The sequence below is a fragment of the Mastigoproctus giganteus genome, chromosome 14 (genome assembly GCF_048544385.1).
Source record: "Mastigoproctus giganteus isolate SK-2022 chromosome 14, ASM4854438v1, whole genome shotgun sequence".
NCBI lineage: Eukaryota > Metazoa > Arthropoda > Arachnida > Uropygi > Thelyphonidae > Mastigoproctus > Mastigoproctus giganteus.
The window spans coordinates 109308774-109380862 of NC_143588.1; the positions used below are offsets into that span (position 1 = coordinate 109308774).

Consider the following 72089-nt stretch of genomic DNA (forward strand, 5'->3'; position numbering starts at 1 on the left):
GGGATTATGACATCCTTATTTGTACTAGCAATTGTTTGATAAATCATTGATAGGACACCATGGGCCTTCCTTGCAACCTGTCTCCAATGTTCGGAGAACTTCATGTCTAACCGTATCATAACTCCCAAGTTCCTTTCTTCCATTACTGACTTTAGTTCATCTCCTGTATATGTTATTTTGGAGTTGCTGTTCCCCAGGAGTAAGACCTTTGTGCTATTTATCATGACTCGAGTAAGAAGCAGTGTTGCCAAAGAGTAAGCAGGCACAGCTGCTGGCAACACTTGTAAGCAAGCAAAGACTTGCAGCACGTAGTAGTGGTTCCGGGCTCTGCAGAATGTGATTGCAGTGCAAATGTATCTTGTGCTTCAACAGCAAATGTCACTGAATAATCAACATACAAAATAAATAATTTGAAGAGGATTTACCATTTTATTTTTAGGAAGGTATTTATTGAAACTTATTCCAATGCATAATTTAAAAACTAAGATTATTAAGGCTTTATAAATTCTTTGAAATTATAGTAATTTTTTTTTATAATTGTATACTATAATTATTTTTTTGTAATTTTGTCTTGAATTTGCATTTCGTTTTTCTTATTAATAAAATTAATTATATGCCCAAGTATGTATGAATATTACAATAAAGAACATAAATTTAAAAAGGTTGTTCATCCCTGATCTAGAGGACTAACCTTTCAAAGTGCTATAAGCAAGTGTTATAATTGCAACTCCCTTTTTAGGAGTTTTATGTTGTCAATATTTTCGTGCATAATACTGATTTTTCATTTTTTTAACATTGTTTATGAAAAAATAGTTCATAAGTTGAAACCCTCCATTTAACTTACTACATTTTCTTTTGTGCATGCTGGTAAAGAATGAAATTTCATCATCCTCATCACAAACTTGATCTAGCTTAGGTCTTTTAAGACCTGTTCCACTGTAGTGCTTGGAGGTGGTCTTGTTCTCGCCATTGATGTCTTGGTTGACCTACATCTCTCTCTTGCCTGTAGGTTTGTAGTTAAAGGCTAATTTTGAGATCCAGTTTGGATTTATTCTTTCTACATGGCTGATTCATTTTTTCTGATACCATTTTATGTCATTTACTATGTTATTGACTTTTAATTTCTCACGAATATCTGAATTTCTTTGACGATCTAGTCTTGTAAAGCCTAATAGTGGTCTTAAATCTCATTTGTGCTACTAGTTTTTGTGCATCTTTCTTATTTATTACCAGTCTCACAGCTGTAGAAGATGGCTAATTTTGAAGGAATGTTGTGGTCGTAAATTTGTTTCAGTTGTCATTTGTTTTCTGAAGTGGCTTTTAATCGTTCCAGTCATTTTATTATATTTTTGTAGTTTGGTTTGGATGTCTTTCCCTTCATTTGATATTAAAATATCAAATAAGTGAAATCAGATAATTGTTCTATTATTTTGTCATCAATAACAATTTTGATTCTTTCGATGTTTTTTCCACATAATCCTATTGATTTTGTTTTTAAGCTGGAGATTTTCATCTTGTACTTTTTGTCTATTTTATTCAGTTCATTAACTGTTGAATGAATGAATTGTTGCATGAATGAACAGCATGAATTGTTGAGGAGGCTTCCACCCTGCAGTGGGTTGATAATGGCTGCACTTTACTTTTAACTACTATCTATAGTTCATCTTCTGGTTTTGCAATTAAAACTTGATCATCAGCATATAATATAGTTTGGATTTTATTCCTGTTGTTCAACTGTATTCTGTTGTTAATTGTTTGTTTCCATTCTTTAATAATTTTATTGATATAGATATTAAACAAATTTGTTGATAGTCCATATCCTTGTTTGGCTCCTTTATTGGTGTTAATTGGGTCTGATATTTGGCTGTTGGAATATTTTATGCAGATTTTTGAGTTTTTATATAGGCTTTGTATCGCTTTCTGGAGTTGGGTTGGGATATTTTCTTCATGTAAACTGCGAAAGTTTTTCCCAGTTTACATTGTCATATGCTTTTCATAATCAATAACAGCAAAAATGTTGATAGGTTAAATTCTCTTCTGTTCTCCAAAATTTGTTGTAACGAGAAAATGTCACCTATTATGCTTCTTCCTTTTCTGAACCCACATTGTTCTTCTTCTAAGAATTGTTCACTACATTTATTAAATTTTTCTTTAGTATATTAGAGTATAATCTTGAAGTGGTTTGATAGTAGTGTTATCGCTCTGTATTGTTAGGGTTATTTCTGGAGCCATTTTTGTGTAAATTGATTACTATTCCTGTTTTCCAATCTTTGGGTATCTGTTGCTTATGCCGTATGACGTTAAATGATTTTAGCAGTGCATTTTTTTTAATAAGGTGCCACCATATTAAATAGCTCTACATTCAAATTGTCTATGCCTGGGCCTTTTCGGTTTTTTGATTTTTGTAATATTAACTACCTGTAGTTCTTCCTTTGTTATATTTTCTTCATCTTCAGTTACCACAGATGAATCTTCCCATTCCATAGTGCCAGGGTTATACCATAGTTTGGAACAGTGTTGCTTTCATTCTGCTTGAGAGATGGAGTTGGTTTTTATTTGATCATTTGTGTCTAGTTGTAATTTCTTAAAAATTTTGAAACCTCTTCTCTGTGGGTGCAAGATATCACGTTCTAAGGTTCTAACATATTTATCCCATTCATCTCGTCAGATTCTTCTGGTTAGTTTTCTGACTTCTGCTCTAAGCTTTTTATATTTTTTGTAGATGTAGGTCTTTGTTATGTGGGAGAAACAAAGTGTAGTTACGTGATCGCCTGAGTGAACATGATAGAGCCATCAAGATAGCTGATTATGGAGGTTCAGCCATAGCCGAACATGCTTGGGAGACTGGGCATGGTATTTCGGCCAAAGGAGCGGTGGTTGTCAATAGAGTCAGTGGTTTCTGGAATCGGAAATGGTTGGAGAACTTGTGGATATGCTCGTCCAGACGCTACAGTATTAACAGGGATAAGGGCTGCCGTATTCATCCATTCTTTGAGTCTCTTATCCTAGGAAGGGACGAACAGTTTAGAATGGTTCATGCCTGAGCCATTTCCTGTTCCAATGTATGGGAAGTTAATACTGCTTGTGTGCTGTAGGGGGACGTAGCAGACCTATTGGTATATAAATATTGTTCGAATAACCCATAACCATTCCAGCTGGTGAAGGCAGGTGCTGCTGCTGAAAGCTATTGCATAGTAGTTTTAATCTTTTTAGCGCTTTTAAATTTATTTTATACTCTTTTATTTTAAAGTTATATATTACAGTGTTTGAGTCAGCGTTTAGTGCATCAAAATGAATCATCGAGTTCCTGACTGCGGAGACCTTTTTAATGCACTTACATTCGCTTAATTCTCAAGAAACCAGACAAACCACCAACACAGCCAAGTTCTTACCAGTCCTTCTTCCCATTCTTGGAACGATTACTGCATACCAGAGCAACCAACTATTACAATCAGACAAATTTACAATCTTCACATCAGCAAGAGTTCAAGGAATGCAGCTGCACTGAAGATGCTCTGTTGACACTTACCATTGTTCCTCCACAATTGACCAAAAATATCAGCTTGCTGTCTCTCCATAGACTTTGTGGGAGCCTTTGACACCCTCTGGTGGTCTAGCATGAGGTGTCTGAGGCAAGCCGCCCTCCCAAAAAATCTGTACTCCTGCCTGCAGAATTATCTGATGGTCATGGTCCGTACAAAATATAAAGAATCCCCAAGTTTTCACCACAGGTTGACCCAGGTGTCTGTGCTTGGGCCAATGTTCTGGTCAATCATATTAGAATACTAACATATAGTATGCAAGAATTCTAGCCTTTGCGGACAACTTGATTATCATTACAGATGCAAATACACATGCTCAGCTTGAGGAAAGGGCAAATTTGACCCTAAAAATATCATAATTGGACTACCACACAAACTAAAAATATCAACAGAAAAGACTGAAGCAATTCTAATCAAAGGCAGCCTCAGTGCCACTAAATCACCAAAAATCAGGCTTGATAGCAGATTGGTAAAACTTGTAACCAAATTCAAATATCTAAGAGTTAGTTGAAAGTAAACTTACTTTCCATCCACATCTACAAGGCTGATCTGCTCTCTACTATGGTGCAGGTGCCTCAAAGCAATCCTCGAGAAATATAGAAGAAAACTGGATATAATACAAAGGCAGATTCTACTCACCATCACACACTGCACTGTTAGCACATCTGCACTTCACGTCCTGGCAGGTGCACTCCCCTTGCATATGTAAGTAATTGCAAGAGGGCTCTTTTACAACCATTGGAAAACTCTGCCAACGACAATCATGGACTATGTTCTCAACTTCGCCAACAACCAGAAACAGGAAAGGAAAAATATTGTATCCCACTTTCTCCATAAATGGCAGTTGGACTAGACTGCCTTGATCAAAGGACAGGTTGCCCACAGATTTGTATCAGATGTCTCGATAACCTATCTGAACACGCCACATCTTGGTACACTCCTGGCCTGCACATTACATATATATTAATCAGTCTTGGTTCCTTCAAAGGCTTTGAAGAATTAAAATCAAAAGTAAGAACGCATTAAAAAAATTACCTCGTGACAAGTTATTAAATGCATTGTTTTATCCTTAAAGGATACGCTATTAATGCAATAGAATGATTTTAAATTAAATAAAGAAAATAATGATACCACTGAAAGAAATTTTAAACATATCCTACCTGAAATCATGGAATGTGAAAGAACTTTCATCTCTGTGGCAAGACGGTGAAAACCGAATAAGAAATTAAGTTTTCTAATAAAATATTAGATAAAAATTAATGATCTTAGAGATTTTGTAAAAGGCAGTTTATCTTTAAAATCGAATGAAATTCCCTTTTCAATTAAGGAAGCCAGAAATATCTTTGAAACAATTGCAAATAGCAGTTCTGAAGCTGAGTGAGCTTTCAGCTTAATAAGTAATATTGTGTGAATAAATAATGATGACATTTAAACATGTTGCACATTATGATGAACATACATCTAAATGGAAAACCACTGCTTCAATTTGATCTGTATCGTTCAAATCATTCATCTGTTACCATTGTTCAACTATTGAGCAAAGCAGAAGATCGACAACAAAAATTAATAAAGTAGTAAATTATATATGGCAATTTTTAGAATAAAATTTTCTTGAATATGTGTAATAATTTTTTTTTCATGTAATCTGTGATTTTTGTTTACCTTTTCCAGAAAGTTTGTTTTTTATGTAATATTTGTTTTTATATTGTGGAATGTTTTGTGATAGTTTTTATGTTATTTGTGATATGGGAAATATTTCATGTTATTTTTTATTCGCAATATTAAAATTAAATGATGAAAAAATATTGTTTAAAAACAAGACGAATAAAAAGGTTCTGCGTGTGCCGAGCACACGCAACATTTGTACGAAGATGAAACATCCTTCGCGTTTCTTTTAGGTTTTTTGATTTGTATATATTGAAAACGAAAGAGCTTTTTTATTCTAAATATTTTATTGATCATTCACAAATTTACGTAATTTCTGGAAGACAAGATACAATGGATTTATGATAACTAAAATAAGAGATGTATACTTGCGATTGCAGCGTATCTAAATATCTCTGGAAAACAGCGCCGATTGAAGTACTGATCTTTGTAGTTGATGCAACATACGCAACTATTAGGGGAACCTAACAATGGAATGTAACAAAAATGCGAAACTAGAAAAAATAAATTGCTGACAAATATATGTATTGTCGCAGTGATACTTGCTGCAGTAGTTACTGCAAGAAGTATGATTGTAATGTCATACCATTCAAAAATTCTAAAAAGTTAGAACTCCTGACACTATTGTATCCAGTTATCATTGTAACAGGAGGCATGACGACCAGGTTTTTAAGTTTTTTTTTTTTTTCCGATAGACATAGGAACATTTTACACATTCACTAATAGCATGGTTAAGGGGATAATAAGCCCTATTGTTTATGGGGGGGGTTTATTATCCTCATTTATAAGGAGGTAATAAACCCCCCTGAATCCACCCAACTTGAGATATCATACCAAACACGAAAAATGCATCACGCACACTAATCACACTACTAGTAGTGTGATGGTGGGAAGCACTTCTGGTGGAATCCGCAGATGACATCACTTCTGTGACTGATCAAATTTACTGGGTAGAAAGTCGGAAAAACTGCGAGCCCATTCTTAAAATATTCACAGCTCACCACTGCATATACCTTAATGATAAATAACATATAGCTCCATAATTCAGTTTGAATTCTATTGTCTAATGAATTCCACACTGCTGAAGTATTTGCCAAACATTGAGACTATTGATATGGAGCCTTTGGTTTCATTTCCTGGTTGAGATCTGTTGATCAATGAGGATGACCAAAACTCAGCATTGAAGAATATGAAAAATGACAATACAAAAGACCCAGATGACTCAAAAACCGTATTTTGGAAAAGGTCTGTCACTACTCATAGTCCTATCATGCTTCATATTTGCAACTTATATCTGAGACTGGGCATTTACCCAAAGCTTTTCAATCAGATTAACATACTTCTGGTATTCAAAAAAGGTGACAAGTGGTCTGTATAAGATTTCAAACCACTCCCCAGCAAAAAAAAAAAAAAAAACTTTCTGAACTATTTAACACAGTAGTGCTTAAAGAACATTTCAATTTCTTCAAGCCTTACATATATCAAAATCAACATGGCTTTAGTTGTGGAAAATCAGCACGTGTAAGTTTTCTCTGGGAGTCCTATTGCTGTTGTGGCTAAAGAGCTGTATAATACAATGTTCCAACAGTGTCATCATCCACCAAGTGAAGCCAGAACCATTTATCCAACTCTGTGTATATGCATGTGTGTGTGTTCTCTGGGAGCCCTTTGCTGTTAGGTTGGGTCACATTACTCTCTGGAGTCTGAGGAACTATATAATGCAATGTTTCCACATTGTCATTAACAGTCAAGTGAAGTCTGAACCTATTATTCAACTCAGTGTATATGTATGTGTTCTCTGGGAGGCATATTGCTGTCGTGTAGGGTCACATTGCTCTTGTGGCTCAGAAGCCATATAATGGAATGCTATCATAATGTAATTATCAATCAAGTGAAGTCTGAACCATTTATCTAACTCAGTGTATTCATAAGTATCTGTTCTCTGTGTACTTATTGCTGCTAGGCTGTTATGTAGGGTCACATTGCTCTTGATGCTAAGGCTATATAATGCAATGTTCCCATAGTGTCATCATCTACCAAGTGATTTCTAAACCTTTTATCCCACTCAGTGCAATACTTCACAAAATATGTGATGTCATATCTACAGGCTATGAAATCAATGATTGGATTATGGATTGGGACAGTGCTTTATTATTAGTAGTATTGTTGTTCTTACATTATTACTGATTGGGTGGATCCACCCCACGACGAGTATACTGCCAAGTGCACAGGGTGGCTGTTATGTGTCCTGTTACTGTAGATCTAGGAACTCTGACTACCCTACAGCTATTCAGGATTGCAACTTTCTGAAGTTCCTTGTATATGTTCTCTGGGAGACCTGGTGCTGCTAGGGTCTTTGGCATCATACAATTAACACTATACACTATGTTCGGCTATTATGTTCTGGCCCTTCAAGTGGCATGATATCTTGGTTATGCAGTTGGTCATAATCTTGTATATCATTGGGATACAACTGATAGGTCTATCTGGATTCTGTTGGGTCTCTGTGGGGTTATTATTTTTATTATGAATCAATTTATTTTTGTTTCTTGTACTGGACACATGTCTTGCTTTTAATTTTAAGAATTAACTCAGCATGCTCTTTTTATATATATTACAGGACATTTCGTGTGAAGATATTACTACCGTAAACCCTCATTAATCTGGACACCCATAATCTGTAGTACGTCGCTTAATCCGGTCAGCTTTAAAAAAATTTAAGTCTAAAAATCATACGACGATCGGGCTGAAAGGTCATATGTATTGTGTCCGGGGTCATTGGGCCGTGATGACTCGTGCTGCAGAAACAACCTGGTTCCCGACTGCGGTTATTTTTAATGTAAATACAATATGTACATACATAAATTTACTACATATTTTTAATATAAAATAAACATGTTTTTACTGTTTATTATGTTGTTTAAACACACACATTATGTTGTTTAAACAAGCTTTATCCACATTACAAAGCATATTTCATATAATCCGAACTTTCATTAAAACGGACACCTCTCAGCCCCTAATAGTCCAGTTTAATGAGGGTTTACTGTAATTCAATTTGCATTGGACTACACATAATTGAAATATCTTTCACATGAAATGAGAAAATTCCCAAATAAAATAAATTTCAATTATATAGTGTTTTTTTTTTTTTTTTTTGTTATTGTAATGCTAATTCAAATAATGAATCTAAATTAAAGAATGCTAAATTCATTTTGTTAAAGAAAATAACTAACCTAGCAAAAAAACAGTCAAAATTTAGTCACAGAAAATTGTTTTCCAAATTTTTCATTCATTCCAGATTCTTGGTATTTCTGTAAAGTGTGTAAAAAAAAAAAAAAAATTATTAGTGGCTCTGGTTAGCAGGGAAATGATGCAGTGTTCATAGGATGATAGACATAAAACAATAAATAAATAAAGAAAAGAATTAAATAAAAATTAGAACCAAAGTTAAAAGCAGTTCAATTTATTCATTACATCAAAATCTAAAAAACAACAGTTGAGATCAGTCGAAATGACAGGTGTAAATTTATGGAGTTATGGTCAAAAAAGTAATATTCAAAAGTATAATGGCCAGAAATTGTCTAAAATGCAGCCTACAATGATATTAAGATGACAGTGATGTGTACCATTTGCAATAAACATTAATAAATACAGAATTTTATGTAAACACTACTGGATTGAGGTGGGTGAAAAGAAAAGGTTTCAATACAGTGAAACAGGTGTACTGGCCTCATTGTACTGAAACCTGCTGTAATTAGCCACCTGAACCCAGTAGTATACATAAAGGGTCTATTTATTAATGTCTATTGCAAATGGCATCTTAACCTCCTCCTAAGCTACATTATGGATGTTTGGCCATGACTTATTGCCGAAATCTTTATTTATGTTATGGTTTGCTATTCATCCGCTGTTCTTTTTTTTTGGATTGGAATGACAAATTATATATTGTCATTTAGCAACTCAATAACAAAGTTTAGAAAATGCGCCAGGAACATTGCGAACATTCCGGGCTGTTTGTATGCCCTGAAAGTGGGGCCTCCACTGTCCATGCCAGTGGTTTACAACATTTTGTTTAATAATGGAACCCCTAAGTAATTTATTTTAGGCTAAGATTTAGTACTCGGTGCACCCTCTCTATACTCGCCGACACGGCAATGATTGACGGGTACTGACTCCGTCCGTTTTCACGTGATCTCCTGCACATACGAAAAAATTGACACGCGGGCCAGATGTTTCCGTGTGTAAATTTTATTGCGTTCTCTCTCTTCTCCTCGGCCGCTTGTGGCGTATGCCACGTGACATCAGAGCTGAAAATGAGGAAACAAAAGGAAAGTGCAAATGGCATTTTTTTTTTTAAATCAAGAAACAAAAATGTACGTTATTCGGGGGTGACGAAATGTCATGTGACATCACAATACGACGGAGCTAAAATGAAGAAAACGAAACAGCAAAACGGGAATTTTTTTTTTTTAAATAAGAAATATAAATTTCACAAACCGCGATTCTACTCGCCTGTACATTACTATACGATTGCACGTGAGTTAACAATTAAATTGCTGTTTGTCAATTGACTAAAAAAAATTCTAATTTTTTAAAAATTTTTGGTGGGGGCTGTGCCCCCTGAACGCACATGACTGGATGATTTCACGTGCATTAACAACGGAATTGGTCATTGTTTAATGCACAAAACTCACCTCAACAGCCATGGCCTAGCAGGATAATTATTATTATTAGCCATATGGTGTAAGGAAGCCTGAGGCTTATGCTGCACCAGCCAAAAAAAAATTTCTGAACTACCGAGTGAGAGAGAGAAAAGGGAATCACCAAGGAAGAGAAGAATGATGATATGCACAAACTAACCCCGGCTTTCGTGACCGAACATTGACGGACGATTTCACGGGCATTGTCAACGAGACCTGACCCCTGCTCATGCACGTGTCCACAAAAATGCTTTTTTTTCTCTCTTTTAATGGATACAATAACTGGGAAAACATTGCAAGAAAACTCACCTCATCAGTCGTAGCCTAGTACGATAATAACCGAACACTTTTCGGTTATTATCGTTTCACAACCGAAGAACAGAAAGAAGCAGAAATTCCCGCCACCTGCAGCCACTGATTCTTCTTTCTTGAACATTACAAGACGATTTCGGGAGCAGTAACAATCAGTTAATTTAGGACAGGAGGAGACTAGAAACATCACTTTCGTACAAAAAAATAATAATAACATCTTGTGGTATTTCTATTTCTAATATAGAAATTCATTCAGTAATTATTAATATATTTATAATAGCCTAAATTCATTCAACTGAATAAATTAAGGCAGCTGCAACCTTTTTGGCCAATAAGTCTCCCACCGGTTTTCCCGGTAATATTCTTTTTTTTTTCTTCCTTTTTTTTTAAAAATCACAAAAAACAACATTAACACTAGTTTTATTAATAAAAATATCAATTTTATTTTCATTTAACAAAGCAGCTATTCTGTTGAAAAATTCAAATTTAAGTTGTTTTGTCCTAAATTTGGAGATGTGAAGTAATTTATGTTCCCTCAAAGGCCTAGGTGCACAATTGGAGTTAATATATGATAGTAGCAATGGAGCATCTATTTTGCCTTGAATAATCGAACGTAGACGGAAGCAGTCAAACATATTCGTTCTAACACTTAACATGGGAAGGTTAAAAATTTTACACCAATCTTTTATATTTAGTCTAAATATGATTTATAAACTAAGAATCTGATGAGAGATTTTTGAACCCTTTCAAGCACATTAATTTTATTTATACCAAAAAAGGGTCCACACTTATGTTGCGAACATGTGATGTATGAGCAAGTTTTGGGATATCAGGGCCAAGAAAGTCAAAAGAAGCCCTTTTGATTAAGCCAAGTAATTTAGAGGCTCTGGCAGTTACTTTTTTAAATATCAGTTGTGTGAGAGCCATTACTATTACTAGTTCTTAAAATTCCTAAATCTTTAATTTCATGAGTTCTAAAGTGTAATGGTAACAGATGACAATTTGTTCATGACGATCTGAAATGGTAATGACATGACATTTATCAATATTAACATCTAGTCCATGACTTTTAATCCATTGGTATATTAATTGAATACCTTTTTGTAGCTCCTCACAATCCAAAGACTGATTAACTTCTTTGTACAATTACATGTCATCAGCATAGGTAGGAATACTAAATTCGGCTTTCTGACGACAAGCGGATATTCGTTCCATTCTTCGCTGTGTAGTTCTTAGCTTCTCTTCCATTCTTTTGGATACATGCAACCTAAACTAAATCTTAGCCGAATACGCACATGGGGGAATTTACGTATTCTTAAACAGCAGTAATTAATTTTTTTTCTGGGGTTGCAGATCCCCGCTTTTGTGGGAGCTACAGTCTCCCCACATCCCCGGTATTATTCAGCCCTTTTTAAAACCAAACGGCTTTTTTTTTTTTTAATTACGCATCCATTTAACAAATAAGCGGCCAAATAATTCAAACGAGAGGAGGGTGAAAACAGTGGGCGGTGTCTGTCTTGTCAATCATTGCCGTGTCGCCAAGAGTAGGGACGCTGATTAATATTAAAAACAGATAATATTAATCGGTTTAATTTTTAAGTAAAGGGGAAAAAATACGATAGTAGTGTAAAGGGCATCATTTCAACTGTATCTGATATTGTGCACATTCTTTACAACGAGATTCCATGAATTGCACTACCTCATATAAGTAAAGCTTCTCTAATACAGAAGACTATTGTTAATTATTCTCAGTGGGCACCACCACCCAGACGGCACCGTTTTCAAAATGTTATGGGATAAAGATCTTTGTTATCCTCATACAGTCCTTATTAGACTTAGGAAAGCAAAAAAGATTTAGGAAGGTGATAGTTGGACTGGAAGAAGGAATGCAGCCAAAGGAAAAAAGGGTCATACTCAACACTACTCAAAAACTCATAAATTCCTTGAATAGGCAACGCTTATCCAGTAGAGAAGACTGTTGTAACCTATTCACGGAAACCCTGTGGGTATCAGGCAGCCCTACCACGGACGGCACTGTTTCAAGGCTTGTTTGTATATGTGTGTGTGGAATAATAATTCCACTTGTCCCCATTAGACTTAGAAAAGCAAAAAGTAGAAGGAAAGTTATAGTAGGAGTGGAAGAAGAAAAAAACAGTGTGGAAGAATGAAAGGGATGGTAACTCCAACACATACCACTCAATTTCCTCGAATAGGCATCGCATCCCCAGTAGAGAAGAATGCTGTTACCTATTCTCGGAAACTCCGTGAATATCAGGCTCCCTCTGGTGGCCGTTTTAAGGTTTGTGGCCTTTCATCGGTGGGTGGGCAGGCACCGTTTCAAGGCTTGTTGGCCTTTCATCGGTGGGTGGGTACCCTGGTATTGCAAACATGACAACCGAGTTGTGAACATAATCCCACAATATGAGAGATGCCAAAAGGTGTACGCGATAATGTTTAAGTAAGATTAAATGCAACAGGGCATAATATTTTTAAGAGTATAATTATCTACACTGTGCTGCCAATTTATTAGGTACACCTACCTAGTAGCGTGTTGAGCCTCCTTTAGCCTTCAAAACAGCCTGAATTCGTCTAGACATGGATTGAACAAGATGCTGAAAACATTGTGCAGGAATGGAGTACCATGCAGACAAGAGTGTCACGCAGTTCCTTGAGATTCGACGGAGGTGTAGGCCTGCAGCGAACAGCCCTTTCCAGCTCATCCCAAAGATGTTAAATAGGATTGAGATTGTGGACTGAGTGGGCCACTGCAGCAAAGAACAGTCATTATCATGTTCCCGGAACCAGTCCATAGTGATTCGGGCTTTGTGCACCAGCGCATTATCCTGCTGAAACTAACCATCTCACTGAGAATAAACTGTCAACATGAACGGATGCACGTGTCAGCAAAGATGTTTAGGTACGATGTGGCATTTAGACGTGATTCTATTGGTATAAAAGCATCCAATATGCGCCAAGAAAACGTTCCCCACACCATAACACTGTCCCTACTACCTTGAAGAGTAGTCGTCAGACATAGGGTCCATGGATTCATGTTGTTTTCGCCAAATTCTGAGCCTTCCATCAACATGATGCACCAGGAACTTCGATTAGTCAGACCAAGCAACTATTTTCTAATCCTCGATAGTCCAGTGCTGGTTTTTCTGTGCCCACAGGATGCATGCTCTCTTGTTCGTCATTAATGACAAAAGGTACGCCATGTGGCCTTCGGCTGTTGTAGCCCATTCGCGAGAAAGTGACTAGTGGTCCGTTGTGATATTTTGTTCTGCGCATCAAGGTTGTATTCTGACTGATGTGCGACATTGTGGCTCGTCTGTTTGCTTCCACAATTCTTGCCATCCTCCTCTTACCTCTCTCATCAACAAGCGATTTTCTTCCAAAGGAGTGCCGTTGAGAGGATGTTTTCTGTTCGTTGTACCATTCTCGATACACCCTTGAAAACTGCGGTGCATGAAAAGTTCAGAACTGCCGTTTCAGACATGCTTTGTCCAGCACTTCTTGCACCTATTACCATGCCACGTTCGAAGTCCGTTAGATCACTTCATTTCCCTAATCTTTCTACAGTTTAAACGCTTAACTGATACTAGAAAGGTTGTTCTGCTGCATTTATATCCACACTGTGGTCATGTGACTTGCAACGTTGTGGGACAAGCCATTTGTGTGCACAGCAGCGATGTACCTAATAAAGTGGCAGCACAGTGTATATAATGTAAGTGTAAAAACACCATAAACAACTCTTAAAGGAAAAAATTACGATAGTCGTGTAAAGGGCATCATTTCAACTGGATGTCATATCGTGCTCGTGAAAGGCGAACAAGCTTTGAACCGTGCATTCTGGGTGGTGCCCATTGAGAATAAGTAACAATAGTCTTCTGTATTAGAGAAGCGTTACTTATTCGAGGTAGTTAGTGCAATACATGGTAACTCGCTGTGAAGAATAAGCACGATGTCAGATACAATTGAAATGATGCCCTTTACACTATGTACTTAGTTTTTTCCTTTAAGAGTTGTCTATGGTGTTTTCACACCTATATTATATATGTTTAATATGACATTCTGATTTAATTATTTTCATCTCTGCTATAAATTTAGGAAGTTTATTGTAGTATCAAAATATATCAGATGTCTTAGATACGGTCATGCGGCGTCATACTGTACACATAAAACTGTAACATGTGGTCACTGTGCCCAGGGTGGTCATATGTTCAGTGAATGTTAAAATAAGGATAAAACTGCAAAGTGTATTAATTGTATGAGAGAATGAAATTATGACCATTGTATACGTGATGTTAATTGTCCTGAATATTATTAAATGGTGAAAGGTCGAGGTCAGTAATGGATGAAATTAAAATTTCTATGACTGTGGTGGGGGTATGATATATTGTGCCTCCAAGAGGCATATGTTGGCACTTTTGCAGATTAATTCAGAATTGCAAGGTTTTGCATTACTGACAGTTAGTTATTTGGGTTTTAGGAGCATTAGCAACTAACGCTATATTGCTCCGGGATATGCAGTGGTCATTCCCTGACCTTTCCGCATCCTCCGTATTTGGTGGTAACGGGCACGAACCTCGGTCTAAACCACAGATTAAAAAAATATTGAATCATATTAATGAGAAACCAATAATAATAAGTTTTTATGATAATTTTCAGAAATTTCAAGGTCATGAATCCCATGGATTGAAACAAATACTCGCGTGACACCTCATAGATACAGTGTGATCATCTATATTTTTGTCAGCAGTTCATATTTAATTAGAGAAACCAAAACTCTATAGAAAGGTTAGACATCTGTCATTTAGGACTCATGAAAACTATGTGGCAATCGCAGTTGCCTAGAGGCCTGACAGCTTTTTTTAGCTTACCTGGCATGTGTTCAATTGCGAACAGATATTTAATGTTGGATGGGCAAAGGTATTACTGGAGGATTAGATTTTTGTTTACAAATTTTAAAAAATAACAGAAACATTTAAAAATGTAGCATCAGTGAAAAGTTAAGAATTCCTCTAGTTTTCTAATGGGATTTACATCCCAACCTATCCAAATAAGTGAGAAAGTCATTATTCTCCCACAAAGTAGCAAACAGTTAAGAATCACAGCTCTAGATAGTCTACTGGTTAAAGTAATGAAATCCTTGCATTTTTTTTTCTTATAAAGAACATTTTATAAAAAGAATTTTTGGTTACAGAGTAATCTAAAAAATGACTGCTTTATTTGAAAAATTTCAAGATCGCATTCTTTCCAACCCAACAAAATGCACACCAATTTTGGTGTCAGCGATTGTGAAATTGTGGCCTGGCTATTCGGGTGGTGTTGCCAAGTCATATTATATTCAACACACGATAGCAGACTTACCATACTGTAATGGAGGGTATTATTAGTTGTTAAAATTCACCTCGGAGTTGTTAAGCAAGATAACAACAGCCAGTGGAATTCACAGTTTTAATTGTCATCTCATTTCACAGCATAGTGGGTAGCACAGTTCGATTAATCACTGCCCTTTCTTACAATGGGTGAAGGCCTGATTTCAAATTTCGTTAATGATACAAATGCCTTTCAATGGCTTTTTGCCACAGTTGCAAAGTTAACAAACTGACTAAATGCAGAATATTACTGAATATGTGAGGCTGCATAGTCTTATTAGTGTTAGCGACACTAAACTGCAAATTTACTGTCAGTTCTTAATTGGTAACATTGCAGTGGGTGAAGTGTACAAATTATTAAAAATACAGTATATACAAATAATCACAAAATATACACATTATTTTCAGGCAATACAAAATATATTGGTAATTCTGCACTTTAGTGTCATGAGTCATGGTCAGCTCACAAGTCACCGCCAACTCCAACCACATGTCATGAATCGTATTCTATCGGGCAGTTTACTTGTTGAGACTGCACGACACTCACTGTATCTTCTGGTTCGCAAAGAAGTCAGATACTATTGCACACTGCAGTGTTATCAATTAACGTAAAAGACACACAGGGCCACAGGGACCCTCTGTGCCGCCATTTGTCGAAATCAAATTTGCCACCCAAAAATATTTGGATTAAAAATTAAGGCGTAATAATTATTCATTTATTGAAAAAGAAAACAATCTCACATATGATACACGGGTGTGCAAAACTTCGTTATTAGAGTTCGATATTAGCATTAGCATAGGCATATGTTCCAAGAAAGCAAGCTTATTCAGCATCAGCCAAAAAGGAGAAAAAAAAAAAAAAAACATACCACTCCCAAGCCAGCAGTTATCCAACCCACCTAACACTGCCTGAATAGCATCAGCAATATTTTCTTGTACTCTTTCTATGTATGGGTCAGAGTGATTGCATTATCTCATATAATGCTAAAATAATGGACTAATACAAAGATGTTTATTTATTTAAATTAATGGAAATCCAAGGTGTCTTATGTCAAATTTCACTTAGGATTGATGCCATATTCCTGAAGCTAACCCATTCATTACCAGGTTTGGCAATTTTAAATTTACTTTGCCTTATCACTTTTTGATCTCCTTACACATTTCACAAATTATTTCTCATGAATATAAACCAATAAATCTGATTTTAGATTAAATGCTTAAAAATAAATGCCTTGTCACATACTCCATTTAACATATGAGAGTTAATGTTTTTTAAGATTAGTAACATGTTTGCCACATATCTCAAAAGTGAATGGGGTATGACATAACAGATGCCATTACTGCTGGGTGTGAACTAACAGATTCTGTTTCATATGACCTATTTGTAAAAATGCATTCCTACAAACTTTTCAAGTGGTTTTTTCCAGATGTGAACTAGCCGATGTCATTTTACTAGATTACTTGCACGTGAAAATGTTTTACCGCATGTTTCACAAGAGAATGGTCTTTTCCTGTCCATGAACTAAGATGTTTTCAAATCACCTGTGAAAATGCCTTTCCACATATTTCAAGAGAACTTTTTTTTTTCCTGAATGTGAAGTAGAAAATGTCTTTTAAGACTACTTGAACATGAAAAAGCTTTACCACATTTTTCACAAGAGAATGGTTTTTCTTGAGTGTGAACTAGCAGATGTCCTTTCAAATTACCTGAACGTGAAAATGCCTTGCCACATATCTCACAAGAGAATGGTTTTTCTTGAGTGTGAATTAACAGATGTCGTTTCAAATAATCTATCAATAAAAACTGCTTACAGCATATTTCACAAGAGAATGGTTTTTCCTGTGCGTGCACTAACAGATGCTTTTTCAAATGACTTAACTGTGAAAATGACTTCTCACACACTTCACAAGTGAAGTGTTTTTCCTGAGTGTGAACTAACAAGTGTTGTTTCAAATGACCTGACTGTGAAAATGCCTTGCCACATATCTCACAAGAGAATGGCTTTTCTTGAGTGTGAACTAACAGATGTTGTTTCAAATTACCTAACTGTGAAAATGCCTTGCCACATAGGTCACAAGAGAATGGTTTTTCTTGTGTGTGAACTAACAGATGTCCTTTCAAATGACCTGACTGTGAAAATGCCTTGCCACATATCTCACAAGAGAATGGTTTTTCTTGAGTGTGAACTAGAAAATGTCTTTTAAGACTACTTGAACATGAAAAAGCTTTACCGCATTTTTCACAAGAGAATGGTTTTTCTTGAGTGTGAACTAGCAGATGTCGTTTCAAATAATCTATCAATAAAAACTGCTTACCGCATATTTCACAAGAGAATGGTTTTTCCTGTGCATGCACTAACAGATGCTTTTTCAAATGACTTAACTGTGAAAATGACTTCTCACACACTTCACAAGTGAAGTGTTTTTCCTGAGTGTGAACTAACAAGTGTTGTTTCAAATGACATGACAGTGAAAATGCCTTACCACATATTTCACAAGAGAATGGTTTTTCCTCGGCATGAACTGAGATATGTTCTTTCAACCTACCTGACCGTGAAAAGGCCTTTCCACATACTTCACAAGTGAAGGGTTTTTTCTGATTGTGAACAAACAGATGCTGTTTCAAATTACACGATCGTGAAAACGGCTTACCACATATTTCACAAGAGAATGGTTTTTCTTGAGTGTGAACTAGAAAATGTCTTTTAAGAGTACTTGAACATGAAAAAGCTTTACCGCATGTTTCACAAGAGAATGGTTTTTCCTGAGAGTGAACTAACAAATGTTTTTTCAAACCATCTGACCGTGAGAATCCCTTACCACATATTTCACAGGAGAACGGTATTTCCTGTGTATGAACTAACAGATGCTCTTTCATTATATCTCACTGAGAGAATTCTTTACCACATTTTGCACAAAAGAATGGTATTTCCTGTGTGTGAACTAACATATGCTTTTTCAGTATGCCTGACTGTGAAACTGCGTTACCATATATTTCTTCAGAAAATATGTTTTCCTTTATGTGAACTAAGAGATGTCCTTTCTCACAAGAGAATGGTTTTTCTTGAGTGTGAATTAACAGATGTCATTTCAAATAATCTATCAATAAAAACTGCTTACCACAGATTTCACAAGAGAATGGTTTTTCCTGAGTGTGAAAATGCCTTGCCACAGATTTAACAAGCGAAGGATTTCTTGTGATTGTGAAATATTAAGTGCCGTTTCAAATAAAACATGTTGGAAATTGACTTGCAACATACTTCAAAAGGAAAACATCTTTCTTGACTATGAATTGATGTCTTTGTAGGTACTTTGATCTTGAAAACAGTTTGCGACATATTTCACAAATGAACAGTTTCTCCTATCCTGTTTGTGAACATAAATATGTTGTTTTAAGGCACCTGATCGTGTAAATTCCTTATCATAAAATCCACAAGAAAAGGATTTCTTCAGAGTATGAAGTGACAAGTTTACTTCTGGCGGACTTGGATGTATCTCAACTTGAATCCTACTTTTGAAAAGCAACTGGATACTGTAAAATTTCTCTTTTTATACAATTAACTTTAGAGGAATGAATTCTGATTTTGTTTTTCATTACCTTTTAATGTAACGAAGCTTTGCTTGCTTTTAAATTGAGATATTGATATTCCTGTGCTTTTGTTATTTTATGTTCTTTTAAACATTTTTCTCATCTCTTGCAATTGATGACATCCTTTGGCTATGGAGCTGTGATTAAATTCGTAGTCACTGGTGACATAACTTTACCTACACTCACTTCTATCTTAACTGCATATTTAATTTAATCTCCTTGTTGAATCTGAAAAAAAAAAAAAAAAAAAGTTAAGAGAATATAAAACAATCTACACAATTCATATACAGGCAGGCCTCTATTAACGCGATTAATTCGGCCCGTGAGCACATCGCGCAAAACGGAAACGCATTAATCGAATATAATAACCAATAGGAAAAATTATAATTGCTCTTTGACCTTCTGGAATGTCCATAAAGAATTTTAAAAATACCTTTTAAATAACTTTTTAACTGTATATAATGTAAAAGATAATGAAAATAATTATGGAATTAAATGTTTATTGCATAAAACAATGGTTCTTAAACTGTGTGCCGCGGAATATTTGAAATTTTCGAGGGAAACACAGCAATACTCGACATCTGTTGGACACCGCACGAACTACTAGCTCGAGGTGCATAGTGTTAGGGTCAGGCGCCACCTGTGATTTCTCACATCTGCGCCATATGTATGCTGTGAAGAAATATAGTACTGTAAATGCCAGAAAAGTGTTGTCTGTTGTATATGACATATTGCATTAGGTTCTGTTGGGTGTCCTTGCATTTGGCCGCAGGGCCCCTGGTGGGACCTCACGTTGCCCGTACACATGGCTAGGAGGTAGCCAGGCTGACCTTTATTCTCTGGCTAGTCTCCGCCAGTGTCGCCTGAGTGTCCTGGAAGAAGACCGAGTTAAAAAAAAAAAAAAAAGAGGGAGAAAGAGAAGAGAAGAGAAGGCATGGGGAACAAGAGGAAGGGGGGGCTGAATGTGAGGAACAAGCTAAAGGGGACAGATAGAGAAGGCAGTCCACCTGAGTAAGGAGAAATAGGGGATGGGTAGAAGGATCAAGTCACAGGGGCAGGCGCCACTGAGCGAGTGCCAAAGGCCAAGCACTCTCTGGGAGTCAGCTTTTCAAGGAATGGCAATCATGATGATGCCAGCATAGTATTTTAATCTTCAGTCTTACTCTTTTATCATTTGGGAAAATGCTATCCGACCCCAGTTTGTGTTTGCACTTGAGGGTCGTTGTTCTGAGCAGCTCTAAGTTCAGCAAACTTTGCCCGTCTGATGGTAAAGACAGCTTGTGCATAACTCGTTAAGGCTTTGTATGTTGTTTCATTCTGAAGCAGGTATGTTTCATGGTTACGAGGGTTCTCCTGGATTTCAGTAAAAAATTTGACCCTACAATCATCGTAAGCAGGGCACTCATACATGAGATGCCCCCATGACTCCTCTTCGCCACAGTGGCAGAATGGATTGCTTTCAATTCCCATTGCTGTCAATTTCTGTTGAAAGGGCCCATGTCCTGTGATCAGGAATGTAACTTGCAGACCAGGTGAAAACCAAGAAGGTGACTTTGGGAAAGTCATGTCAATGGATGGGAGGAATCTTCTGGTAATTTCTCCTTTGGGCGTGGTTTCCCATGAATGCTGCCAAATTCCTTGAAGGTGTTTGAAGATACGTTTTCTTTCTTGTTTCGGGTCATTTGTAAGCTGCAGTTGAAGATTTAACAACTGTGTCAGAATTCCCTTCGTTAATCGATGGTAAAGTCCCCTTTTAATCACCTCAAGATAGAGTGGAAAGCATCCAGTAATAACCTGTAGGGCAGGGGTGCTGACAGTGCAACATGCCCTGCAGATAGACAACAGCATGAAACTTTGTATTGAGTCAAGTTTACGCTTGTTGTTTTCCAGGATGGCCTTTGTACACCAAACTGAGGCTCCATAACACACAATTGGGAGAAATGCCGCTTTATAGACGAGAGACAAAGCTTTATGCTTCAAACCCCTGTGAACTACCTAGCTCGAGGTAGTTCAGAGTTTCAGCATTTCTTATTAAGTTGTTTGGACCTAACTACTAAACGAAACTGTTAGGTATTTCTTTTGGTCTGGGTGCGCCTTGAAAAAATTACTGAGACATTAAAGGCACCATGAACCGAGAAACTTTGGGAACCTCTGACATAAAATACACAATGAAGAAATTACTGTTGTGGAAATATTTGAACAGTGTTGACTTTCTCTTTTTATCAATCAATTTCCGATAGCCGACAACAATCTTCTCTGGGCCCTGGCGAAATAAATATCGCAGAGAACATCACACCTTGTGTTTGAGGTTCTATGCGATACGAAAGATTTCATATAATTCTTTTACAGTTATCTCCTTCGCATTAACATTTTCATCTGGCTCATTTAAAAATGTGAATTTTTATATGCAAGTCTGCATTGACTTTATTAGCAGGAGACAAACACGTCTTCTTCCGATAGTTCACGGAACACACCGAGGAGGGCAGCAGGCAAGCGTTTGTTTATTGACCGTACGATTCGTGGTAAGCTTAATGCGCAATTCAAATATTTTTCAACTATCGCATAAAAAAAAAAAAAGATTACGATAATCGAAAATTTGCATCGTGTAAAGTGAAAAGTGGTATCATTTTTCAAATAGCGTTAACTGAATATTGCGTTAATCGAACTCGCGTTATGCGAGGCCTAGCTGTAATAAAAACATCTTTCCATCTTAGTTGCAATATCAAATGTGAAATCAAGGAGCCATACTACATTTATTAAAATATATGCTTGTTCATATTTACATATTCAAACTCTGATAGAGGTTGTAAAAAGAATAGTACATGACAGTAATGGCACATACGCAACATGAATAACACCTCCAAACAGAAAAATGGCCACCGGATGAAATATAGATTTCTTCCTGTAAATCCTTCCTTTGTGTGTGTGTGCGTGCGTGTAAATATATATATATATATACACACACACACTACTCTAACAAAGGTATATGCAATCCTCTCCTAACATACTGAATGGTGCAAATAAGACATAAGAAATGTAGGAATGTAGCAATACAACTGATATTAGAAACAAGCAAGCATAATAATCTGTGGCAAGGAGCTCAGAAAGAATTTAAAAGTGGCTTAATCATTGCATGCCATAACAGAAATCTCTTTATGCATGTTCACAGGTTTAACATATTCACTGCATCAACATGTATTATGTTCCCAAAGTGCTGTGCAAACACACATGTAGGTCATTGCAAATCAATCAAAATATAAGTGGCTTGAATTGCTTGATCCTCTTGGCACACTGATTAAATTCTGTACTATTAGCATCAACGATTTCTATTTGTTTCTAGCTTGGAACACATTTTTAATTTTTTTTTGGCTTGTGTTAAGGTTAGTTTATGTATGTCGAATAACCTTTCAAAAAAATTGAGTTTTCTTCGGATTTATTGTTCACACCATAAGTGTTCACTTTTAGTTATGAATTCCAGACATTTACTTTTTCAGTATTTACAAATTTTTGGAATGTTATCTTTCAAAATTCTGAAAATTATTTTATTTATTATTTATTTTTTTGTTAGTTGTTGACGCATCGGCTTCTATGGCCATAATGCACTCCCATTTTATTTGCATTTACTCTGATTCAAGCCCAAGGTGGGATTCGAACCCGCAACCTTTGGGTTGCCAGGCAGACACTTTACCCAACCCGGCTCGGAAATTACGGCACACTGAATGGGTGCTCTCAAATATATAGGTGACAGCAAATATGTTATAATTGCAGAGTCAATGATAACTGATATAGCGAAAATGTGGAAACAAACCTCAGACATAGTCAGGTAAGCCAAGAAAACTGATGAATAGTAATTATTGGTGCACAAAGGTAGTGTTAAGTTGAATGAAATAACATAACTGAAAATTGTTATTATCTAATTCCAGATGACCATAAGAGTATCTATCAATAAATATAGTGTATAGGTTGGTGCATAACACAGGGTTTTGTGACTAAACTGCAATTGATAATTATCACATCACACTAGCATGCTGGTATGAGTAGTCCGGTTTCCTTTCATAAGATGAAAGGAAAGTAGGCTTTTACTATCAGCCAAAAATGCCCTCTGTAACAGATTAACTTGCAAGATATATCACCATCTGCCACACGCTTGGATAGGTCTGAATTCAATTTTTGTTGACGACAGGAGGAATTTCTCAGGTCCTCTTCATTCAAGGCTGTAGTTAGCTGATCTCTAGTACAGGATGTATATTTTCACTAATGAGTTTTTCTGGGTTTTTCAGAATTCACTGAAAATCAGCAAATGAACACACACACCGTACTTCTAGACATGCAATTACAGTTAAGAGTGCATGATTGGTTTCTCTTAGTTGTTATATAAGTAACAACTTAGTTGCACATTCAGTTGCTAAAACCAATGTTTATTATTGGCCAAAAAATTTTTCTGTATAACTTGTATCCATTTTAATTATGCCCTCTCGACTGCCAGGATGTGTTTATCCAGCTGCTCCTTAACACTTTTTACTTTTTCCCTTTTTTTTTTATTTGTATCCCAAAACGAAAGACATTAGAATAGCACTTACTACCATTTTTGAGTTGAACATCAGAAGATGAAAGAAGATAATTGTTGGATTACACTCAAAATTTAGATTATAATTTTCAGGAAATACATGTGAAGGGAGCTTTTTCCAAAAAACAGAAGTTGAAGGAATAAATGAGAAAGAAGAAAAGTTGGCTCTGCGAGTTTTAAGCTGGACAGTAAGAGGCTGCTGACATGTTGTGGCAAGTGGTCAGACTGGCATGGAAGAGAGAGAGAGGCAGAATTATAGAAGCAAATTCAGAAGAACAATGCCTGTTGAAGTACCTATATAAAAGGCATGCAGCAGAAACAGTGTGTATGGGGAAAAAGTTTGGTTTGAAAGTAAATTTCTACCATCAGTGAGATGCTACTTGGATTTTAAAAAACTTGAAGAAAAGGCTTTGTTTTTACTCGATCACTGCCCACCTCATTCTTCCGTTGATGTACTGAAATCAAAAGTTGGCAAGATCAGTGTCATGTTTCTGCCAACGAACACAATGCACTAATTCAGACTATGTATCAGGGCATTATTTGATCCATCAACACTTACTATCAAGGTGAGCTACTTGCTAGTATTGTAAACTCGGGTGTCGAGTTTTTCTGACTTTTTCAGTCAATTTTAGTGTCTTTCACTGTTAATGTTTTCAGAAATTCTGAAATATTAACAATGAAAGATTTGCATACATATTGGATTAAGGTGTGATAAAGTAAGCTAAAATGGAATTGAAAACTGCTGGAAAAAATGTATTTGAGAAGACAAGATCATTAACAATCCCCTTGAGCTAGCAGCATTTTTAGAACAAGGAGCAAAGGCTACTTTATGTACTTGGTGACAGTCTTGGAGCAAATGACATGGATGCTTGGAATGAGATGGATGGGGAAGGTCCAGTTGCACATTACCCGAGTGAAGAAGAAATTGCAGCCTCTGAAAATAGTGGGGAAACAATCAACAAACAAGAGGCCAACGTGTTTCTCTCCTCCTGTAGGTAATTATCCAGCTGACTTTTGAATTTCCCCAAACTGTCAGCCTCTACCACCCAGGTATGTAAGTTATTCCAGTAATTTTTAACTCGCTGGTTAAAATAAAACTTCCTGCAACCAAGTGTAAACATCTCCAACATAACTTGAAATTATGGCCTCTATTCTAGAATCATTTTTTACCCATGAAAATTTTGCCCTCATTCATTTTACTTATTGCCTCTGACAGCTTTAAACATGTGATTCAAGTCTCCTCTAAAGTGACTAGTTTCCAAGTTCTGCAAGCCACATATTCGAAGTCCTTCCTCATATGGACGCCCTTTTGCCAATCTCACCAGGCTAGTTAGCATTAGCATTAATAGAGGCACATGATGCAAAAAAGCAAGCTTATGCAGCATCAGCCAAAAAAAAAAAAAAAAACTTCTCATTTTATCCCTACATTCGTTCCATATGCCGGCCCAGCACAGCCTTAAATTTATTTAGGCTATCAACTTACACAACAAAAGATAGAAGCCTGTTCTACCAATCAATTACCTGCTGGCTAAAGGCAAGTTTCTACACATCTGTTCTCCAACTGACTTTCCTCAATTTGAATCTATGCACCCTCAGGTTCTTAATGTGAGAAAGAGGAAGTTTCCCATCAGCAGTCAGGTTTCTCAACCCGTTCAAGGCCTTATACAACTTAATCAGATCACCTCACAAGTCCCTACTCTCTAGGCACTGCAATTCACAGAATTTATGCCTTTCTTGGTAAAAAAGGCATAAATATGTACAGAAAGAATGGACAGGACAGGAAGGAAGGAAGGAGGTTTTATGCTGTTAGTTAAGAAACTAACAGGTTTTATGTTATCACAGCGTTAGTTAAGAAACGCTTATTGTTAGGGAAACATGGAACATGGTATGTAAAAAGGACAGGTGGAACAGGACCAAGGTATTTGTGCCAGGGGCAAAGGTTGATGATGTTGTAGAGTGGATATCATCTTTTAAGGGCACAAAAGGTGATACTGTTGTACATGTTGGCACTTATGATATTAAGAGTAAGAGACCAGCGGAATTACTTAACAAGTACAGATCACAGTTGAAAAAAAGCAGTGAATTAGGGTTGAATTTGAAAATGTCTGCAGTTCTGCCCAGACACGATATAATAGGAGGGAGTATATGTTGAGAGCCTTGTCGATCAATTCGGCCCTGGAAAGACTGTGCAAGATTCGAGGGGTAAATTTTTTTCAGCCTGGTCTGTACTTGTTAACAGGTGAGACTGCTTTTACAGGGATGGGATACACTTAAATAGAAAGGGTGCAAGAATATTTGCTGATGCTAACGAGGCAGCAAAGGAAGTAAGCAAACACTTATCCTTAATAATGAGAGTTTCTTTGGACACAGGGGAGGTACCCATAGACTGGAGATGTGCAAATGTGACCCCAATTCACAAAGGAGGATAAAAGGCTGACACAAGTAATTATAGACCAGTGAGTTTAACTTCTGTTCCAGGAATATAAATGGAGGCATTGGTTAAAGAAGCACTGCAAGATCATCTAGACAAGACTTCAGTTATAGCTTGGACACAGCATGGTTTTGTTAAGGGAAAGTCAAGGGATGGTTGATGGGGACAAGACAAGAGTGTGGGAATGAATGGACACTGCTGATCGTGGACTAATGTCATTAATGGAGTCCCTCAGTGTTAAGTCTTAGGTCTATTGTTGTTTCTTGTATTTATAAATGATATTGATGATGGTATATCGAGCTTAGTGTCCAAGTTTGCAGATGATACAAAGGTTGGCAGGGTTATTAAGGACAATACGAACAGTATGCTGCTACAACAGGATCTGGAAAGGTTGAGCAGATGGGCTGAGAGGAGGCAAATGAAGTTTAACTTTGACAACTGTAAAGTACTACAAAAAGGAAACAGTAATCCCAGAGCAAGGTATGAACTCTGTGGTACGACACTGATAGTGGTAGAGAATGAAAAGGATCCGGGGGTTATTGCGTAGGCAGATATGAAGTTTTCTGAGCAGTGCAGATGGGCTGAAAGAGTAGCTCACGGTGTCTTGTCAATGATATAAAGTAATTTTTCTAGCAGGGATAAAGAGGTGATTATTCCTTTGTATACAGGTCTGGAGGCGTCATTTCAAGAAGGATGTAGAGCTGCTGGAACAAGTACAGAGAAGAGCAACAAGATTAGTGAATGGAACAAAGGGTTGGTCTAATGAAGAAAGGCTTACATTTTGCAAATTACAGTGTCTGGAGACTAGGCACTGGCGAGGTGATCTGACAGAGGTGTATACAGCCTTGAATGGTTTGAGAATGCTCAATGCCGATGGGATTCTTCCTCTTGCTCAGAATAATCACCTGAGAGGGCATAAATTCAAATTGATGAAAGACAGATGTAGGATAGATTTGTGGAAATTTGCCTTTAGCCAGCGGGAAATGGGTTTGTGGAACAAACTTCTATCCCTTGTGGTGGAAGTTGATAGCCTAAATAAATTTAAGGCTCATCTGGGCAGATATTTCGATTGAACGGAGGAGTGAAATGGAAGTGGGTTTTTTTTTTTTTTTTTTGGCTGATGCTGCATAAGCTTGCTTTCTTTCATCATATGCCTCTACTAATGCTAATCTAAGGAAGTGCATCCCATTGACGTTGGTGAGAGCCTCTACATGCAAATTCCATTTGCATGTAGAGACTCGTCATAATCTTCACAATTACCTGGTGAACAACTTTTCTGCACTGGAAAAAAAAAAAAAAAGAAAAAAAGCAGATAAGGAAATGCAAATTATATGCTTCCCTCCTGACACATGTATCTATTCGGTCAACCGTTGAATATTTTCAAACTGTCAGCCTCAACTATCCACAAGGGCAATTTATTCCAGCAGTCAATGACACACTGGCTAGAAAAATCTTCATACAATCTAAGCTAAATGTGATAGCTACTTTCACTCTGGCACACAACGTCACAGTAATGAACCACTCACTAATGAACAGGGCTTGGATACATTGCTCCAACAAAACTGCATAAGCAACAAAATACGTAGGGTCAAATAAGTCCTCAGCAAATGTGGCTACCCTGAACAGACCAATTACTGGGAACAATACACATCATGGTTTCACCTTGCCAGATATTTTTCATCTGACATCTGTTAACTTGGCACTTTAAGTTCTACAGGCATTGCTCAATTCCCATTTCAACCTACACTAACACTAGCCACATCCAGAATCATTTGCAGCTGCAACATCTGCACCGTTCAAACACCCAGAAAGAAATTGAAATCTCCTTATCTGAAGCAGAGCAGGATCATTTACCACATACCTTGCCAGGACTGTGCCACTAGCTACATCGGCAAAACTAACTGTAGCTTGGAGGCGGTTTTCAGGACCACCACTCTCCATTACTAGGGCCAACTTTGCTCATTCGGTTCTAGCTGCACACTGTTGGGAGGAAGTACATGAAATCATACCAAACGATGCTGAAATCATAGGCTGTTTGCAACATTTCTAGGTCTGCCGTTGATTAGAATCGGCGTCACCAGAACTACAATCAACAGGAATGGTAGCACCCGCATACATCCCATCTTTGAGCAAGTCATACTTCACGAGCTCGGCAGCAGTCTATAACAGTAGTCACCTACCTCAACCCCCTCTACACCATTCACCACTCCTCTCTGACCTTGTGTGCTTATGTACTTGAAGGTCAACCAGACAGATAAAAACCACCACTTTCCAATGCTCTGTTAATTGAAAAAGGCTACATTCAGTAGCCGAAATCTACTATTGCTGTGTTCTTTGTTCGTGTTAAATTTATTACGTTATCTCTTGAATGTCTGTCCTTAGGGTCAGTTCATATTTTATGTTTTATTGTGTGTACTCTCTCACTTAGTATTAAAGTTGTTTTCACTTGGTCGGTGAATGCAAAAAATTATATTATGTAATCTAAACCTCACCCCTGTAATTTGAATTGATGACCTCTAGTACCTGAATCCTTTATAATAGTGAGAATCCCATTTTCGTTTTACTAATTCCTATCAGAGCCTCATAAATGTCAATAAAGTCACCTCCAAGGCACCCCAGTTAAGATCTCTACCCAAAATAGTTGAAGTAATACCTCATACTGTTGTCCTTCGGTCGAGCTCACCAGTCTAGTTGGCTGGACTGGTGAGATAGACAAGGTTCCTTCAAAGCCAAGTTAACCAAACAGGAATTGATAATAACCCTCTATCTGTTTGTGGAAAAGAAGAAAATTGGGAGCACATGCTCCACAAGTGCCACCTTTACTATGCCACTAGAAGCCACATCCTCATCTCTCTCTCTCTCTCTCTCCCTCATGGTGAAGAGCACTACTTCCTTATTAATGAAAAAACACCTACAAACCACTCTCAGCCTTCAAGCAAGCTCATTTTTAGTTCAGGAGTACAATTCTACCACAGTAAACTGTGATAGAATTTAGCCAGTGGCAAGACAGGTAAACTAATTAAAGGAAACTCACTTGAATTCATCATTGAAAACAGGTCCCTCTCTATGTGGGCATTCTAGCCTTGCAACTCTTTTCTGTCTACCCGGAGAAACCCACTCTTCGTCCTTCACCTACCTACCTCAGATGAAGGAGGCCTTAATTCCTCATCTTCTATCTTCCTCCCAACTATGAATCTCACTCTCATGCTATATACACCCACTAATCCTCTTTTTTTTTTTTTTTTTTCACTTGGGCTCCATCCAGAAAGCCCAGGCTTTCTGGATGGAGACCAGCCAGAGTATAATGAGCAGCCTGGCTTACCTCCCAGTGGTGGTGGTGAGCAAAGCAGGGTCCCACTAGGGAGACCTGCAGCCGAGAAGCCAGACAACAGAACAAAACACAATACTTCATAAACCAGATGCTACACGTTACTGGCTTTTGCAGTAGTACTGCATTTGATCAAGTACATACATGTGGGAGTGGGAAGCCACCGGTGGCACCTAACCCCAAATATTTTGTCATTTCTTGTTATACATGAAACTTGTCTAAATCACTGTGTAGAAGTTGGCCTCAATTGCTACATTAACTGTGCTTCTGGCCTATATATCATCTGCAGATTTCGATGCCATACCATTAATTTTGCAATTTATTTTTTTTCATAATCAGAAACAAACCTTGAGGGAGTCAACTCTGAAGAATGACTATTTATAACATCCTTCTAGCTGATGAGTTTCAGCCATTCCTCAAACCCCCTGCTCTTGCCATTTTTATTTAATTACATTTGTTTTTTACCCACTGAGAAATATAATTTCTGTAATAGTGGTTACTGAATGAATGGAACCTGTCTATTGGTTAATTTTTAGCTTTATTACTGAATTGAAAACAACCAGTTAATTATAAGCTGCTAAATTTAATTAAAAAATATTGAATGAAAATAATGAGAGAAACTAGTAACAATAATAATATAAGTGTTTATCCTAATTGTGGAAACCCTAGGCCACTCATCCCATTGATTGACACACAAATACTCATGTGGCACCTCATAGAAATAATGTGAACTTCTATATCAGTGGTTTTCAACCGTCATGCCGCGGGAACCTTAGGGTGCCATAACAACTTTCCAGGGTTGCCAGGTACTTTGGGTTTAAGTTACTTACACTTATTATTTTTTTAATCGATATGCTTATTTCATTATAAAACGGTGTACAGTATCTTTTTAATTGTTTTATGAAGTGTAATATTTATAATTATATTATTGTAACAAATATCATATAACATATATATTTTTAATATTATATATATATATATATATTATATATATATATATATATATAGAGAGAGAGAGAGAGAGAGAGAGAGAGAGAGAAAATCAGATCTAACAGTCAGAAAATTGAGTACATTGAGAAGGGGTGCTGCAAAATAAAAAAAATTACTTAGGGGAGCCGTTATTAAAAAAAGGTTGAAAGACACTGATCTATATTTTTTTGTTAGAGAAACCAAAACTCTACAGAAAGGTTAGACATCTGATGTATATGTCTTATGAATCACATGTGAGAATGGGAGTTGCCTAGAAGAGAGACAGCTTCTTTGCTTACCTGACATCTGTTCAATTCTAAAAAAAATTTCATGTCTTGTAATTTGTAACCAGAAACTTGGCTTTTTTGTCCAGCAAACAGAAAATCGGCATCAGAACACGAAATTTATAGACAGTATACACAGAGCTTAGTTTCTGATTCTCCTAAAGCCCCGCTATCTTCTAAAGACTAACCTTCCACTGGTATTCTAGATTGCTTAACAACTCCCACATGATTTTTAACAAGTAATACAAAATCTGCCATCAGTCCCACCTTGACAGTAAGGTAAGTATGCTACTGTGTGTTGAATATGGAAATGAGAACAGAAAATGTACTATAACCAGTTAAAAAATATTGGTGGGCAAAGGTATTACAAGAGGATTTGATTTACATTTACAAAATTTTAAAAAATAACAGAATCATATAAAAATGTAGCATCTCTCAGATGACTTACTAAAAGTGAAAGGTTAAAAATTACTCCATTTCTGATTGGATTAAAATTTGGGCCTATCCCTATTAGGGAGAAAGCCATTATTCTACCAGAAAGGAACAACCAGTTAAGAATCACTGCTCTAGAAAATCTATTGGACGAAGTAAATTAATCCTTGCATTTTTTTTTTTTTTTTTCTTATAAAGAGCATTTTATAAAATGAATTTTTCATTACAAAGTAATCCAAAAAATGTGTACTGTTTAAATGTGTAAAGAATGCAAGTTTCAAGGTTGCATTCTCTCCAACCCAACTGAATTCACATCATTTTTGGGTCAGAGATTTTGAAAAGGTGGCCTGGAAATTCGGGTGGCGTTGGCAAGTCATAATATTAATCTTTGCCTGAGAGTGACTAACTCAGCCACATTGTGAAAAAGGCCCAAAAAATTTCTCCCGTCATCGAGAGGAACTTGAACTGAGGTCTTGTTTTACCTGGTGTGGGGACCCAACTGTAAGACCTACCATTTTGTCTTTGTTACTGAAAAAAGATTTGTATTTTTTGGGCCAGTGTGTGTAACATTGCATTAATGTTTTGATAAATTACTGTAAAAAAAAATGTTCTAGTTCAGTCAAAAGTTTCCCACAGTTATTAGAAAGTACAAGGTTGGAGATTTCTATTCCAAAGAACTAATTGGAGCTTATCTAATAGTGTTCAGGTGGATTGAGTCTGGCGACTGGGGAACCAGCACAATAGGATGAATTGACTGATATTTTTGATAGCAGTCTGCACAATTCGCATGTTACTCCCACTAGGCACATTGCCATGAAGCGAAGTGCCAGGTTGGAGATAACTTCCAGATAACCATTAGCCCCGAAAATTTCTCCACTAGTATTAAGGGACCCAACAATGGCCATGAAAACACTCCCTAAACCATTACACTATGGCTGACAGCCCTCACTGTTGACAATTGGCAAGACTGATCCAGGGACTCATCAAGTTTTTGCCACAGATATATTTCCCATCAGCAAAAAATTCCAGGAACCAGAATTCTTCTGAGCAAGCAAAGAACAAAGCGTGATCGAACCTTCTTGTTTTTTGCCGCCAAGAATAGAACCCCATTCAGTCATCAGTTGCGATATCCCATCGATGAACTGGTACGAATTGTTCATTCTGAAATGTCTTTGATTATCACCATTCTATTGAATTGTGGTTTTGCTGAGCGCAAACTTTCTTCAACCCTGTGCAAGTCTTTTCCACATTTGTTTTTCTCTTGCATTACCAAGGTTTTTGACAGCAAGTTCCATATTCTCGCGATGCTATTCATTCATACATAAAAAGCCCAAGCACAGTTAAATGTATTGAGGTATACTGTATATGAGGCATCTGGTGGCAACTACTATACCACATTCAATTAAATCTTACATCTTGCCCTTTTTGTGCTGACTTCAGCACACCCAGTATCCCCATGTATCCGTCCATGTGCTTTATAATATATAGTAGGAATTTGTGATGCAATTATTGAATGCATGCACCATATCATGAAAAAGATAAATGTACCTAATAAAATGGACACTCAAATGTAAAATTTTATTTTCTACTATAGTCTTGTACTTATTAAGTAATTAAGAAATATTGAGAATCCTATTCTTTAGTCACACTTACACTTCTGTGGTTTAGATACTCCTTCACAGGCAGCCTTAACTGTTTCTATGCTGCTCTCCAACAGAAGCCTGATTGTTTTGTCTTCTATCCGATCCTCATAGTTCTTCAAACAGATCGCATCCTTTTTCAGGCCTCCTCTGTAAAAGTAAAATGTCACATTTAGTTAAAATATACACAAAAATTATATTTAAGCTTAGAGAGAGGTTTTGCTGAGCGAAACCAAGTAACTGCCATGGAAAATGGAGCCTGTCCATTTCTCAGCAGATCGAGTACAAGCAATTTTTTCACAAACATTCAAAATATTTGGTTGAAGATTATAGCTGGCATCACAAGAACTTGACTTGTCAGGGTAGCACAGTTGGCAGGATCACCATCAATCCCACACCGGATGGAAAATACACAAGTTCTGTCTATGACAGGACTCCAACACAGGTGAATTTATTGTTTTGCTAGAAGAAAAACCATGCTTAACCTCTCTTGGGACTGACTAATTCAACCATGTTGTGAAATATTCTCATAAATATTTTTCACATCATTAATGGGAATTGAACATCAATCATCAACAATTGATGGTTCGACTGTTGATGAGCTTGCTCTGATAGCTAATTTCCTGAATGAGTATTTTGCATCCATATTCACATGTGAAGAGTTATTAAGGGAGAAGAATGCCAGATGATTATCAAACTCTAACAGGCTGCTTAATGATTTTCTAATGGCTGAGAGGAAAGTGGAGAAGAAATTGTTCAAGTTAAACATAAGAAAGGCACATGGGGTGGATGGGTTCTATCCAGTTATATTAAAGGAGGCGGCAAAGGAAGTAAGCAAACCCATAGCCATAGCTATGACAGCATCCTTGGATACAAGGGAAAGGATTGGAGTTGTGCAGATGTATCGCCAATTCACAAAGGTGGATCTAAGGGTGACACGAGCAATTACAGACCAATTAGTTTAACTTCTGTTCTGGGAAAAATAATGAAGTCACTGGTTAATGAAGCACTGCAGGATCATCTAGACAAGACAGCAGTAATAATTCAGACACACCATGGGTTTGTTCAAAGGAAATCTTATCTGACCAATTTGATTGGGTACTGGGATGTGGTCACAAAGGAACTGGATGCAAAAAATAATTTTGAAGTCATATACTTGAATTTCTAGGAAGCTTTTGACCCTGTTGCACATGGAATACTACTGTACAAATTGGAGCAGTGTGGCATTAAGGGCAAGTTGCTGCTGTGTATAAAGGGATGGTTGAGAGGGAGAATACAGAGAGTGGTAATCAATGGAAGCTTCTCTTCATGGATTAATCTTATTAGTGGAGTCCCACAGGGTTCGGTGTTGGGCCCACTCTTGTTTTGTATATTTATCAATGATATTGATGAATATACAAACTGTCGAAGTTTGCAGATGACACAAAGGTTGGCAGGATGGTTAATGACAGTAATGGCAGTGCACTACTGCATCAGGTTATACAACATTTGGGCAGATGGGCTGAGAAATGGTAACTGAAGTTTATCTTTGACAAATGCAAAGTACTGCATATGGGTAGAAGTAATCCCAGAGAATTTACCAACTGTGTAGCACTACACTTTGGGTGACAGAAAATAAAAAAAGATCTGGGAATAACTGTGTAGTCAGATATGAAGTTTTCAGAGAAACCCAGACAAAGCAGGTCATGGGGTACTGTCAATGATATACAGGAATTTTGCTAGTAGGGAAAAGGAGGTGGTTGTACTTTTGTATAAAGCAATGGTGAGGCCACACATTGAGTACTGCTTACAGGTCTGGAACCCTCATTTTAGGAAGGATGTAGAGTTGCTAGAACAAGTACAAAGAAGAGCAAGAAGACTGGTGAGGCAAACAAAGGGGTGGGCTTACAAAAAAAGGCTTAAGTTCTGCAAAGTGTAGTTTTTTTTTTTTTTTTTTGTTAGTTGTTGGCACATCAGGTTCTGTGGCCATAATGCACCTCACAAGGTTTTTCAGTACTTTGATCCAAGCCCGAGGCGGGATTCGAACCTACGACCCTTGGGTTGCCAGGCAGGTACTTTACACACCTGGCTAGCCCGGCTGGCACAAAGTTTAGTGCCTGGAGACAATGCACCTACAAGGCAATCTGAATTGGGGTGTATAAAGCCTTGAATGGATTCAGTGGGCTGAATGCTGATGGGATTCTTCTGCTTGCTCAGATTATGAACCGGAGGGAGCATACATTTAAATTGAGGAAAGAGAGCTGTAGAATAGATGCGCTGAAATTTGTCTTTAGCCAGTAGGTTTGGTTAATTGTTGGAATCAACTTATGCCTGTTGCTATGGAAGTTAATAGCTTAAATAAATTCATGGAAGAACAGGAGAAACTTTCAGAGGGAATGGTTGTGTGAAATTGTTTTTTTTTTGCTGATGCTACATAAGCTAATACAACTCTTGCATCACATGCCTCTATTCTACTACTATTACTATTTTCCAGGATGGCAATACTACCAACGAGGGCTGAGATAGAGTGAATGCCGTTCTGGAAGTGGATAGGCATATTCCTGCCGGCTCTACTCACTTGTAAAATGACATTCACTACAATGCAGAATCATGAGTAGTAGCCTATCAGCTCAAAACAGTGAGTTGAGCTACATCTGGACATTATATCGCAGAGAACCATGGATAATTGTCTCTTACTTAAATTTAATGAGGAACTGTACTGGTTAATCATTCTCGCTAATTAGGTTTCTGGATTCAGTATGTTGCCACCGAATGTTTTAGGTTGAGAAGTGCAGATCAGATTTATGAGTATCTGACATTCACCTATTCAGCAAATAAATAACAAATGGATCTCTTCAAACTTACCTATTGCAGTATTTGTCCAACTGCTCATCGCTCGAAATATTGTCAAAATCTTCAAAGCACTGACCATGTATTTGCGCTCGGATTCCTTTAATTTCGCATTTAACTTCCCGTACAAAAAAAATAATAAATAAATAATAATAAAAGACAAATATTTGTAAAGAAACCACTGAAGAACAAAACTAACAAGTTACACACATCAAGCAATAAAGAACAGTTTTCGTTTATACCCTCAAAACAGGTTGGCAAACTCGTAATAATGAACTGACAAGAAACGATATTAAAAAAAAATCACCATATTATTTTTTTTTCACACAGATTTTCTCGTGATATATATATATATATATATATATATATATATATATATATATATATATATATATATATATATATATATATATATTAAATAAGTAAACCTTATCTGAAAATCACTATTGTAAAAAATTTACAATATTGCTGTACTCATCGTGTCAAGATAGCAAGGTTCCAATCTGCTCAAACAACACTGGAAACATCATTGTGCGATTCTCATATTTACAGTATCACCAATGTTGTAATTAGGAGAAGTTGCTTTCTACGATTGAGGTAGAGAACTTTATTACTCGTTTTACTGGCAACTAAGTTGTATTCCTGAAAAAAAAAGAAAAAAGGACGATTTCTAACAAGTTGCCCATATCACATTTATGGCAGAGTGTTTTAATCTGTCTACAATCTGAAAGACTGCGTTCACACCACAGAACAATAATATCTTACTACTGTGTGGTTCACACCAGCTAAAACTTTCGAAAAAGCAGCATTTATTACCGCTATATAAACTCATAAAACTTTTCGCACTTCCACAGCCTATCCCCAGATTAAAGGAATGTATATACACAATAGTATTTTGAGCTATTGAACATAAGAGTTTAACAATTGTAATTATATTGTTGTTGTAGTTGTTGGTTGTAGGATTTTTAGGAGAATCAGTGACTAAGCCGTACTGCTCCACGTATATTATCAATAAATTGCATGTGTTCTTGCTGGCAGAACTCATTACCAGATGGATACACTACTGTGCTGAAGGACACGCCTCCTCCAATAAAACGTCCAGATAATTTGTGGCATCCAAATGTTGATCCACTGGTATCAAGGGCCATAATTTCGCAACGAAAACATTCGCCACACAATTACAGAAACACCAAAATCGTATACACATCACAGGATGGCTCGAGTAGCCGTTCGATTCAACTGGACACTTTACGGACCATGCCTTGGGCTAACGAAGTGTTTAGGACCTCCAAAAACACCGGGACCAAAAATAATAATTGAACAGAATTCAACGTTTTTGTAAGCACAGAATTTAGGAGAAAGATTCTCTTCAGCTTTTTTGTAAAAAACAAATCACCGACGTCTTCCAAATTCGTACGGAAAGTAAGTTAGAGCTGTAATAAATGTATTGGAAATAACTTCAAAACCAAATTTATAGAAATACTTTCGAATTTCTTAAAAACAAAAAAAAATAAAAATAAATGGAAGTGCATTTTAATTTAGCATTAGCATTAGTAGAGGTATATGATGCAAGAAAGCAAGCTAATTCAGCATTATCCAAAAAAAAACATCACTACCATTTCACCCCTCCGTACGTTTGAAATACCTGTCCATCTGAGCCTTAAATTTGTTTGATGTAAGGGAGTGAGGCTTCGGGATGAAATTGTTAAGGGCCTGCAAATACCAAGCTAAAGGCATCTAGGGCCTACTAACACAAAAGACGATCCTGATGGTATGATGGACGTGTTCGTTTCCCATTTTGTGCTCCTACGATCAGAGTAATTACTTCCAAAAGTACAATATGCTGACTAGGCTAGCCGGGTGGGTAAAGTGCCTGCCTGCCAACCCAAAGGTCGTGGGTTTGAATCCCGCCTCGGGCTAGGATCAGAGTAGTGCAAAAACCTTGGGAGATGCATTGTGGCCACAGAAGCCGATACGCCGACAACCTTCAAATAGCTTGACATTTCCAAGCGCTTACATTCTCTACCCCTGACAGTGGTAGAGAATGAAAAGGAACCTGGGGTAATTCTGCAGGCAGATATGAAGTTCTCTTAGCGCTGCAGACGGGCTGCAAGAGTAGCTCATGGTGTCTTGTCAATGATATACAGGAATTTTTCAAGAAGGGATAAGGAGGTGGTTATTCCCTTGTATAAGGCAATGGTCAGGCCACACCTTGAGTACTGTATACAGGTCTGGAGGCCTCATTCAAGAAGGATGTCGAGCTACTGGAACGAGTACAGAGAAGGGCAACAAGATTAGTGAATGGAACAAAGGGTTGCTCTTACGAAGAAAGGCTTAAGTTTTGCAAATTACAGTGTCTGGAGACTAGACACCGGCGAGATTATCTGATAGAGGTGTATAAAGCCTTGAATGGTTTGAGCATGCTCAATGCCGATGGGATTCTTCCTCTCGCTCAGAATAATCACCTGAGAGGGCATAAATTCAAATTGAGGAAAGACAGATGTAGGATAGATTTGCGGAAATTTGCCTTTATCCAGCGGTTAGTTGATTGGTGGAACGGACTTCCATCCATTGTTGTGGAAGTTGATAGCCTAATTAATTTAAGGCTCAGCTGACAGGTATTTTGAAAGTACGGAGGGGTGAAATGGAAGTGGTTTTTTTTTTTTTTTTTTTTTTGGCTGATGCTCTATAACCTTGCTTTCTTGCATCATATGCCTCTGCTAATGCTAATGCTAAATAAAAGCACCAAATAGAAGTCTGTTCCAACAATCAAATATGTCCTGGCTGAAAACGAATTTCTGCACATCTATTCTGCATTCACCTTTCCTCAAATTAAGTTTATGATCCCTCATGTGTTGTCTGAGCAAGAAGAACGATTCCATCAAAATTGAGCTTACTCAATACATTCAAAGTCTTAAACACCGCAATCAGATCTCCTGGCAGGTGTCTAGTTTCTATATGCTGCAATTTACATAACTGAAGCCTCTGTTGGTAATAGCAGCCATCTGTTCTTCATCTGGTCGTCCGTTGTAACAGATCATTGTTTATGAGACAGAGTCACAAACATTAAATAGACTTCTTCAGTTAGTCAAAAAATTCAGTGAGTTCTTACAACCTATTAGAAACTTTTTAGGTGTATTCACATTACAATCAGTAATTTGTCTCACATACTATTTAAATCCAAAGGTAAAGGTAAAATTTTCTAGATAACATTTATAGCTATACAGCCAGCTTTAATTAACCGCTGTCTCCGTAATAACTAGTAAACTGTACTATCCTATTTATTTTATTTTTTTTTCCCCTTTAAATTATTTGTTACTCTTACCATTCAAGTGTCACTTTCTTAAATTTGAACAGATTATTAGCTGTAAACAACTTCGGAGACCGGCGGAATTACTTAACAAGTAATTCAAAAGAGGTATTAGAACCTATAGTACTTAGGACCATGCTTGGGTTGGAGGTTGAGAAGACAAAAAAAGATATTTAACATTAGGCTTGAACTTCTACAGACTGTAATTTTCAGGAAATTCCACAAAACGTCAGCAGAATAAATAAACAAGGAAGATGAAAAGTTGGTTCTGTGAGTTTGAAGTAGGACAGTAAATGGGTGTTGGCTGGTGGCAGCACGTGTTCGGACTGTTTTAAAAGAGAGTGGGAATTATAGAAACCTATTCAGAAGAACAGTGCCCATAGAAGTATCTATAGAAAAGGCATACAGCAGAAACTAAGTCTATGAGACAGAGAATGGAGAGACACTGTTAGAGATGAGCCATTAATTAACCTAGCTGCCCTCTTCTGAATAAAATCTACAAGCCTTAGAGAGGTTTTGGCGCCACCGCCCCAGATGTCGGAACAATATTCCATGGTAGAGCGGATTTGTGATTGTACAGTGTGAATAGCTGTTTGGAAGAAAAGTAACGCCAAGAGCGAAAGAGAAAACCAAGATTTTTAGATACAGAGGAAGAAATATTTGTAATGTGCTTGGGCCAAGAGACACTAGAAGTCAAGGTAATCCTCAAAAGAGATATATCATCTTGCTTAGAAATCGGAGTGTCACCAAAGAGCAGAAGAATCCTTTTTCGAGATATAACAAAAGACTGAGTTTTAGAAGGATTGAAATCAACTAAGTTGTCTTTGCCCCACTGGAGAATTAACCGGAGATCGGCATTTAAGGAAGTGGAGCTGGTATGCTAGACGTTGAAGCTGACTGAGCAGTGCAAGGTTTAAGATTTGGCAATTAATTGATTTCCCCATTACTTTAGAAAGAGTAAAAGTAATGCAATTGGATGATAACTAAATGGGAGGGATTTGTCACTCTTTTTAGGGAATTTCTGGATATGAGCAAATTTCCAAGAAGAAAAAGCACCCTTGGAATAAAAAAATGAAAAAAGGCGGCAAAGAACAGGAGTAAGTTCAGGAGCACAGATTTTGAAAACAAGTGGAGAAATACCATCAGGACCATGAGCTTTCTTAGCATCAAGATTCGTCAAAATCATTCTGACATCCTTTTCATGGAAGACCAAAGGAGGCATTGAATGGAGCGTGTTGAGAATGGTGGGAGGTGTTTTACAAAGTTCATTAATACCTGAGTTTAAAGTAAAATGGGATGCTAGCAGTTCAGATTTATCCTTGGCTGAAGTGACAATAGAACCATCTGGTTTTGACAGAGGTGGGAGCAGAGATGGGCAAAAGTTAGGCCAAAAGCTTTGGCAAGAGACCAGAATGCTCAGCCAACATTAGGGCAAGAAGCAGGTTTTTTTCTCTTACCTTGTTGAAAATATAGTTTAGACTAATCGATAACTGCTTTACAATTGTTGCGAGCATTCGTGTAGGCAGAAAATGAAACTGAAGAATTAGAAACAAGCCAATTACGATATGCAACGTTCTTCTCTTGAACAGCCTTAGCACATTTATTGGATAACCAAGGTTTAGATAAAGGGCAAGATTTTAAAGTGTAGTGTGGAATAAAGGATTCCATTCCTACAAGAAAAATTTCACTGACACAATCTGAGCAAATGTTGACATCAGAAGTTTTGAAACAGTAATCCTACAAAGGAGAAGAAAAGAAATCTCGCATGTTATGCCATTTTGCATTCTTCTATTATCAAACAACATGAGGTTGGGAATAGCCATGAGAATAAGGTTCCATTGGAAAAGAGATAATCTCCAATTTGTGATCTGAGGTGCCTAAAGGCCTTACTTCGACCGTGTACTTAGAAATGTTGTTTGTGGGGTACTTTGAAGGGCTGTTTGTGAGAAAAAGATCAAGCGTTTTGGCTGTGTGGTTAGGATTGTGCAGTGTTCCTGTAAGTTAATGAACAATCTGTACAAGGTCATTAGTAATTGCAAAAGCCTCAGCAACAGCTGGGTCGCTGTGACTAGAAAACGGAAGCCAGCTGGAGTTGTTGTGAACATTAAAATCACCAAGGAAAATTATCTCACTGTTACGAAATTTGGACTGGAGAAAGTCAAATTGCAAAGAAGAGAGGAAGTCAAAGAGTTCCCAGTGGATAGTGGAGTTGGGAGAATGATAGAGACAACATATGAATTTGACAGAATGAAGTAGAGAGATTTGAAGCCTGAGAAGATCGAAAAGAGGAGATTCCAAATTACCTAGTCTCTGACACGGTATATCGGAATGGACATATGCACTAGTACCACTTTTGAGGCGAAAGGAATCATAAAGCGAATAATCTGGGCAACTGAAATGAACAGTAGATGAATCAAGCAATAATTGAGATTTTGTCAGAAAAAGTACATGGGGTTTGGCAGACTGCAAGTGGACATCATTGAGATTGCAACCTAGACAACGTATATTTGTGAAATGAACTAAGTGTTTTGGAGGTTTATATCTTTTTGTAGATAAGCTTACCCTATTAGTTTCACAATTCATGATGAATTCAATAGTAGAAAAAGTTGGGGGGGTTCGTGCTGTATGAAGTAATAAAATTTTTGGATATGGCGTACACATGTTAAGAATATACCCAGATCCTTGATATAACGCGGCCTCGACAATGCCCCCCCCCCCAATACACACTATTCGGACTCCCTCCAGTCACTATCTGGCAGAGATAGTGACTTGTTGATTCGGAAGCCTCCTAGAGAGTAACCAACTGATTCGGTCCAATGTACTAACTAGAGGCCGGCCTACGAACACTGTTTTAGAGCAACCCTCAAAATGTAAGGAAAATTGGATCTCGCCATTATGTCCATCCTAACCTCAAAAGTCACCAGTCATACTGCATGACGAAATAGACATTGGTCCCACAACTTGTTTGTAAAACACCACTTGTAATTGTTTGTAAAATAATCGTTGGCTCTCACCCTCTGTATTATTTTCTTCACTGCTATCTGTTAGGCTAGCTGTTGTTCTGCCGATATGCTTCTAAATTTTAATATAACTTTTGATTATTTGGAACTAGGTGTATTTGCAGATGACAAACAGAAACAGATAGTTTTGCTAATTATTCATTGGATGTATTGAATGGTGCTAGCCCTTGTCAACATAGTATTCAATGTATCCTATCATCAATACATGCATCATCAGTAATTAGTCTCATTATTTTAGTTTTACTATATTATTATATTATTAATCATATTTATTTATTTATAGGGTATAACGGATAAAACCAACTCAGACTATCTTAACCTTTATCGCTTCTTTTGGTCTCATGGCTCATTATGAATACCTTTATTCTAAATCCTTATCTTACATCTGTTGTTTTGACCAAATGGCTCACATTGAAGGCTTTTAATGTACTTATTCAATTACTTTCGCCTAAGGGCTCACTATGTATATACTTTTATTGTACTATATTATACTTTATACACCCTTATTCAATATCGTTATCTTATATACTGATGTAATTATTTTACAGGCTGATGTAATGTTTAAGCAATAATTTGATGGCATTAATCTGATCTGGTACACTTTTCCTACCTTTCAATTCATGCATCTTACTTTTCATTATTATTTATTTCATAAATGATTAAATACATATATAATATATGAATTAACTGTCCATTATCTTTAACTTTTATTATATTTTACTTTTCCACAATTCTTTAATACAATTAGTTGTGCCATTTTTGTAGAAGTTGGGTGTCACTAGTGTTCCAGCTCTTGTGATAATGGGATTGTCACGTCCCTGTCTCTACTTGCAAAAGATCAATAGATCATCAAAAGGACACCATGGGCCTTCCTTGCAACCTATTTACAATGCTCAGAGAATTTCATGTCATTAACAACTCTACCATTAACCACTTTACCAATATTAACGTCATCTGCAAATTTAGACATCACGCCTTCTATCCTTTCATCAATGTCGTTTATGAAAGTTAAAAACAACAGTGGTCCTAATACTGATCCTTGGGGAACCCCACTTCTTACATCAACCCAATCTGAGGAATAGCCATTTATCACAACCCTCTGCCTCCTGCCCTGAAGCCATCCTGCTTTCCATCTAAGGATTTTCCCAGTAATTCCAACCTGTTCCAGCTTATAAAGCAACCGCTCATGCGGGACTGAGTCAAAAGCTTTGCTGAAATCTAAATAAACAATGTCGAAATTATTCCCTAAATCCAGCTCGTGAGTGAGCCTTTCAAAATAGCGAACCAGATTTGTTAAACATGATTTTCTCTTTACAAAACCATGCTGAGTATCCTTGAGAATGTCAATTCGATCCAAATGATCCTGAATTCCACCCTTGATCATTGCCTCCATGATTTTCCCTACCACTGAATTCAGAATGACAGGTCGATAATTTCCCACTTCACTCTTAGAGCCACCCTTATGTATGGGAAATACATTGGCACTTTTCCAATCCAAGGGAATCTCCCCAGAGTCTAGTGATGCTCGCATAATTAGCCTCAATGGTTCAATGCACTCGCTTGCCGCCTCTCTTAAGATTATAGGGTATATTCCATCAACTCCAGGAGCCTTACTGGTCTGTAGGCTCGAAAGTTTTTTCATTAAATAATCTTGCGAAATTTCAATATCATTAATTACATATTTTTTAACTTCGCTCCCACAATTTCCCATTGCCACAAAAGGCTTTTCATTTGTAAATATCGATGCAAAATAACTGTTGAGTTCATCTGCAACGGCAGCTGGTGTATTTAATACTATTCCGATTCCCTTACGTAAAGGCCTCATCTGGTTTGTCCTGCTTTTCTTGGCATTTATATATGTGAAGAATTCCTTATTCCCCACCCCCTCTTTTCTCTGTTTGCTTGTGATTTCTCATAAACTGCCTTTGCCTGTCGAACCTTTTCTGTGGCTCTATTACAGATCACCTCGTAGCTGTTATAGGCTTCTGTACTTTTTATTGCTGTGTAACATTTCCATGCCACGTTTTTCTGCTCAAGTAATGTGGCAACTTCACTATTCATCCAACTTGGAAACCTCCTCGTGGAAAAATTTTTTAATGGTATTTATGCATTCAAGGCATCTGTGATTAATGTTTTAAAAGCATACCGCAGTTCAAATGTATTCATTCTCTGCGCGATATATACACAGTTAATAGAGGCCATGTAGTCCCTTAAGGCATCGTAATTTCCTTTTCTGAAATTAAAACCCATTCCTTTGTCTTTTACTGCTGCTACCTCTCTCATCATCATCCTCCATAGAACTGCGTGATCACTTCCTTCTACTGGTTCCTCTACTGTCAGCCCTGTTGTCATCTGATTCATGTGTGATGATGAGGTCTAGGATATCCTTTTCTCTAGTACTTTCCCTGACATGTTGATACAAATAACAGTCCTCTAGTTGATTTAAAAATTTTGTTCCCCATGTCGAGTTTCCTTCCCATTTTCTTCAATCAATTAGAGGCAAATTGAAATCACCCATAATAAGATATTGACGCTTACTTGCCCATTCTATTTGCATGTAGAGACTTTCGTCATAATCTTCACAATCACCTGGTCTGTAGATTACTACTACTCGCATTATACCTTTGTTTACAACTATCTCACACGTACCGATTCTATACTAGCATGTGAAACGTCTTAATCGGGGAAAGCTATCGTCGCACTCAGGCTTCTTCTGATAAGAAGCATAACCCCACAACCCCTTCTATCTACCCTATCCTTCCTAAATACATTATACAAGCCGTAATGAAACTCATCATCCCCAATTTCCGGGTGGCACCACGTCTCTGTAAGCCTTAATATGTTGCGTTACTTGTTTTAATAAACAGTTCGAATTCGCTCATTTTATTGACGTAACTTCTAACATTACTATCTAAACAATTAAGACTTACTGTTCTTGTATATTTAACAACCCTAACACAACCCTTGAAGTTTTTTTAGGCTCTCTTCCCTGGCATTAGCTACCCGCTTACGTGAAACGTTTCTGCCCCAAAAACATCTAGATAATATGTCCAGTTAGGGTAACAGATAAGAACTCTTGAGGTATGTGCAAGAGTTACTTTGACCAATATTATCAGATAAACGCATGTTAGTATTACCCACATCCCCCATAACTAGCAGTTTCCCTGAACCTTTAAGGTATCCTCAAGCGTGGCAGATTATGGTCCATTTCCCTCAGCATGAATTGTTGAGGAGACTTCCATCTTGCAGTGGGTTGATAATGGCTGCACTTTACTTTTTTTTTACAATAATACTGGCAAAAACTTTTGCACCACTTTTGTTTAAGTGTATCCCGTCTCTACAAAAGAAATTCCTTCTACCTACAAGTGTGGGCCATGCTGATAGAAATTTTCCCCCTAAAGCTTTTCAGAGAAATTCAAGTCTTGAGTTAATCCACAAGGCTTTTTAACATATAATCCCTCTTATCGTGTCTGGGCAGAATTGCAGACACATAGACATTGCTGCCTTGCTCGCGGCATTTCCTCAGCATGGTCCTCTATTTTTCCAACAAATCGTCAGATCGTGTACGTTTAATATCATTAGACCCCACATGAATAATAATGTTCTCTTTACAACCCTTAAAATCTGACAATCTGTTGGTGACATCATTAATAGTTGCTCCCGACAGACATACCTTGGTTTTACTCCCCCTATCCTTATTACAAAATATATTCAACATTCCCTGACAACGGAGGTTCCTAATAAAACAATGTCCTTTTTAACCAGAGTAGTTTGCACTTGGTTAGCAGGAATTTGCTAGCAGGGAAAAGGAGGTAATTATCCGTTTGTATACGGCAATAGTCAGCCCACACCTTGAGTACTGCATACAGGTCTGGAGGCCTCACTTTAGGAAGGATGTAGATTTTCTTGAGCATGTACAGAAATCGGCAACAAGATTGGTGAGGGGAATGAAGGATCCTGTTACCAAGAAAGGTTTAAGTTCAGCAAATTGCAGTGGATGGACTCTAGGCACCTGCAAGGTGATCTGACTGAGGTGTATAAGGCCTTTAATGGCTTGAGCATGCTGAATTCTGATGGGATTCTTCCACTTGTTCAGATTACAAACCTAAGGGGGCATAAATTCAAATTGAGGAAAGACAGCTGTAGAATAGATGTGCGGAAATTTGCCTTTAGCCACCGGGTGGTTAATTCCTGGAACAGAACTTCCATCTGTCGTTGTAGAAGTTGATAACTTAAATAAATTCAAGGAGGAACTGGACAAACTTTTAGACGGAATGGTTGTGTGAATTTTTTTTTATTTATTATTTTTTTTGGCTGATGCTAAATAAGCTCATACGCTTGCTTTCTTCCTCACATGCCTGTATTGCTATTACCAAGAGTGCACTTTAGTTGTTAAAATCAATATTTATTAGCCAAAAAATTTTTCGCTCTTGTATCAATTTTAATTACGCACTTTCATCTGTCAGGAGGTATTTATCCACTGCTCCTTAACACTTTTTTCCTATTTTTTTTTCCAGAACCTCAAAATGAAAGATATTAGAATAGCACTAACAACCGTCTGAGAGTTGAAGGTTCAGAGAATGAAAGACACTTGTTGCTTTAGACTTGAAATTTAGATTGCAATTTTCAGGGTAAATAGATGAGAGGGGAAGTCGTTCCAAAAAACAGAAGTTGAAAGAATAATTGAGGAAGAAGAAAAGTTGGTTCTGTGAGATAAAGGATGCTGACGGGCTGTGGCATGTGATCAGATTGGTACAGAAGTTCTTCCTGTGGATGTATATAAAGAAAAGGAATGCAGCAGAAACGGAGCATGTATGGGATAGAGAGAGGAGAAAATTTATAAGAGATGTGTCGTCAATTAATCTAGCTGTCATCTTTTGAATGGAGTCTAGAAGTTTGAGAGGTCATGGGGGCCCAACCACACATGTGGGAACAAAATTCAAGGTAGGGCAGATTTGAGAGATGTATGGAATGAGTAGCTGTTTGGATGAAAAGTAACACCGAGAGCAAAATCAAAAACTCAATGCGTTAGAGGAATATGTGTGCTGGCATTTGCACATCAATATTTAAGATGTGCTTAGGCCTAGAGTGATTAGAACGGAAGTAATTGTAATTACTAATAAAGACGTGATCTTGTCTAGGAATCAGAATGTCTTTGACGATAAGCACAGGAGTAGAAGAATCCTTTTTGCAAGATATAAGACAGGACAGAGTTGAATAAGGAAGGATTATTTATATATATATATATATATATATATATCATCTGCAAATTTCAACACCATACCATCAATATTTTTTTCATAATCAGAAACAAGAGTAGACTTAGTATCAAACCTTGATGGAGCACAAGTTGAAGAACGACCATAACAACCTTCTGCTTCCCGAGATTGAGTCATCCCTGAAATCTACTGCAAGAAGTTCTTGCAATTTCTCTGTTAACCATTGAGAAACATTTTCTTTAGTAGCAGTTACTAAATCAATGGAACCAGTCTGTGGGTTAATTTTTAGCTTTGTTACTGAATTGAAAACAATCTAATTATAAGCTGCTAAACTTGATTAAAAAATATTGAATCATATTAATGAGAAACCAATAATAATAATAGTTTTTATCATAATTTTCAGAAATTTCAAGGTCATGCATCCCATGGATTGAAACAAATACTCGCGTGACACTTCATAGACAGTGTGAACATCTATATTTTTGTCAGCAGTTCATATTTAGTTAGAGAAACCAAAATTCTATAGAAAGGTTAGACATCTGTCATTTATGACTCACGAAAACTATGTGGCAATCGCATTTGCCTAGATGGCTGACAGGTTACCTGGCATATGTTCAATTGCAAACGGAAATTTAATGTTTGGTGGGCAAAGGTATTACTGGAGGATCAGATTTTTGTTTAGAAATTTTAAAAAATAACAGAAAGGTTTAAAAAGTTAGCATCAGTGAAAAGTTAAGAATTCCTCTAGTTTTCTAATGGGATTAAACCCCAAACGTATCCAAATAAGTGAGAAAGCCATTATTCTGCCAAAACGGAGCAAACAGTTAAGAATCACTGCTCTAGATAGTCTACAGGTTGAAGTAATGAAATCCTTGCATTTTTTTTCTGATAAAGAGCATTTTATAAAAAGAATTTTTCGTTACAGAGTAAACTAAAAACTGTCTGCTTTACTTTAAAAATTTCAAGATTCCATTCTTTCCAACCCAACAAATTGCACACCAATTTTGGCGTCAGCAATTATGAAAATGTGGCCTGGCTATTCGGGTGGTGTTTGCAAGTCATATTATATTCAACACACAGTAACAGACTTACCATACTGTAACGGTGGGACTGAAGGCTGGTTTATTATTAGTTGTGAAAATTCACTTCAGAGTTGTTAAGCAAGCTAACAACAGCCGTTGGATTTCACAGTTTTACTTGTCATCTCATTTCACAGCATAGTGGGTAGCACAGTTGTAATAATCACTGCCCTTCCTCACAATGGGTGAAGGCCTGATTTCAAATTTCGTTAATGATACAAATGCCTTTCAATGGCTTTTTTCCACAGCTGCAAATTTAGATGCAAAGTTAACAAACCGACTAAATGCACAAAATTGCTGAAACCAGTAGTATATAAGGTTGGGGTTCTAACCGAGTACGGCTCTATGAATTTTGGCGTCAATTTTCGTGCGTGCTGCCGCCTCGGTCGCTCGTTTTGCCGTTTAGGTTTTGAGCGTGTGCCGGTGAGGTGAGCCGAGGTTGAGGCTTAGCTGTCGCGCCGAGGCTTAGTTGCGGAAAAAAATATTTTAGTTCTTATTTCGCCTGCTAGATTGCGCCACTTATTTTCGGCATTATATATATAAATTTTATTTTTGCTTTACCTAGGTTCAAACCCATGTTGTTGCTACTGATGGTCCGGTGCTTATCCCCACAGCTACCCTTTCAGTTATAAAAATATGTGTAAATGTAGCTGTTATAGTTAAGAGTGGTGTGAGTGTGACGTAGGAAGTTGTATTTCGCCTTGTTCTGATTGGAGGGGGATATGAACCGATGTGCTGATTGGTCTGGGGGTATAAACCGAGTACGGCTCTGAGTCTGCCTGTGATTTCTGGTCGCTTGCTGCCGTGGGAAACTTCTGTTTTTGCCGCGTTGGTTTTTCAAGCTACCGTGCTCGCAATGGATCGTGGGTTCGCGCACGCGCACACACACACACACACACACAGACACACGGGGGCCACAACACTTAGCGCACGGAGATTACAACGACAACAGAAGACCCCGAAACAGTGTCGCCATCTGTTGAGTTATTCTGAAAGCTGAAATTAAAGATTTTATTTTATTTAAGGTGTTTAAATATACGTATATATATATATATTTTTTTTTTCCTGGACAGCTATGATTTTGCCGTTTAAATATATTTCAGTGGCTTTGTAAGATGTGGCGCCATCTGTGGAAGCAATCTGAAAGCTGAAAATCTCAAATTAAAGATTTTATTTAAATATATATATATTTTTTTTCCACATACCTGTATTTGGGGTCATAACAGTTAGTGCACGGAGATTACATTGACATCGGAAGACCCAGATACTGTGTCGCCATCTAGCGTGTCATTCTGAAAGCTGAAATCTGAAATTAAGGATTTTATTTAAATATATATATATATATATTTTTTTTTTCCCACATACGGATACTTGGGGTCACAACACTTCTTGAACGGAGATTGCCACGACATCGTAACAACCAAGAAACTGTGGCACCATCTAGCGAGTCATTCTGAAAGTTGAAATCTGAAATTAAGGATTTTATTTAAATATATATATATATATTTTTTCTCACATACGGATACTTGGTGTCACAATACTTCTTGAACGGAGATTGCCACGACATCGTAACAACCAAGAAACTGTGGCGCCATCTAACGAGTCATTCTGAAAGCTGAAATCTGAAATTAAGGATTTTATTTAAATATATATATTTTTTTCCCACCTACTGATACTTGGGGTCACAATACTTCTTGAACGGAGATTACATTGACATCGGAAGACCTAGATACTGTGTCGCCATCTAGCGAGTCATTCTGAAAGTTGAAAAATCTGAAATTAAGTATTTTCTTTAAGTTGCTTTGATGTTTAAATTTTTTTTTTACCAAAAGCACTGAGACTGTCATAACATCGTAACTACCAAGAAACTGTGGCGCCATCTACCAGGTCATTCTGAAAGTTGAAAATCTGAAATTAAAGATTTTATTTAAGATGTTTAAATATATATTTTTTCCAATAGCTGACTTTGACGTTTAAAATATATTTCCGTGGCTTTGCAAGATGTGGCTCCATCTACCAGGTCATTCTGTAAGTTGAAAATCTGAAATTAAGTATTTCATTTTATGTGGTTTTTGTTTAATGTTATGTGTGTGTTTCTGTTTTTTTTTTTTTTTGTTTTTTTTGATGGTTAAATTTATATGTATATATTTTTACCTATAACTATTTGTGATGGTTCCTCTGCGAGTTGAATTTGTATCCCTATGTTTAGAGTCTATCTTGGAAAAAAAAAAAACTGAAAAGTAAAATGTATTGATGTGTATATTTATTTATTTACCGTCTTCATGATATGGTGGCTCCATCTTCAGATTCTATCTGTAACTTTGAATTTTTTTTTTTTTTAATCTATATTTGAAATCATTTTATGTCTTTTTTCTTTCCTAAAAGTAACTTCTCAATTTTTAAAAAAGGTTATTGATTAATGGAAAATTAAAATCTATTTTCTACTTTCTAAGAAAAAAGACAGACAATATTTTTTCAAATAGATATGTTTTTATTGATAAATAAAAAATAAATAAATAAATAAATAAAAATTACAGCTTAGTGGGGATATCATCAGTTTACCCCATTCTTTGAATAGTAACAGTCAAATGCGCCACAAGTAATCTTGTGCATCTTGAAACAAGTACATCTCCGTCTGGAAAAGAAAAAAAAAATGTTAGATTTCAATGATCCACATGTCGTGGGTAGTTTTAGTGGTGTTAATGCATTACAAAAACATACAAAATTACCCAGACGTATCGTGAAAGAGTACTTGTCATCTCAACCTGCTTATGTCAGACACAAACCTCAAAGAGTTAATTTTCCTAGAAACCAAATAATAGTTCCTGGACTACACCATACGTTTCAGTGCGACTTAGCAGAAATTTCCAATCTGTCTGATGCTAATGGTGGAGTGTGCTATTTACTCGTCTGTATAGACGCTTTTTCTAGATACGCCTGGGTGAGAACACTTAGAAATAAAACATCAAAGCAGATGGTAAAAGCATTCAAATCAATTTTCAAGGAAGAAACACCTTTCAGTCTTAACAGCGACCAGGGCAAAGAATTTACAAACAAAGATGTTAGGGCCTTATTTAAATCTCTCAACATTAATTTCTACACAACTAGATCTGAAAAAAAGCAGCAATAGCTGAACGTTTCATTCGAACTCTGAAAGAAAAAATATTTAAATGGATAACTTATTCTGAAAGTAAGAAATATGTGCATGTTCTTCCCGACATTGTGTCTACTTATAATGAAACGCCACATCGAGCCATAGGAATGCCACCAGCCGATGTCAACTTGCATAATGAAGAAGATGTCTACAGGAAATTGTACTTGAAAAAAACCAAAGAACAGATTCCTAAATTTAAACTGGGGGATCGTGTTGTTCTAAGTACAGGTTCACATCTTTTCCGCAAAGGATTCTGGGGTTGCTGGACTCGTGAGGTTTTTACTATATCTTAAGTATTCAAACGAAGAAAGCCAGTTGTGTACAGAGTACAAGACAAAACAGGCGACACGATCGAAGGTAGCTTTTATGAGCAACAGCTACAACTTGTTAATATCCACGACAAGTTGCCACTCGACACATGTCTTATTGAAAAAGTACTTAAGGAGCGACGTGTGAAAGGAGAGCGTCAATTGCATGTTAAGTGGTTAGGATATCCAGCTTCCTACAACAGTTGGGTTTCGGCTAAGGATGTTCTTCTTAACCCTACCGAGTAATGCGTGTATGGATTTCCATCCCCAGAATACGCAATCTAATTTTACTATTATCTTACCCGACACTATACCTCTCAAGAGCAAGTGGGAAGTCGCACTGGCTGAAATACACGTACCTAAGTCATGGGACAATATTTCCGAAGGTTGGGCTGAGTTTGCAACTCTGCAGAAAGAACCGACAGTTAGGAACCCTGAGGTTTACATGCTGAACGATGAGTACGAAAATTCGTCTAAATTGATTGAACATATGTGTGGTCTTAATACCAATTTAGAGCTTAAAGTAGAAGAGACAGAATTCAAAGTGAGATTTACAATTCGTGTTAAAAATGGCTGTGAGTTGCGTATGACTTTACGAACTGCCAGAATTCTAGGACTAGTACACAAAGCAGTAGTGAGTGAAGTTGTTGACAAATCTAGAACTTTTAAAGGGGAGTACACCGGAAAGTGGATACCTAAAGGTAAAATAGTGATACCACCAATAAAGTCTAACAGTGAGTGTGTTGATAGGAGACTTGTTTTCGTACAACCACCGACTTGTGATGTTCGCGAGTATAAAATTCCTTATGGTAATTACGATAGCATCTCCGAAATTCTAAAGGTTATGACTTTTATAGCCCCCGAAATTAAAGGTTCTGTTAATGCCCATGGCTTTGTTTCTTTCGAAATAGAAAGCGGTGTGCGCCTTCGCTTCCCTGAGACAGGACTCGGTGAGTTACTCGGTTTTGAGCGTATGCCCGATGGTTTCGAAGGAACAGCGAGATCGAAATTTCCCGGAGATATAAATAGAGGTGTAGGCTCTTATTTTGTTTATAGTAGTGTGATAGAAGACCAGATTGTGGGTGATATCAGAGCGCCTCTTTTGCGGTAGTACCGTTCGGAAGCAGTGGTGAATTCTTACATTTGGATTATTACCCTGTACTTCTATCAAACATTCAATCCATTTCTATTCAAATTCGCACAGACAGCGGTCAGTTATTTCCATTCAGAGGTGGTAAAACTCTAATTAAGTTACATTTTTGACGCCAATGAATGCGTACGTTGATTACTACTCAGTGCAAGCGGGGGGAAATCCCTACTTTGCAGGAGCAGCGATCCAGAGAGGTCAAGGCTTAGGTAGTATATTCAGATCTGCATTTACATTTCTCTCTCCTCTTCTGAAGCCCACAGCCAAGTTCATCGGTCACCAAGTGCTGTCGGCAGGTCGTAATATGATCGATGATGTCATTTCGGGAGCACCCGTGAAACGATCATTTATAAATCGAGCTTCTGAAGTTGGACAGGCCATTAGGCAAAAAGTCCGTAGTCAGAGTGGAGGCAAGCGTCGAAAGAAAAAATATCAGGATATCTTTCCATGATGGCCGAAGTTATGATGTCCGAACTAGACCTGTTTGCCCAGCCGGCTACTAATCTGTGCATCGAGCGATCTTCATACATTACTTTCTTGCCTTTAGCTTCTGTGGACACGCCGGGGCCAATAGAATTTTCCATACCGGGAACATCGGAAGAATATCTGGACCTGGGAAAAACTTATTTGCGACTCAAAGTACAGTTAACTCAAAGCGATGGAAAAGAATTACAGTCGAGTGTAGGCGTTGTCAACAACTTTTTTCACTCCATGTTTAAACATGTAGATCTTTTCGTTCAAGACAAATTAATAAATCCTAGCACTGACACATACGCCTATAGAGCTTATTTAGAAACGCTTTTGAATTTTGACAGAGGAGCAAAAAAATCCCAACTCACTACAGAACTGTTCGTAAAAGACAATGTTTCCAATGTTTCGCAAATGTTTTCTCAGCCTGACAGTGGTATGAATCAACGTATGAAGTTTTTTTCGAAAACCAAAACTGTGGAACTTCTGGGTCGTCTCAGACTAGATTTGTGCCATCAGGCCAAATATATTGTTAACAACGTATCACTCCGTGTGAGATTGGTTCGCAGTTCGCCCGAGTTCTGTCTGTTGTCTCTCGACAATACAGCGAAGATTCATATACGCGAAGCATGTCTTTTTGTGCGTAAAGTTAAACTTAACCCCAACATACAGTTAGCGCACATGAGTGTTCTTGAAAAACACCCTCTTGTATACCCCATTAACAGAGTTAATGTTACTTCTCAATTCCAAAAGGCATGTCAGACTCTACCAGAGACAATATATATCTAGGCCAGATCCCCGCTCGTTTAATAGTCGGTATTGTGTCCAGTGATAGTTTCAATGGCTCCCTCAAAACCAACCCATTCAATTTCGGTCACTACAACCTGTGTTATTTACTTCTGACGGCTGATGGCGTGCAGCACCCTTCCATACCGTTAACACCCGATTATAAGAATGGACATTATACCAGGTCCTACTTATCGCTTTTTACATCGCTAAACAAGTGGAATTCAGACTGTGGAAACGACATATCACTCTTGGATTATACTGAAGGGAATGTGCTTTATACTTTTGACCTAACTCCAGACAACAACGCGGTCGGCGAACACATCAGCTCATTACGACGAGGTGGAGTTCGACTCGAACTGAAATTCGCAGAACCTCTTCCCGAAAACGTAACAGTGATCTTGTATGCCGAATTCGAAAACATTCTTTCGTGACTAAAGACCGATCAATACTCATTAATTATGAACACTAGAGAAATATTGAAGGTTTTAGAAGCAGACAGTGAATCGAGAAAACATCTGATAGGTGTCTGTGCCAGGGACGAATTACCGTCAAGAATACAGAGAAAACCAGCATTGTTAGTCATCAATACCGACTGGGCACATATGCCAGGTACTCATTGGGTTTGCATTTTCCTAGGAAAAAGAGAAAGTCAATATTTCGACAGTTTTGCAAGACCGCCGACACAGGACATTGCAGAGTTCCTTAACCAAAACAGTAAGAAATGGACTTATAACAAAGTGGTGATTCAACATCCAGAATCTATAGCGTGTGGACTACATTGTATTTTTTTCCTAACTCATAGATGTAGAAACATTTCTATGCCAAAGATTGTAAACAAATATTATTGTAAAGATTTGTGGGCAAATGATGTATATGCCACATTACATGTAATTCAGTATTTACTTACAAAATAAAATTTTATTTATTTTTTAAAAAAGTGTCTGTTTTATTGAAAAAAAAACTTACCACAACGATATCCACGCATGCTTACGTCTCAAACGACGAGGCGATATCAAAGCTGTATATCTGCGCTTGACCTGCTTACAAGTTTTTATAACTCGGCTCTCGGAGTGTTGTTGCTCCTGCGCTTCAGAGGAGGGAATTGTGGGTAGTGAGACGGCGGCGGCGGTTGATATGACACCCTCGATATCGCTTGATGCAGGCGGTGATGCTTGTTTTGCGGCATTAGTTTTCAGGCCTAAATATGACTGTAGTATCCGAAGATACATTTTAACTTTAGACTCGGGCTGCAAATCCTGTCTTTTTTAGATTGCAGACATTTGCTCGTCTAAAGAGAGCATCTGTTTTTGTTTTGGCAGTGCAGCTACAAGCAAGAATTTACGGAAAGATTCACTCATCTTCTGATTAAACTTGTAATGAGTGGAACCACTATACTTGCTACCAGGGGGAACAGTGACCCTCCTTGTTGAAGTATTAATTTCAGCCTAGTTTTAAATGCTACTTTTTTATCTGCTAGTGTTCTGAGCAGACGTTTTTTGCGTTGTAACTTGCTTTTCACTCTGTCTGTCAAAGGAATGCTACCTTTGATTATGTTTTTACATATTTCACAGAGTGAATTTATTTGTGTTTGATCTGAACTCCTTAATAGAGCGGTTGCCTGTTTCGGTCGAACTTCCGACAGATACTTTATAAAGTTAGCATTGCGTTTTAAACGCAGAGCCATATGGGGATGTAAACGATCGTAGATCCTTCGTTTGGTAACACGTGTGAGCGCAGTCTCAATCTATCATCAGTGTTCTGACAAAAATCAAACAGTAAATATGAATGTGGATTGCATGTTGCATGCTTATATATATCAACTAAAACACGTGACCTTCCGGGGTACACTTGACTTGCTAGGTGTGAGATTTGTCTCGAGTCGCGAGGGTTTTTAAAAACAATCAGATAGTGCGAATTCAAACTAAGAGTACGGAACTGGGTGCCTTGCGAAAACAGGTTTTGTGTTAACAAAATAACACTCAGATTTCTATGATGTGATCCTTTTATAAATATCTCAGACACAACAATACTATCTTTTGCCTGGTTAATGAGATCATCTAAAACGAGTAAATTTTTTTTGTTGGATCAAATTCGGGGATGTTTAAACCCTCCACGAACTCGATTTGCGAGTAACACCGAAACTTATCTTGAAACTCTGAATAGCAATAGACGATTCTTTGAGGTGGTGGCGAAATTAAACTTTCACTATTTTCTAATAGCGACAACACAAACGTTGTCTTTCCACTCTGTGTTGCTCCCGAGACTATCGCTGTGAAGGGGTGATGAAACATTATGTAAATGATCGCGCGCGAGTCTGGACCAAGTATTTATGTGTGTGTTCGCGCGCCGATGCGAGAGGTAGGACTAGCAACGGTAAAGACAGAAGGTGACGTCTCCAGAAAAACGAAACATTGTCCCCTTTTTTTAAAAAAAAAAAACTGAGTTATGAAAAAGGTTTTTTTTTTGGAAGTTGTCTTTTCCATGAAACCATTCTTGACACGTAAAAAAGGATTGTGTGCATTCCTCCATCTAAGCGCGCCCGACACTTCATGATGGGTGGGAGGGGTGCCGCGATCCCTCCCCCGCGTGCGCGCCCATCACAACGTGATGGGTGGGAGGAGTGCCGCGATCCCCCCACGCCCCGGCGCCCCGCGATTCCCATCCGAGTGCCGTCACGAATGTGACGTCGGTGGGAATAGGATGGGGAAGTCCGTGCCCGATCGACTTCGCCGACATCCTGAAAAATAGGAGACGTCACCAGAGTTAGCCATTGAAAAACTGCTTAGTGTCAAAAACATGGGGATTTCACTGGGGTTTTTCTAATGTTGATAGTATGATGACTAGGTGGTTAGCTTTCACTATGTGTCTTGGAAATATCCATAAGGGTAAGTGCGTGTGTCGTCTCCTACCACACGTTTAGCGAAAGTAAATCCAAACCTTTTTGTTACTGAGGACTCAAGGAGACGAGAAGTACGTTTGTCTCTCCGGACAGAAAACGGTACCTCGACAGAAAAAAAAAAGAGACGCAGATAAAAGTTACAAAAGAATATTCTATTTTATTCTTAAAAACTAAAGAAAGATACAAAATACTTACAACTAAAGATTCCCATAATCTAAATAAATCAAGCTACTGTAACCATCATCTGTTGTTAAAGTATCGTTACTTTGATCGTGCCAAATGATGGGTACGGTGGAAGCACCGGACGTTGAAAAACCGCTCTCGTCAGCGGCATAGGGATTCCGAGGACCACCATCATTTACATTGTCTTCTTCTTCTTCTTCTTCTTCTTCATACTCCCTGACAATAATTATATCCGGTGACTGAACCTCACGATCAACGTTCGCCGATCCTATTGACACTTCCAATGTCGACCGTGCGGAGTTGGATGTGGATATATTACCGTCGTATGAAAGATGCCAACTTGCAGAGGTTGAAAGTTTCATAGGTGCTTCCCGTGAACAAAGGCTATCATCCAGCGATAGAGATGAATTGGTGTAATTGCAAAAGGAATGCCCCGTACTAATGGGAGTTGAACTCCGTATTTTCGGAAAATATGTGGGGACGTTCCAGTCAAAGGTCTCACAACCGTCAGTAACTTCCAAAAGGTCTATGTCATTGCCTGAAACCCACGGGTCACAGCACTCTGAACTTTTATCAGAACTGACACCTGACCCTGAACACATGCACAAACTGTACGTACACAACATTGCAAGGATGGAAAAAAAAAACGCGAGAGTAGCATGAAGAAATAAACAAAAAACTAGCCCTTTTAAACTCAAACAGGTTCAAATGTTAACCTAATACAACCAATCAGATTGGTATGGAAAGGTGAAAATTTAACCAATGAGATGCGTTCATGAAGGTGAGTACGTGCCCAGCTTGTACGTACGCATCGGAATTATCGTATATAATACTGTTGCTAAAAAACAACTTATTAGTTAACATGCTAATTTTTACTTGACGACAACCAACCTGTGCTTAGATTCAAGAGTATGTGAACGTCACAACCAACAGGAAATTACTACGGTATGAGAGTGAAAGTCACAGCCTATAGGAAATCACTATGGTATGAGAGTGAAATCCTTAATCATCAGTAAGGGTGTGACATCTTTGAAGGTAATCTTTGAGGTTGAGTTATCTTTTGTTTTTTTTTGTTACTACAAAGGCTTGGGAACGATACCAGCTATAGTTATATAACCTTTGTACTACATGTTTCTATTTGTTCCCAACCATTACCTTTGAAGTTGAACTAGCTTTTACTATTCTAAATTTTAACAAAGACTTGGGATTGGCATCACCCTTAGTTATATGACATGTGCCTACCCAGTTCCCGACCGATCGACATCTTTTTGCTTTTGTCACTCTACATTTGAACGAAGCCTAGGGAGCGGTAGTACAGGCACATGTCGTACAAAGGTTTTGAACAAAAGGCTTTGGGAGCGGTAGAGCCGACTTGGGGGTGGTATCTCCTTTAGTCATATATAGTCTTTGTATGTCTTGTGTCTAGCTGTGACCAAGCGAAACCTTTTGAAGTTGAGTTATCTTCTGCTTTAGCGTTCTAAATCTGAACAAAGACTTGGGAGAGAAACCTGCATTAACTATATGAGGTTATATAACCTTTGTACGACATACCCCATACCTGTTACTGATATGTCACGAGTTTATGAGCCAGTAACAATATGGCTAGGATCTAAGCACATGCTGTTATAGCCCTTGGACCACATTTACAGTTTGGAACTTTCTTAGTGAGGTTGTAAATTTTTCCACTGTTGTTTTTCCCTAAAAATGCCACTGCATGAAATGTTTGACCAAGTAAGAAAACCGAACGTAACTTTCTACAGACGGCTGAGTCACAGTAGTACAGTTCGTGTTTATTGCCACGAATTCGAGCCACATGTTGCGATCGAGACAGCTAATACGCATATGATGTTATCGAGAAGACAATGGGATGAATTCAAAGACAAAATGGATGATATCATGCTTTCCGTAAGAGCTAAATCTAAAAATGAAATCCTACTACATGGACTCCGAATCAATACCGATGGTGGTGTTTGTGACTTCTATTGGAAGCAATTCTCGCTAGCTGCAGAAAGACGAATGACCCTACACCTTTCTGAAATAGAGTCGATATATACTAGAATCATAGACAGATTCTTTTCTTCAACGTCTAGAAGACGAAAAACCTGCATTTCTGTTAATGCAAACAGTTATATTGGAGCATCTTGACTGCGTTAGAGAGCGTATAAAGAACGACGTGTTTATCGACTCTATCGATGTTTCGTTTAACGATGTTTATGCTTATTTTCTTAGAAATGCTGAACCATCTACAAGTGTTAAAATTTTTTCTGCTAAGTGTTTGAAAGAAGGTGTAGCTACGGTGTTCAACCATTATGCTTTGTACAATGCTGTAGTTTCGATGATTGAAGAACTTCAAACTGCTTACACTACGAAATATACGAAGTATCCGTTCTGATCAAAGCAATGTACATATGTAAGTGCTTGTGTTGATTTTTTTTTGTGATTAGTAACTACATCTGTAAAACTTACCAATAAAACATATCTATTTGAAAAAATATTGTCTGTCTTTTTCTTAGAAAGTAGAAAATAGGTTTTAATTTTCCATTAATCAATAACCTTTTTTAAAAATTGAGAAGTTACTTTTAGGAAAGAAAAAAGACATAAAATGATTTCAAATATAGATTAAAAAAAAAAAAAAATTCAAAGTTACAGATAGAATCTGAAGATGGAGCCACCATATCACGATGACGGTAAAAAATAAATATACACATCAATACATTTTACTTTTCAGTTTTTTTTTTTTTTTTTTCCAAGATAGACTCTAAACATAGGGATACAAATTCAACTCGCAGAGGAACCATCACAAATAGTTATAGGTAAAAATATATACTTATAAATTTACCATCAAAAAAAAAAAAAAAACAAAAACACACACATAACATTAAACAAAAACCACATAAAATGAAATACTTAATTTCAGATTTTCAACTTACAGAATGACCTGGTAGATGGAGCCACATCTTGCAAAGCCACGGAAATATATATTTAAACGTCAAAGTCATAGCTATTGGAAAAAATATATATTTAAACATCTTAAACAAAATCTTTAATTTCAGATTTTCAACTTTCAGAATGACCTGGTAGATGGCGCCACAGTTTCTTGGTAGTTACGATGTTATGACAGTCTCAGTGCTTTTGGTAAAAAAAAAAAAAATTTAAACATCAAAGCAACTTAAAAAAATACTTAATTTCAGAATTTTCAACTTTCAGAATGACTCGCTAGATGGCGACACCGTATCTAGGTCTTCCGATGTCAATGTAATCTCCGTTCAGGAAGTATTGTAACCCCAAGTATCAGTATGTGGGAAAAAAATATATATATATTTAAATAAAATCCTTAATTTCAGATTTCAGCTTTCAGAATGACTCGCTAGGTGGCGCCACAGTTTCTTGGTTGTTACGATGTCGTGGCAATCTCCGTTCAAGAAGTATTGTGACACCAACTATCCGTATGTGAAAAAAAAAATACATATATATTTAAATAAAAATCCTTAATTTCAGATTTAAACTTTCAGAATGACTCGCTAGATGGCGCCACAGTTTCTTGGTTGTTACGATGTCGTGGCAATCTCTGTTCAAGAAGTATTGTGACCCCAAGTATCTGTATGTGGGAAAAAAAAAACAAAAAAAATATATTTAAATAAAATCCTTAATTTCAGATTTCAGCTTTCAGAATGACACATTAGATGGCGACACAGTATCTGGGTCTTCTGATGTCAAGGTAATCTCCATGCACTAACTGTTATGACCCTAAATACATGTATGTGGAAAAAAAATATATATATATTTAAATAAAATCTTTAATTTCAGATTTTCAGCTTTCAGATTGCTTCCACAGATGGCACCACATCTTGCAAAGCCACTGAAATATATTTAAACAGCAAAGTCATAGCTGCCTAGGAAAAAAAAAAAATACGTATATTTAAACACCTTAAATAAAATAAAATCTTTAATTTCAGCTTTCAGAATAACTCAACAGATGGCGACACTGTTTCGGGGTCTTCTGTTGTCGTTGTAATCTCCGTGCGCTAAGTGTTGTGGCCCCCGTGTGTGTGTGTGTGTGTGCGTGTGTGTGTGTGTGTGTGTGTGTGTGTGTGTGTGTGTGTGTGTGTGTGTGTGTGTGTGTGCGTGTGTGCGTGTGTGTGCGTGTGTGTGCGTGTGCGTGTGTGTGCGTGCGTGCGCGAACCCACGATCCATTGCGAGCACGGTAGCTTGAAAAACCAACGCGGCAAAAACAGACGATTCCCACGGCAGCAAGCGACCAGAAATCACAGGCAGACTCAGGGCTGTACTCGGTTTTACCCCCAGACCAATCAGCACATCGGTTCATATCCCCCTCCAATCAGAACAAGGCGAAATACAACTTCCTACGTCACACTCACACCACTCTTAACTATAACAGCTACATTTACACATATTCTTATAACTGAAAGGGTAGCCGTGGGGATAAGCACCGGACCAATCAGTAGCAACGACATGGGTTTGAGCCTAGGTAAAGCAAAAATTAAATATTTAATGCCGATAATAAGTGGCAGCATCTAGCGGGCGAAATAAGAACTAAAATATTTTTTCCTCCGACTCCGCAACTAAGCCTCGGCGCAACAGCTAAGCCTAAACCTCGGCTCGCCTCACCGGCACACGCTCAAAACCTAAACGGCAAAACAAGCGACCGAGGCGGCAGCACGCACGAAAATTGACGCCAAAATTCATAGAGCCGTACTCGGTTAGAACCCCAACCTTATACCACTGAAACCATATTTTGAGGCTGCATAGTCTTATTAGCGTTAGCGACACTAAACTGCAAATTTACTGTCAGTTCTTAATTGGTAACATTGCAATGGGTGAGGTGTACAAATTACTAAAAATACAGTATATACAAATAATCAAAAAATATACAGATATTATTATTTTCAGGTAATACAAAATATGTTGGGAATCCTGCACTTGTGTCATGAGTCATGGAAATCATGCAAGTCACCGCCAGTTCCAACCACCTGTCGTAAGTCGCATTGTGATGGGTAGTTGACTTGTTGACAATGCGCGACAGTCACTGTATCTTCTGGTTCACAAAGAAGTCAGATGATATCTGACTTCTTTGGGAACCAGAAGATACAGTGATACAGAAGATACACACTGCAGTGTTATCAATTAACATATAAGACACACAGAGCCGCTGCGACCCCCTGTGCCGCCATTTGTCCAAATCGAATTTCCCACCCAAAAATCTTTGGATTAAAAATTAAGGCGTAATAATTATTAATTTATTGAAAAAGAAAACAATCTCACATACGATACACTGGTGTGCAAAACGTAAGGACAAACACTATTTATAAAGGTTACAACCACAAAATCAAACGAAACACCTTGTGGCGACTTGCATAACTGTGGCCGTTCAGTATAAAGCTGGTGCACATGCAAAAATTTGAAATGTGATGAGCGGGCTCATATACCCAAATAAAACCAGCACTTCAGTAGAATATGTGCAAATTACCGAATGGTGAGCATGATTGTTACAGAAGTTCAATTGTTTTCATAAAGTGCTACAGACAACAAAGACAGTAGACATCGGCTCGAATAATTGGGAAGCTTGAGGAAGGTCGAAGTGCTAGGAGAGCGGCTGCAGAGTTCGATATTAGCATTACCATTAGTACAGGCATATGATGCAAGAAAGCAAGTTTATTCAGCATCAACCAAAAAAAAAAAAAAAAATCACACCACTTGCATTTCACACCTCCATTCTTTCGAAATACCTGTTCAGCTGAGCCTTAAATTTGTTTAGGCTATCAACTTCCACAACGAGGGATGGAAGTCTGTTCCACCAATCAACCACACGCTGGCTAAATGCAAATTTCCGCTCATCTATCCTACATCTGTCTTTCTTCAATTTGAATTTATGTCCTCTCAGGTCATTATTCTGCGCAAAGGGAAGAATACCATCGGCATTGAGCATGCTCAAACCATTCAAGGCTTTATACACCTCTATGAGATCACCTCGCTCGTGCCTAGTCTCCAGACCCTGTAATTTCCAAAACTTAAACCTTTCTTCGTAAGAGAAACCCTTTGTTCCATTCACAAATCTTGACGCCCTTCTCTGTACTCGTTCTAGCAACTCTACAGTATATTAAATAAGTAACCCTACCTGAAAATCACTATCGTAAAAAATTTACAATATTGCTGTACTCAACGTGTTAAGATAGAAAGTTTCCAATCTACTGAAACAACCCTGGAAACCTCATTGTGCGATTCTCATACTTACCTTATCAACAGTGCTGTTGTAATTAGGAGAAGTTGCTTTCTACGATTGAGGTAGAGAACTTTGTTACTCGTTTTACTGGAAACTAAGTTGAATTACTCAAAAAAAGGGAAGATTTCTAATATGTTGCCCATATCACATTTGTGGCAGAGTGTTTTAATCTGTCTACAATCTGTAAGACTGCGTTCACACCACAGAGCAGTAATATCTTACTAGATGGTTCACTTTTAGCTGGTTGACACCAGCTAAAACTTTGGAAAACGCAGCGTTTATTACCGCTATAAACTCATAAAACATTTCACACTTCCCCATCCTATTCTCAGAATAATGGAATGCATATAGACAATAGTATTTTGAGCTAATGAACATAAAAGTTTAACTGCTGTAATTATATTGTTGTTATTGTTGATTGTAGGATTTTTAGGAGAATCAGTGACTAAGCCGTACTGCTCCATGTATGCTGTCAGTAAATTGCGTGTGTTCTTGATGGAAGAACTCATTAGCAGATGGATACACTACTGTGCTGAAGGGACACACCTCTTCCACTAAAACTTCCAGATAATTTGTGGCATCCAAATGTTGATCCACTGGTGTTAAAGGCCTAATTCCGCTACGAAAACATTCCCACACAATTACACAGACACCAAAGTCGTATACACATCACAGGATGGCTCGAGTAGCCGTTTGATTTAACTGGACTCTTTAAGGACCATGCCTTGGGCTAATGAAGTGTTTAGGACCTCCAAAAACACAGGGGCCAAAATTAATAATTGAACAGAATTCAACGTCTTTTATAAACAGAGAATTTAGGAGTAAAATTCTCTTCAGCTTTAAAAAAAAAAAAAAAAAAAAAAACCGAGAACTTCCAAATTCGTACGGAAAGTAAGAGCTGAAATCAATGTATTGGAAATAACTTCAAAACTAAATTTATAGAAATACTTTCGAATTTATTAAAAAAAAAAAATAATAATGGAAGTGCATTTCAATTTGTTTGATATAATGTAGAGAGGCTTCGGGATGGGATTGCTTAGTGCCTGCAGATACCAAAACAAAGGCAACTATATGTAAAGTACTACATATGGGAAACAGCAACCCCAGAGCAACGTATCAACTGTGTGGTACTACACTGACAGTGGTAGAGAGTGAAAGGGACCTGGGGGTAGTTGTGCAGGCAGATATGAAGTTCTCTGAGCAGTGCAGACGAGCTGCAAGAGTAGCTCATGGTGTATTGTCAATGATATATAGAAATTTTTCTAGCAGGGATGAGGAGGTGATTATTCCCTTGTATAAGGCAATGGTCAGGCCACACCTAGAGTACTGTATACAGGCCTGGAGGCCTCATTTCAAGAAGGATTTAGAGCTGCTGGAACGAGTACAGAGAAGGGCAACTAGATTGGTGAATGGGACAAAGGGGTGCTCTTACGAAGAAAGGCTTAAGTTTTGCGAATTACAGTGTCTGGAAACTAGGCACCGGCGAGATGATCTGATAGAGGTGTACAAAGCCTTGAATGGTTTGAGCATGCTCAATGCTGATGGGATTCTTCCTCTTGCTCAGAATAATCACCTGAGAGGGCATATATTCAAATTGAGGAAAGAAAGATGTAGGATAGATGTGCGGAAATTTGCCTTTAGCCAGCGGGTGGTTGGTAGGTGGAACAGACTTCCATCCCTTGTCCTGGAAGTTGATAGCCAAAATAAGTTTAAGGCTCAGCTGGACAGGTATTTCGAACGAACAGAGGGGTGAAGTGGAAGTGGTTATTTTTATTTATTTATGTTACTTTTTTTTTTTCTTTTTTTTTTTTTTTTTTGTTGGCTGATGCTGCATAAGCTTGCTTTCTTGCATCAAATGCCTCTACTAATGCTAATGCTAACTAGTGCCTACTAACACAAAAGATGATCCTGATGGTAAGATAGACTTGCTCGTTCGCTATTTGGTGCTCCTACGATCCGTGTAATTATTTCCAAAAGTACAGTATTAGGTGTTTCAAACAGCTTGACATTTCGAAGCGCATGCACATTATCGAAAGCAATGCTTAGAAATAAGTGGATTAGAGGCAGTAAGAATAGTTAGGGTAACTAATTGAAGAAGAAAATTAAACAATATCCTCGTGTGTGAATAGTCTACGTTGCGGGAACGAGCATAGATGAGTTTTATTCTTATTTTGTTGGTGTTATTAGTAGTAGCAGTAATATTACCCAAATATGTCTCTACTATGGACACTTCATTCTCAACCACTGACAGTGGTAGAGAATGAAAAGGACCTGGGGGGTATATGTGCAGGCAGATATGAAGTTCTCTCAGCAGTGCAAATGGGCTGCAAGAGTAGCTCATGGTGCCTTGTCAATGACATGCAGGATTATTCCCTTGTATAAGACAATCGCCAGGCCACACCTTGGGTACTGTATACAGGTTTGGAGGCCTCATTTAAAGAACGATGTAGAGCTGTTGAAACGAGTACAGAGAAGGGCAACAAGATTAGTGAATGGAATAAAGGGTGGCCCTTACGAAGAAAGGCTTAAGTTTGCAAATTACAGTGTCTGGAGACTAGGCACCGGCAAGATGATCTGATAGAGGTGTATAAAGCCTTGAATGTTTTGAACATGCTCAATGCCGATGGGATTTTTTCTCTTGCTCAGAATAATCATCTGAGCAAGGGAAAAATTTCTCCTTCTCCTGAGAGGGCATAAGTTCAGATTCAGGGAAGACAGATGTAGGTTAAATTTGCGGCAATTTACCTTTACCAGCGGGCAGTTGGTTGGTGGAACAGTCTTCCATCCATTGTTGTGGAAGTTGATATCCTAAATAAATTTAAGGCTCAGCTGGACAGGTATTTCGAACGAACGGAGGTGAAATGGAAGTGGCTTGGTTTTTTTTTTTTTTGGTTTTTTTTGGCTGATGCTGCATAAACTTTCTTTCTTACATCATATGCCCGTACTAATGGATAATGGTAAATAAAATCACCAAATAGTAGTCTCTTCCAACAATAAACTATATGCTGGCTGAAAACAAATTTCTGCACATCTATTCTGCATTCATCTTTCCTCACTTTAAGTTTATGATCCTTCATGTTGAAGAATGAAGCCTTCAACATTGAACTTATTCAATGCATTTAAAGTCTTAAACACCGCAATCAGATCTCCCGGCAGGCGTGTAGTTTCTGGATGCTGCAGTTTACATAACTGAAGCCTCTCTTGGTAATAGCACCCTTCTATTCTTCATCTGGTCATCCGTTCTAACAGATTAAATACTGCATCTTCTTCAGTTAGTCACAAAAATCAGTCAGTTCTTACAACCATTAGAAATCTTTTAGATCTATTCAAATTACAATCAGCGATTTGTTTCACATACAATCTAAACCCAAACCTAAAACGTAAAATTTTCCAGATAACGTTTATATCTATACACCCAACTTCAATTAACTGCTATCTCCTTAATAACTAGTAAACTGCACTATCCTATTTATTTTCTTTTTTTTTTTTATCCTTTAAATTATTTGTTACTCTTACCATTCAAATATCACTCTCATAAGTTTGAAAAGATTATCAAATGATATACAGACCTTTCTCTGTTTTTTCTTTAACAGAACCATTCGTTCCTTTGGCAAGGGGTTGTTCCTAGTTGAACGTTTCCTTTCCTTAGTATGACGGAGGTGCTTATCACTAGAATGTCCCTCTTATAAGTCTTGCAGCGAAAATTTCTCCTTCTCCTATATAGTATGGCTAACTCGATCTTCGTATTTTACCATTTAAGTTAATGGGTGTCTAATTAATTTTATCTTATAGTTGACAGGGGTTAAATTTTTCACGATTCTAAATGGGCCCATAGAATATTTGTCCTTTCTCTTGTTCTTCTTCTTCCCTATGTTTTGAAGTAGTACCCAGTCTCAAACTAGGAACGGTTTATACTTTCTGCTCATATTGATCTTATCTTTTCTCCTTCTGCAAGCCTCTCTACTGGTTTCTCTTGAGAGTTACCTTAGCTGTCTCAAATTTGTCTAGTGTGTCTTTAAAAGCCGAACCTCAAGATATTCCATTTTATCAGTGTTCACTTTAAAATCTGAAGCAAACTTGAGTCGGATCCCTATTAGCCAAAAAAAGGAGGGCTTATTCTTTACACTTTTGTGTACGCTGAAACCAATTAAGAATAGTACAGAGGACGAGTTACCATTCCAATCTGTCCCTTTTCTCTACTAGGTGTGCCAAATCAACTTTGATGACCAAATGACGGTCATCAAAGTTGATGACCGTGATTTGGTGACGGTCGCAAAGGCTGTTCGGTTTGATCTGTTGGGTTTTCTTGCATCATATGCTTCTACTAATGCTAATGCTAATCTAAGGAAGTTCATCCAATTGATATTGGTGGGAGTCTCTACATGCAAATGCCATTTGAATACTCTGTTTTTTGCAACAACATACCACACAGTTATATCATCAATTCAGATTGACATTTGTTCCCCTATCCATCAGAATTTTCAATCCCCTGCAGGATGAAGACCTCTATCAGTGACTTTCCAGTTCCTTCTATTTTGTGCAAGTAGCGTAGTAACCCTTTTTCAGCCCCGGAGACAGAGAACATGTTCGGGCTCCTACTTAGTTAATGAAAATTGCAAAAATTGAGACAGCCAAAGGGCCCGAACCCGGAGGCATTTGCCTTGCCTGCCTCCATGGTAGTTACTCCATTGTTTCGTGTAATGGTCATCCATTTAGTACCCACAAAATCCTGAAATTCATCTGTCCATCTCCGTCAATGAATTCCAGGTTTTCTTCAAGCTCCTCTTGGGTCATTCTGTTATTCTCTTAGTCAATCTGTCGTCAGGCCTTAGAGCTATGTGGCCTGCTCAAGACCATTTTAGTTCTTTAGTGTTGGAAAGAATGTCCTTTACTTGAGTTCGCTGCCTAATCCATCTGTTTCTTTTCTAATCTAGCAGTCTGATCCCCAATATAATTCGTTCCATTATTCGCTGTGTCGTTCTCAGCTTCTCTTTCATTCTTTTTGTGAATGACCAAGTTTCACTTCCATAAGTCACGTTTGGAGTATCCATTGGTTCATTATTTTACGTTTCAGACAAACTGGGATATTTCTCCTCAGTATGTGACTATGTTTCAAGAATGCTATACTTCCAAAATTTCTTCTTCATTATTAGTTGTAATAATGATAAATGACTTCCAGCCATTTATCATTATTACAACTAATGACTTGACCCAGATATGTATATGATTCCACCTTTTCAATTACTGCTCCTGCAACCATTATATGCCTTTCTGTGGAATACTTGTTCACACTACTTTTCTTTTAGCCATATTTATCTTTAGTTCAAAATTCTTAGTAAATATTCATAACTGATTAAGATTTTCCTCTAATTCTTTCGGATCGTGACTTATGAACACAATGTCATCTGCAAATCTTAAATGGTTTTTGTACTGTCCATTCACATTGATATCTTTCTGCGACCAGTCTCATCTTCTGAAAGCTTTCTCAAGGGCAGCAGTAAAGAACTTCGGAGACCGGCTAAATTACCTAACAAGTACAGATCACTGTTGAAAGAAAGCCGTGAATTAGGATTGAATTTGAAAGTGTCTGCAATACTGCACATACTCGATAGGAGGGTGTATATGATGAGATCCTTATCCATCAATTCAGCCCTGGAAAAATTGTGCAAAGTTCAAGGGGTAGAATTTTTTTCAGGCTGGTCTGTACTTGTTAACAGGAGAGACTGCTTCTACAGGGATGGGATACACTTAAATAGAAAGGGTGCAAGAATATTTGCTGATGTTGTCGAGGCAGTGTTGGGTGGGTCGGAACACTGCTTGCTTGGCGGGATACAAGGACTAATGGATTAACAGTAGCCACTGGTAGAGGTGAAAGTGATTCTTACGCAGCTTTTATTGGAGTGAACAGCAGATTCGAAAACAAGATGCAGGGTATTTCAGAGATTGCTGGGATTCATTGCGGTACAAGTAAACACATGGGTTCTGTTAGCAAAGGTAAGAATAGGAACATGTGCATGTGTACTTGCGTGTAAAACAAAGCTAGGAGTTTGTTAAATAAATTTGATGAATTTGAGGTATTGCTCAAAACATCAAAGGCAGATATTGTTGGGATATCAGAGATGTGGTGTCATACAGATATAAGGAATGCAGAATTTGAATTTGGGGAGCACAATGGTTATAGAAATAATAGAGAAGACCGGAATGTAGGGAGCAAAATGTTTACAGAAAGGATAGACAGAATAGGAAGGGAGGCGAGGTTAATGCTATTAGTTTAGAAACCCATAAAATCCAACGTAGTGAAGGCAATCCACATTGCTGGAGAGTGCAGTGTTGAGTCAGTTTGGTGTGACATAAGCATTCGGAGAACAAAATTGAACAAAACACTGAACCATGTGGGACTCCACTAATAACATTATTCCACGATGAGAAGTGTCCATTGATTACCACTCTGCCTTCTCCCCCTCAACCATCCCTTTATCCCTAACAGCAATTTCACTCCAATGCCACAATTCTCCCAATTTGTGCTGCAGTCTTCCATCTGCAACAGTGTCAGAAGCTTTTCTAAGATCCAACTATATAGGGTTCCTCATAAATATTGGTACAAACGTTTAGGGAGGTAGATAACATCTAAAGGAATGTGATTCGCATAGGAACCCATAACCGGAAGCGTCATGGGAAAGTAGGAGCAGAGGCAAAAGAAGCAGAAATGACACAATACAATATTCGTGAGAAACGATTATTTGTTCATCGGGCCGCTTAGCCTAGGGTCTCTATATATATGTATATTTTTATTTATTTATTATTATTATTATTTTTTTTTTTTTTTTTGCCCACAATGGAACGTACAGCACGCATTTTCATTAATGGAGTAATATTATAGATATATATATTTTTTTTTTTTAATGTGAACCCCAAACACGAGGGGTATTAGAACTTATAGTACTTAGTACCGTGCTTGGGTTGGTGGTCGAGAAGACGAAAGAAGATATTTGTTGACATTGGACTTGAACTTCTGTAGATTGTAATTTTCAGGAAATACGTACGAAGGAAGGTTGTTCCAGAAAACGGCAGTTGAATTAATAAATGAGGAAGATGAAAAGTTGGTTCTGTGGGTTTGAAGTTGGACAGTAAATGGATGTTGGCTGGTGGCGGCACGTGTTCGGACTATTTTGAATGAGAGAGCGGGAATTATAGAAGCCAAATCAGAACAACAGTGCCCATGGAAGTATCTGTAGAAGAGGCATGCAGCAGAAACAGTACGTCTATGAGAAAGCGAGTGGAGAGACTCTATTAGAGATGAATCATTAATTAACCTAACTGCCCTCTTCTGAATGGAATCAAGAAACCTAAGAGCCGTTTGGGGGGCACCACCCCAGATGTGGGAACAATATTCCATGGTAGGGCGGATTTGCGATTTATACAGAGTGAGCAGCTGTTTGGAAAAGTAACGCCGAGAGCGAAAGAGAAAACCAAGTTTTTTAGATGCAGAAGAAGCAATATTTGTAATGTGCTTGTCCCAAGAGAGATTAGAAGTCAGGGTAATCCCCAAAAGAGATATATTATTTTGCCTATAAATCGGAGTGTCACTAAAGGTAAGCATAGGAGCAGAAGAATCCTTTTTGCGAGAAATAAGACAAGACTGAGTTTTAGAAGGGTTGAAATCAACTAAGTTGTCTTTGCCCCATTGGAGAATTACCTGAAGATCGGCATTTAAGGAATTGGTAGCAGATTTTAGAGAAGTTGAAACTGATTGAGCAGAACAAGGTTTCTCAAAATGGAAAGTGGAATGCAATGTGCTATCATCGGCAAAACTATGGATAGGATTTCCAGTCAATGGAAGAAGGTCATTAATATACAAGAGGAAAAGAGTGGGGGAAAGAAAAGAACCTTGGGGAACACCGGCATTAATGGAGAAGTTAGAAGACAGAGAGCCATCTACAATTACACTCAGTGAGCGATCAGAGAGAAAACTGGATAACCAATTACTAAAAACAGTTGGCAAACCATAAGATGGAAGCTTGTTTAGAAGACCTTTATGCCAAACACGATCAAAAGCCTTTCAGATGTCAAGGGCAACTACTTGTGTTTCACCGAACCTTTCCATTGAATTAGTCCATAAATGGGTAACCTAAGCTAGAATTCCGTCAGTGTCGATCCATTGGTGATATGTATACTGGCGATCGTTGATCAGACGGAAGGTTTCTAGGTAGTTTAAGAGTTGGCGGTTAATTGATTTCTCCATTACTTTAGAAAGAGTAGAAGTAATTGCAATGGGACGATAATTAGATGGGAGGGATTTGTCACACTTTTTAAGAACTGGCTGGTATGAGCAAATTTCGAAGCAGAAGGAAAAACACCTTTGGAATAAGAAAGTGAAAAAAGGCAGCAAAGAATAGGAGTAAGATCAGGAGCACAGGTTTTGAGAACAAGTGGAGAAATACCATCGGGACCTGGAGCTTTCTTAGCATCAAGATTCATAAAAATCCTTCTGATATCCTGATATCCTTTTGACGGAAGACCACAGGAGGCATTGAATGGAGCTTGTTGGGAATGTTGGGAGGTGTTTTACCAAGATCGTTAATATATGAGCTGGAAGAAAA

The 72089-nt window shown here is 37.6% G+C and overlaps 1 long non-coding RNA gene across 1 annotated transcript; it reads right to left on the bottom strand.

The window, feature by feature from the left end:
• Positions 1-19258: 19258 nt before the first annotated feature.
• LOC150075537 (uncharacterized) lies at positions 19259-35783 on the bottom strand. Its single transcript, XR_016547880.1, has 3 exons — positions 35688-35783; positions 32857-32993; positions 19259-19420 (listed from the first exon to the last, which is right to left on the bottom strand). It is a non-coding gene; the product is annotated as an uncharacterized LOC150075537 (long non-coding RNA).
• Between the last annotated feature and the right edge of the window lie 36306 nt (positions 35784-72089).